The sequence below is a fragment of the Nicotiana attenuata genome, unplaced genomic scaffold (assembly GCF_001879085.1).
Source record: "Nicotiana attenuata strain UT unplaced genomic scaffold, NIATTr2, whole genome shotgun sequence".
Lineage (NCBI taxonomy): Eukaryota > Viridiplantae > Streptophyta > Magnoliopsida > Solanales > Solanaceae > Nicotiana > Nicotiana attenuata.
This window is the reverse complement of record NW_017672678.1, coordinates 35,473-98,337: the sequence shown is the minus strand read 5'-3', so window position 1 is coordinate 98,337 and position 62,865 is coordinate 35,473. Positions and strand designations below refer to the sequence as shown.

At 36.9% G+C, this 62,865-nt stretch overlaps 3 protein-coding genes and 1 non-coding gene across 4 annotated transcripts; 1 reads left to right on the top strand and 3 right to left on the bottom strand.

The window, feature by feature from the left end:
- Positions 1-6,609: 6,609 nt before the first annotated feature.
- Positions 6,610-8,922, bottom strand: LOC109214084. Its single transcript, XM_019377967.1, has 5 exons — positions 8,827-8,922; positions 8,649-8,746; positions 7,191-7,252; positions 7,049-7,107; positions 6,610-6,965 (listed from the first exon to the last, which is right to left on the bottom strand). The coding sequence occupies exons 2-5, from the start codon at positions 8,726-8,728 to the stop codon at positions 6,948-6,950; spliced, it is 219 nt and encodes a 72-aa protein (XP_019233512.1). The 5' UTR covers positions 8,729-8,746; positions 8,827-8,922; the 3' UTR covers positions 6,610-6,947.
- Positions 8,923-15,518: 6,596 nt separating this feature from the next.
- Positions 15,519-18,222, bottom strand: LOC109214082. Its single transcript, XM_019377965.1, has 3 exons — positions 18,096-18,222; positions 16,028-16,422; positions 15,519-15,932 (listed from the first exon to the last, which is right to left on the bottom strand). Exons 1-3 carry the CDS (start codon positions 18,220-18,222, stop codon positions 15,519-15,521), a joined length of 936 nt encoding a protein of 311 aa, XP_019233510.1.
- A 5,008-nt stretch (positions 18,223-23,230) lies between these two features.
- On the bottom strand, positions 23,231-23,303 carry TRNAF-GAA. Its single transcript has one exon. It is a non-coding gene; the product is annotated as a tRNA-Phe (tRNA).
- Positions 23,304-39,747: 16,444 nt separating this feature from the next.
- Positions 39,748-44,005, top strand: LOC109214083 (50S ribosomal protein L21, mitochondrial-like). Its single transcript, XM_019377966.1, has 6 exons — positions 39,748-40,343; positions 40,537-40,617; positions 42,371-42,472; positions 43,125-43,199; positions 43,299-43,391; positions 43,522-44,005. Exons 1-6 carry the CDS (start codon positions 39,945-39,947, stop codon positions 43,543-43,545), a joined length of 774 nt encoding a protein of 257 aa, XP_019233511.1. The 5' UTR covers positions 39,748-39,944; the 3' UTR covers positions 43,546-44,005.
- The last annotated feature ends 18,860 nt before the right edge of the window (positions 44,006-62,865 follow it).

Below are 62,865 nucleotides of genomic sequence, written 5' to 3'. Positions count from 1 at the left end.
AAGATTTTTTAGTTTACTTTTAGGTAGTGTAGTAATTCCCCTTGTTTTCTTTGACCTCGGTCCTTTCCAAGGGTTTTTCTTGAACCGGGTTAGGTAGATTTTTCTTAATAGATTTTAGGACCCTTAGGACTCTTGTGGGCTAAAAAGGGTTGGGCAAGAATGCATACCGTGGTGTTCATACCTGCAAATACTTAAAACGAACTTGAGGGTGCGACGTCTAGGTTCATGTGTAGACTCTTAATCTTATGCCTTAATTTTGCACACCTTGTCTTATTTGAATGCTCTTGTGAATGTGTTGACAAACTAATTCGGAATGAGTTACATGCCAAGTGTGTGTGAGGTTATACACATATTCTGTGCTTGCATGCGATACCTAGAACTTGCCCCGTGTGTGTGCAAAGCGAAATAGTAGTTGTTTGGTCTTAGAGATGATTTAGGCATTTCTTTGTGTAGCCTATATAATAATGAATCCACCTGTTACACATTACCATAGTTAACCCCTTTGAGCCTATAATCCTTTTTCTTTGGCAACCACATTACAAGCCTTACCCATTTGTTTGAATTAACCATCTATTTAAACCTTTTCACCTCTCATGAGCACTTGAATTGTTATGAACCTTGTAAAAGTTAAAGTGTGGGGTGGTCAGTTTGGCTTTCGAGTGGAACTAATTAAATAAGGAGAAAGCTGCACTGTTTTGAAAAAGGAAGAGCCACTTGAATTGAAAAAAAAATATATAGTTGGATTGTTGTGAAAAAAAATATCTTGATAAGTGGTGGCTCTTGATGTAAATGTGCTTAAAGAAGTATGGGGTAATATCAATTGATGTGAAGGTGGAGTTGGGCTTGACATGAGGATGAGGTCTAATTGAGAAAATGTATGTATTAAGTGCTTAGGGAGGTGTAGTCACTTTTATATCTAAATATATCCTACCCGTCCCGTAGCCTACATTACAACCAAATGAAGACCTATTGATCTTAGATTGAGCAACTCGATTAGTAGAGTATTACACTAAGGGCAAGCTTATGGTATATCTGTGTGGCATATGAATATTCTTTGCTGAGAGTGAGTGAATTCTTTCTATTTACAGTTCCTTGTTGCTTGATTTCATGTGTGTGGAACTTCTCTCAAAATTGTGATGTGAGGGCATTTCACTCAAGAAGAAAAAGCAAGTCTTCACTTCTGTTAGAGTACATAGAGTAAGCATGGCATTAGAGTCTTCATCTGAGGTGTGGTTGTTGCACTGCTTAGGTTGTTCTTTCATAATAGCAGGTGTGACATAAAAAGGGTAATGCGTCAAATGATTAGGCCTAAAAGTGTCGTTTAACTTGCTCGAGGACGAGCAAAGATTTAAGTGTGGGGTGTTGATAATAGGTGAATTAGACTATAATTAGACCCTAAAGAACCACATTTTTGTATAGCTTTGTTGTAAAAAGTGATAACCAAATGCTCTGATTAGTGCTTTTCATGCTTTGCAGGTTATATCCAAAGAAATAAGTCGATGGAGCAAGTTTGGGATCAATTACGGAGAAAAGGAGGCCAATCAAACAATGCCCAAGAAATGCACCAAGTGAAAAGTCAAAGGAAGGCAGAAGTTGGCCTGCCGCGGTCAGACCGTAACCACGGTAGGACCGCGGCAGAGTAGAGATGAAGATTCAGAGACCCCTTTTGGCCGCGGTCCCGGCGTAACCGCGGTGGGACCGCAGCAGAACGCGAAATAGCCAGGGGCAGGATTGTCAAGTCGGAAAAAATTGGTGTAAAACCTTTATAAAAAGTAGGATTTCGACTACATTAGGTCAGATTGGTTTTAGAGAGTTCTTGGGCAAGAAACACAAGTGTGAGAGATCACCCAAAACATCATAGTTCTTTATTTCATCTTTTTCTTGCAATTTTCCATGATGAATATTATCGTAGATTATCTTCAAGTTGTCATGAGTAGCTAAATACTTTAGTCTAAGGTTTTGATGGAACCTATTGAAGGATGAACTTCTTGATTATGTTCATATAGTTTGCCGGTTAATCTTTATTTGTTCAATTACGTGTTTATTGTAGTTAATTGATAGGATCCTCAATTAGCTGTGCCTATTTAGTGTGCATAATTCGGGAGAGGGTGCATATTTAGGTAATTATTAAACAACACCACTCCCTAAGTATAAGAGGGATCTATAATTGCGGGTTTAAAGGCAGGATTAGGGATAACGAAGCCTTGGGTGTAATCTAAAGCGAGTTGTAATAATCAAAGCCAGCTAGCGTAGCTCGGGAGAGTGCGTCTAGTAAATTATCGCAATTACTCGGGAGAGATTCACGGTAATAAGAGTGCTCATGATTGATAGAGATATTTTGGTGAATCTATATGCAACGTAACCGGAAGGGATTCCATCAATAGGGGAAATCACTATCTTAGAACCTTCTCATTATTGTTTTCAACCCAAGAATATTTAGTTTACAGCTGTTAGTTATTTATTTTCAATCTTAGTTACTAGAAATACCATTCAATATTGTTTACAAAGTTTGGGAAAGTGATTATAAAGGATTTAGTGATTCCAACAAAGGTAATTGATAGGTTAATTCTCTGTGGGATTCGACTCCGAACTTGTAAACCGGATTATATTTGCAACGACCGCATTGTTCTTTTTAGAAGGCATAGTTGGGCGTGATCAGTTGTATTGCTCCCTACTCTGAATTCCCATGGATCAAATTCTCTATAGGTAAAATCTTGAAATACTTTCATAACCACGAATACTAATATTATTTTCGACGGGTCTATGTCACACCGTCGAACTCGCTCTCTTGCCACGCCTTCCACTCACTCGCTTGAGTCGGACTTAATCACTCTTTTAGTTTGGAGGATCATTCGTTATTCACTCTCTTGGTGGGCTCGGGGAAGGAAGAAAATGAATTTAGAAATCCCGAAAAGCGCATATTCTACATTATAGCCTGCAACTGATTCAGCTTCCGCTTCTGGGAGCTAATCTTCCCCTCTAACGCGGGCCGGGCGGCGACGGGCGCGGGAGGAAGAAACCTAAGAGAAGACGCTCGTCTCTTAGGTCCTTTTTTTCAGTGCAACACAGGAAAGCCCCCTGCGAATCCGTAAATCTGAGGAGCTAATCTTTTACTAGAGGGAAAGCTGGCGATTCCCAGCCGAGATAACCATTTCATACCTCCCCTGATCCTTGAAATTGCCAGTTGCCAAGGTTTGCTTGCTTGCCTTCTACGGCTTAATCCGCAGGCGAAGGAGCAGCAGAAAGAGCTTTTGCGGCAGCAGGTCTCAAGGGAGACTGGCTCTCTACCTAGCAAGAAAATAACTGACAAGTATGTGGTTCTTTCTATGTCTCCATAACATATGAATGTTTACTTTGTCACTTCATTTCAAACTATTTTTGCGAACGCCTTTATTTAACAAAAGTTTTGAATTTTAATTAGATGTTTCTCTTTTATGATACTACAGTATACACACACCACACATGTGGCAAAGCAGTACCTATTTCCCGTATTCTTTTGTTTTTTTATCAAAAACTTAAAAAGTCCAAATTTTGGTATTCTTGTGTATGATACTACAGCATACACACACCAAGAACTACTTTTTTTTTTCTTTCAAAAATCCGGACTATGTTTGAATAATACAGAACTTTCTTTTATGTGTTTGAAACATCCACTTAGAACACCAATTCGTCAGCATATACATTCAATAGCAAATGAATATGAACAATCCTGCACTTTTTATCTAGTTGAAGTAGACATTAAAAGTTCAATTCCACTAATTACACAGGTACCGGAGTTGGCTTTATCTCCATAGTTGTTGTGATAACTTGGCTCTATTTCAGCATCAAGAAAAGAAAATTGATAAGAGTCAGAGAAAAATTCTCCCAACAAAATGGTGGTCTATTATTGAAACATAGAATCTCCACTAACGAGGGTGGTTTGAAAGCAACAAAAACTTTTACAGCTGAGGAGCTCAAGAAAGCTACGAACAATAATGCCAATGACAGAATTCATGGTCGCAGTGGCAATGGATTGTATATAGAGGTGTGCTACGTGATAATAGCGTAGTTGTCTAGATTTGTGGACGAGAGTCAAATTGATCAGTTTATCAATGTGGTGCTTATTCTTACTCAAGTCAACCATAGAAATGTGGTGAGACTCTTTGGATGTTGTTTGGAAGTTGAAGTCCCTTTGTTGGTTTATGAGTATGTCTCTGAAGGAACTCTTTACAAGCACATTCACAATCAACGTGGAGCGGATATTGGTTATCTTGGCAAAACCGATTGAGAATTGCAGCAGATATAGCCACTACACTCGCTTACCTTCATTCATTTGCGTCCATGCCTATAATTCATAGGGACGTCAAGTCTGCCAACATACTGTTGGATAATGTTTAAAGGTCTAAAGTGGCAGATTTTGGAGCTTCAAGGTTAATTCCTTTGGATCAAACACATTTGGCTACATTAGTTCTAGGGACATCAGGTTACTTGGATCCTGAATACGTTCGCACAAGTCAATTGACAGAGAAAAGTGATGTTAACAGCTTTGGAGTCGTTCTAGCAGAACTTCTAACGGGATTAAAACCTGTTTCTAAGGATAGAAACGGTGAGGACAAGAATTTGGCCGATTATTTTGTTATGTCCATGAATAAGAATAGCTTGTTTCAGATTCTTGATCGCCGTATTTTGATGGAAGGGGGCAACTTCAAAAGATGGCTGAGCTTGTAAAGAACTGCCTTCGCATGCACGGAGAAGATGGGCCTACAATGAAAGAAGTGGCCATAGAAATTGAAGGTATGAGGAAGTTAACTGGGATCCCTTGGTCTAATAAAAAATGAACAGGAAGAGAATGACCAGGGTGAATTATCAGACCTTTACACAGTTCCAATTAATTCTCATGGGAATACCCCAAATTCGGATAGTTCTCGTATAATGCATCCTACATATAGTCCAAGTTGATCCAAAATATAGGCCACTAATAATGGCATAAGATTGTATGTTACTGTCCCCATCCCTATGTTTCTTCCATATTGAATGTTTTAATGTGTTTTCCTTCCCCTTTTCCTCTCAATTTTTAGATACATTTCTTCTGTTTTCAGGGGTTTTCTTTTTCTTCATTTAGTGCAGGAGGCATGAAATAAGGTAATCAATTTCTCTGTGATCGTTTAGTTTTCTTTAAAAATGAATTGTAGAGCTACTAGCTAGTACTTCAATAATACTGTGATTGTTTAGCTTTCTTTTCAGGTTACTGAAATCGGAAATTTAACTTTTTTATCCAAACAGAGCAATATATACGTCGAAAATAGCATGCAATTGAATGTGCAAAGATGATACATACAAATATAGTATTGAATGTGATATACGAGATGATTAACTTAACTTTCATCCTAACACAGACAAGAAGAGAATGAGGGGATCTTTACACAACTTCAATTAACTAGAACGCAAATACCAGCAATGTATCTGGATAGTATAGTTCCAGGGAAGATAAAATCGAACAATTACAAAGAAATGACACTACCAGCATAAATGCAAAGTAAATTGTGAATAAAAATTAAAAAATAGAAAATGAAAGCTGTAAACTATCACAAATTCACCATAGTTGGAATAATTTTCAAATTAACCTTCAACGTACCACCAGTGGACTGCAGTTGGGGGTACTGGAAGAAACTTAATGGAATCAAGAACAAAATGGTCGATTGGTATTTGAATGGGACATATAGGCTGAATTTAACAGGGAAGTATTCAGTGAGCAAGAGTTACCTAGCCATGAAGACTAACCTGTCTAGAGTTCCAGCAGCTGACTTGATATGGAGTCCAGTATTGCAACCTAAACACAGAGTCATTGTTTGGTTGGCAGCTCAAGACAAACTACTCACAAAAGATAGATTGATGGGGATGCATATACAAGTGGAGGACACAAGTTGCTGCCTATGTGAAGCTGTACATATGCAGACACAACAACACTTATTCTCTGAATGTAGCTGGATAGAAGCCGTGAGCGAAAGCTTAGCAAACTCGATTGGAGTAAGTATCAGGAAGCTAGGAGTCATGCAGCGTCTGCAATGAATCAACACTAGACATTGGAAACAGTTCAAGAAGGAAGTGATCACTGCAATTTGGGGAGCTGCAATCTACCCTACATGGACTGCTAGAAACTGGAAGCTCTTTAGAGGAACAATTATAAATAGGAGTTCTGTAATTGCACAGATACAAAGAGAGATCACAGAGAGAGTAGATACGCTAAGAGGGTCAAAGAGAGCCCATAGTTGTAGTTTACTGATTAGGAGACTGTAACTAGTTTTGTCAGGGGCCTGAGCAACCCAATTGGTTTCTTAGGTGCTCCATAGGTGTATCGTTTGTTTTTGTTCATGGTAATTTTCATAGTTTATTATCAACAACAAAAAATTACTCTACTTATCCTTTATTTCTGTAAAATCTGCTAGGCTTCGCAAAACCACAAAAGAAATATTTTTTTCCTATTTAGTTATCCATTATAGAGAAAATGTCCATAACTCTGGATTTTTTTTTTATAATACTTTAGTTTGTAATCCAATGTAACAACCTGCTTAGTTTTCGCTTTGTTTCGAAATTCTGTAAGCTTTGACAATAAATTCAAAGTTCATATCATAAGGGAAGAAGTGCACTAATTTCTCATACCGTGTAGAGACATTATTTAAAATTGACAATGTAATCCCTTACAGGAGATCCAAGGGAGTTCTATTGAGACATCACAAAAGCAACAAACATACGAAATCAAATAACACTAAAAATGCAACAATATTATAGTGTTACTACCATGATCACTTCCACACCGCCGTATGCAACAACAGCCACATCACAGAACTGCAATTATCCTTGAGATCTTGTAATCACACAGCTATGAGGACTCAATTTTCTTCATCATATTAGTATGGGAGAGGAAAAAGAAAAAGCAACTATGTACATCCTTACACCTTCCTGCCAAGTCACTGGTTCTTGAAAGACTGCAGAAAAAGAATCAGTTAGTAAACCAATTTATTAGTTCGGCGCTTATTATAATTACATTTAAATGTTTCACAGTTAAAACCTCGGAGTTTTTGGACACATCCTTGATCAGGTCAGCAACTTCTCTCTTCTTTTGCTCAGCTGCAAAAGTACCAAAACATATGCTCAGAACAGCCTGAAAACTTGAATAGAATGAGGACGAGACGAGATGGTATATTAGTTACCCATTTTAGATAGATCCTCCATTCTCCTCGAGGTCCTTACAGCAAATCTTTGGAAACCAGGGCTGAGATAAAAAGAAAGATACAGTTTAGAGGGCATCTTCTCAAGGCCATTAGAGTATAATATCTCAAGACTGATACTATAGAAGGAAACATAGTAGCCAATTTTTTTTTTAAAAAAAAAGGATTCCCTATGGGAGAAGAAAGATACGTTTCCACTTGACATAGGAATAGTTTCTCCTTTTACCCAGAGACATAATCTCAAGAAGAAGTAGATTTTCTTTTTCTTGATAGGTCAATCACATGAAGAAGTAATTCCAAACTCTCCTACAAAATTAACTCCTTGCAACAATTATACACCAACTAGGATGTCTACAAGAAGTCGTCAACAATAGAAGCGAGAATAGGTTATACTTGTAAACATGACTTCGTCCATTGAAGCTATCACCTGTCTACAAACTTAAAATATTAAAGCAAGCAAATTTGACAGATTCTTAATGCTTTGTATAATTAAAGCTGCACGATTTTTTTAAATCTTTTCATTTGTTGAAGTCACACAGATAAGCCAGAAAGATTTTCCTCATCTTGTTTACTCACTACAGCATAAGAATCTAAGACGTGACAAACGAAAAGGAACACACAACTCACTTTGAAGGGAAGAAAATCTCTCCCTCTATCCAGATAAAAGCAACAATCTTCGCAACAAATATGAATAGTTTAGAGAAGTTTCTTTCTCAAATAAAACCAAAGATAAAATAGAGATACGAAGATAATTCAAGCAGCCTAAGACCATTGTATATGTTGATGTTAAATTTCCATCATTTTCACACAAGCCTAACGAGTCATTGTTATCAAGCTTCTACTTCATATTGAAGACGAAAAGTACAAAAACAACCATTAACCCTTGCTCATGAAAGATTGATTGCTTGTTGTACCGTGTAAATTGTGTGAAAGTAGGATACTCCAAATTCAGAGGTCAGAAAACGTCTTGGTGGGGAAAAAAACGTGAATAAATGATCCCACTAAATTGAGTTTGGTCCATGAATCTAAGAATTGGCAAGAATTATTGATCTCTCACAATTCAAAAATCTACGATTTGAACTGATGACCTGTCATTGATTCCTCCAAATTGCATTAATTTATCCTAAAGACTTGCTGAAGGGTTAAAACCGACCAATCCATAATTGGCGATAGTAAACATAAATTATGTAAAATCATTCACAACCCAATAAAGTAAGTTTCATTTGTCCTATAAATTAAGTTTCCTAGCCGATATGTTTCAATACCAAACTAATTAAGGTCAGCTATATGAATGTATGAATCTTTTTTATGTCCGTTACATTCTATTCGAACAAATTTCATTCCAGCACTAAAAGATTTGTCCTTTACGGAAAACCAAAGATAAATAAATAAGATAAGAATATAAACCAAAAGTAAATAATAAATAAATAGATTGATTACCTGTTGGCGAGTCCATTGACGATCAATTCGTTGGCTACATAAGAAATAACCCTATGAATAAAGTTTCCTCCTCCAGCCATGGCTGATTGCTACAACTTCTATACCAATAAGGAAAAGAACAAAATAAATAAAGAACAATCGAAAGATATGAATGGACGAGGTACGATGAGATTATTACTTGGGGAATAAGGAACCAGCTAAATTAGGATCTCGAGTTCCCGAAGATTCGAGAAAACTCAGGACTTTCAACTTCAGAAACAGGAGAGGAGATGAACTGTTGTGGGGCAATGCATTCATAAGGCTTTTTATGAGGGGTAGGAGGCCCAATTTTAATGGGCTTTCAGATATGGGCTTGGAGTCTTAATCCACTTGTTTTCCTTATTTGATTGGGCTACTTTAATTAAGAGATTTTTTCCTTCCTATATCATATATGAAACTTTATTACCAAAAATGTGCACAGTTTCTAATTTACCCGCCCTATCCACATTTTTCCTACAATTATTATACCATTCATTAAATACTAATTATTAGTAGCTGAATCTCCCTAATTAGGCGTGCTAAAATTCAGAAACAGAATCTTCTAATTGATTTAGCCACAAATCAAATCTGTTCAAAAGCTCAATTTGTTCAAATCAAATCTGTTCAAAAGCTCAATTCGTCGAAATCAAATCTGTTCAAAAGCTCGGATCTGTTCTTCGATATTTTCGCTTAAGACACAAATCAAAAGCTCAGTTCGTCGAAATCAGAAGCTCAATTTCAAATTGTAGAAATTAGTTCTGCAAAAGCTCTGTTCGTCGACATTCTCTCTATATCTCTCTCTATTTCTCAATCGCAAATTTCAGTAATACAAAGCAAATGAAAAGAGAGCATCAATTCAACCATTGACAGCCATTAAAAAGCTTGAAAGCTTTGAATTCAAATTTGGGTTTTCAAAAATCATTATTTGTTTGGATTGGGTGTTGTTGAAAATAATCGGGAATATGGTTTGGAGTTTATATCTCAATTTTGAGGGATTTTGGTGAATATTAGACTTGAAGAAGAAGAAGAAGAAGACATATTGCAGAAATTGTAGATAAATTGTAGATTATTTGTATTCTGATTGTAGATGCTTTATTTTCTGTTTTCACAAATAAAAAACGGCTAAAACTTCTACAAATCTTCTGAAAAAACGCAATTATGTCAAAAATCCCAATTATGCTACAATTGAATGGGAATTGGGATATAAAAATTCAACGTACCCAGTTTGTAGATATTTTGTAGATAAATTGTAGATTATTTGTATTCTAATTGTAGATGCTTTGTTTTCTGTTTTCACAAATCAAAAACGACTAAAACTTCTACAAATCTTCTGCAAAAAACGCAATTATGTCGAAAATCCCAATTAAACTACAATCGAATGGGAATTGAGATATTAAAATTCAATATACCCAGTTTGTAGATATTTTGTAGATGAATTGTATAATATTTGTATTCTGATTGTAGATGCATTGTTTTCTGTTTTCACAAATCCAAAACGACTAAAACTTCTACAAAATCTTCTACAATTTTTTTTCTAAGTCAAGAAAATAGTGTACGTACTTTCTTTGTTAATAACGTTTCTGTCGAGGTCGTCCGACTGTTTGATACTTATATTTTCGACACTTATATCGCATGCAATCTAATTAATAGTATTGAAGCACGAGGCGGCCAAATTAATATTTATGAAAATAGATTGAAAATTTAACATGACAATCTACAAAACTAGCTTGTTTAGTCTTCATATCTTAACCACGTTCAAATTTCTTACGTGCCTGGAAATAGTTATTGGAATTTATAAAAGATTAAAAAGACACTCATTTTTTGCATGAGTTCAAAAATTAATTAAATTAAGCAAATGGTTTTTTGTCAGTTGTATAGCGTGTTTACTGAAGCTCTCAGTCATTTTATTAATTGTTGAATTTTAACAAGAAAGCGTCAGCTGATTATCAGCAAATTAATTGTACCCTTAAAATACACTATGGTACAGAATTGGTAATTTGGTATACTAAGTGTAATTAAGTCAAACCTTAAACATTGAGAGTAATAAGGTTTCCTATGTGACATAGGAATATAAAAATTCCTTTAATTAATAGCATACTATTAAAAAAGGTTTTGACACAGTTACCCACAAAAAAAAAACTATTTACCCTTGTCTACCCATTTGTTTTCCTACTCATAAACTAATTACATTTCTTACCCATAGTAGGTTTTGTGGGGAATTTTTTCTTTATTCTCCAGTTCTTTTTTATTTCTATGCTTCTTTTCTCTTCTTTTTTCTTTTTTTTTTCTTTTCTCCTTTTCTTTTTTCTCGTTTTCTTCTTATTTTTTTTTTCTTTTTTCCTTTTCTATTGTCATTTAACTTCTTTTTTTATTATTCTTTTTCTCTTTCATAATCTAATTTCATTTACTGTTTTCACTATTTTTTATTATTCTTTTTTTTTATATTATTACTAAAGAAAAATCAAATCGTGTACCAATTAAATGTAGCTAATACAACCAAAGAAATATTAACTAACATATGATACCAGTATAGTATATAGCTATACCAACAGGGTATACAATTGTACGCAAAGAGTTAAAAAAATTTAATTCAATTATTAAACTGAAATAATATCAGTTGTCAATAAAAAATTTAAAAAATTCTAAAAGGATCTAATTGTAAGACTATACTGTTACATCATATAGCATACTATAAATTTTTTTTTTTTTTTTTGCATTTTCAATTTGCCCCTCACGCTGGGTAAAAGCTTAAAACAAATTAAAAGGGAAAAGGCAAATGAATTTACGGGTAATAAGTATACTATTATAGTATATTGTATACTATTACAACATATTGTTACAGTATCTTGCATATTTATAGTATACCATAACAATATATTGTATACTATAATAGTATACTGTTGCAGTATAACTATATACTCCTATAGTATATTAGTATACTGTAGCGGTATATTGTTTTGTAACCTATAATAGTGTACTGTTGCAGTATAGCTATATACTCCTACAACATATTGTATACCGTAGCGGGATATTGTAGCTGTGTTCTTCTTTGATTTTCAACTGAAAATTTCGATCTCAATCACCTCAAATCAGCTCCAAATGCTATCAAATTTCAGTATGAACTTCTAGAAGGTACTATAAGCAATATTTAACAGCACCCACTTTGAATCAAACAAGAAATCTTCAAAAATAAAATTGAGCTTCAAGCCTAACAATGGTAGATATTCTTAGTAATCCTTAATGGGAAGATTCTCAAAGGATGATATTAGCATAGGACCATGCAAATCAATTGGTGTTAGCTGAAAAAAAGTCAATTAATGTGTCTCTGCGTCTGGGGTTGAGTCAAAACCCCATGTAGAGTTTTTTTCCCAGAAAGTCGATAAAGAGGATGATTGCCTCCAACTATTTTGTTGTTGAATTAGTAGCATCTGGTTCTTCAGGGTCGCTAACTATATGTGGATTCTTGGAGTCTTCCTATTTCGTCAATTGAGGGGTCTAGATTGCAGATGAACCTTATTGCTTCGATATTTTTTCATCGCTTCCATCTTTGGCAAAGCAGCAACTGGAATTAGCGAGTAAATAGTTTGGGCCCCATGGGTAGGAGTAGTAAATAGTTTGGCCATGGGCATTGAAGGGTAAATTGTTTGGAATTAATGGGTATAAAGTGAGATTTAATACAAAAGATCAACATTAATTAATAATTAACAAATATGGCAGTAAAATATTTATACATATAGCAGATTTAATTCAATTCAATAGTCTGTTTGGCCAAGCTTCTTTTTGGCCAAAAGTGCTTTTTTTTTGCCAAAAGCACTTTTGGCCAAATTTGAGGTGTTTGGCCAAGCTTTTGGATAGAAAAAAAGTGCTTTTGAGGAGAAGCAGAAGCAGTTTTGGAGAAGCAGAAAAAAATAGCTTCTCTCCAAAAGCACTTTTTTGAGAAGCACTTTTGAGAAAAATACACTTAGAAGCAGTTTTTTAAAGCTTGGCCAAACACTATTTGCTGCTCAGAAGTGCTTTTCAAACTAATTAGTCAAACACAAACTGCTTCTCACCAAAAGTACTTTTGAGAAAAGCACTTTTGAAAAAAAACACTTCTCAAAATAAGCTGATTTTTGCAGCTTGGCCAAACGGGCTACAAATCAGCAAGAATCAAGCTGTTTAAAAAGGCAGTCCTAGTATTTAATATCTTTCCCTATTGTTTCTCTCCATTCCATAACATGTTTTATGTTTTCGTTAGAAACCAATCCATTCCATAACTGATTTTTTCCTTTCCATACATGGACCTTTTTATATAATGTAATGTAGCAAATTATACATCTTTATATTCTGATGAAATAAAATACATGTATTTTATGAAAAAATTATAATGTATGTTTGTGGTATATATACATTATAAATCTTAATTTTTTTTAGGAAAATTCATGTATATATGCATATATTGTTTATATACGTCTTTATATTTAAATACATATCGTCGATCCATTCCATAATAAATTTTTTCTTTTTTATACATGGACCTTTTTATTCAACTTAATCTTAGAAAAATTATATATCTGTATATTTCAATGAATTAAAATACATATATTTCGTGAAAAAAATATAATGTATGTTTGTGGTATATTATAAATCATGTGTTTTTTTTAGGAAAAATCATGTATATATGCATATGTTAGTTATACACTATTTATATTTAAATAGATATTATTAATATGCCATTTATATTTTGCACTAACATAACATGCATATTTGTATAAATCATCCGTATATAAATAGTATATGTGACATATTTATTTTCTTCTATATACATATAAGTGGCATGTTAATATTTGAGATTAAATTTTATGTTATATGCTAGAAATATACTTTGAATATATCAATATAATAATGTGCTATGATGTATATATATAAGTTATATATGTGGTATATATATATATATATATATATATATATATATATATATATATATATATATTTCATGAAAAACCTATAATGTATGTTTGTGGTATATTATAAATCATGTGTTTTTTAGGAAAAATCATGTATATATGCATATGTTATTTATACACTTATTTATATTTAAATAGATATTATTAATATGCCATTTATATTTTGCACTAATATAACATGCATATTTCTATAAATTATCCGTATATAAATAGTATATGTGACATATTTATTTTCTTCTATATACATACTAGTGTCATGTTAATATTTGAGATTAAATTTTATTCAAGGTATATGCTAGAAATATACTTTGAATATATCAATTTAATAATGTATTATGATGTATATATATAAGTTATATATGTGGTATATATATATATATATATATATATATATATATATATATATATATATATNACATATTGATGGAATATTTACCTTATAAATTATCACAATATAATATACTTAAAATATATTAAAGGTATATTTTGAGTTAAAATAAAATTGTACAGAAAAAAGTTTAAATCTCCAGAAAAGAATAAAAATATTAAAATTCTCATTGTGCAGAGGGAATTATTTTTGAGATATTCTTCTTCCAAGATCTTCGATATATTTGGGTAAGTGTTATTTATGGAAGAGAAAAAAGAAAATATGGAATAGTGAGGGAAAAGGAAATGTAGTAAAAAGTGTATTAATGTAGAGGGATCCCTTAGTTAATAGAGTTATAAATGTGAAAGTGCTAAAAAAGTAAAAAAAAAAAAATTGTTGTTTTTGAAATAAACAAAGCCTACTATCATTTATGAGAATAGTTTTTAAAAAGGGACCAAGCATGTAAAATTCTCTATTTGATTTCTAGTTATCAGGTATCCGGAAATGATTTTCCCCACTACAACAACAACAACATACCCAGTATTATCTCATACTTAAACTAAAGTAGAGGAAGGATGTGTAATATATATATAATTTATGTTTAATATGTATATAACCGTGTATAATCATTTTATCTATTTATCTATATCTATACTATATTAAAAGCACGAAGGCCCTTAGCGAAATGTCGTTCGCCTTTTTTACCCTTTAAAAATAGGTTTTATATTGGACAAAATTGTAATTTAAGTTTCTTTCCTAATATTTAGAACTTTAAATTCAATTAGATTTAGTTATTAACTATTTTCCTTATTGAACTACGCAAAAAATCCTAATATTTAGGGAGTAGTTTGTGGAGGTTGCTATACATGTTATAAAATAGAGAATTTTCAATTGTTTTCAATAATATTACACGTTAAGATATAATTTTTTTACTCTAAAACACATGAATAGTACATTTAATAACCTCGAAGCACAATTATATAACAACATGGAACACATCCAAATTCATGATTTAAATGATTCCAAGTAATTGGTATTAGCTTATTTGTTAAGCTGAATAATTATAGGAAAGTCACAAATTCTTAGTTTACTTCAAAATTCTAAATAGTAGTTCATATATAATTTAAAAAAGTAACTTTTTTTGGTAACTAACTTTTTATTAATCACCAGTAATAATTTTACAAGGAGTCGTGGCTAGCTAACTCAATTAACTATCATACTTACAATAATCTCTTTCTCTTCCTAGATTTCTATTTTTAAAATCTATATCTATGAACTATCTCCGCTATTCTAGGAGGAGCTCGCACACACAAACATATGCAATTTCCTTTGTTGTTCTTTCACATCCCACACTTGTCTCCTCAAAAATTCTTCTATTTCTCTCAATCCATATATCGTGAACTGTCTCTGTATATAGCATCTTGAAGAGTTGAGCTTCCCTTGATTTTCCTTTAGCTCGTTTGATCACTTCCTGCACATGTCGTTCCCAATTTCCTACTGCTATGTTTTGATTATGTGTTCAATTCATGATCTTGTTCATCACTGCCTACATGTACTCACAGTCCACAAATAGATGATCCCTGGTCTCTTCTGCTTTCTGACATAAACTGCACTTGATTCAATCTCCATGCCCCATTTATTCAATCTATCTGCTGTTAGAAGTCTGTTCAGCATTTGTAACCAGAGTGTGAATCTTGTTTTTGGCCTTTCAGCATTTCCAAACATCAAACATTTCCATGGTATTCTAGGTTGATCCCCAGCAAGTGAAGATATATTTGTTTGATGACACTTTTGTTTGTATAGAAATTTATACTTTCCTGTTCTACAATGTTCTTTGTCTCTATAATTTTCCTCACCATCCAGCTTGCTTGTTTTGGCATTGTTAAGTACTCCAGCTGCTGCCCTTTTATGTAGTATGTATGTATCCACTTTATTTACATCTTGTCGTTTTTGCTTGCCAGATCCCAATATAACTTTATAATAGCAACCTTATTCCATAGTCTTAAGTTTATCAAATTCTAGCCTCCACTACTTTTTGGGCTGCAAACTCTGTCCCAATTGATCAATGATTTCCTTGTTATGACATTGTTGCCTGTCCATAAGTAGCTCCTACAGAAATCTTCCACTGCTTTCATCACCTTTGCTGGTAGTATAAATAATTGAGCCCAGTAGGATTGTACACCAAATAACACACTGCTTATCAGTTGACCTCTTCCTGCATAGGACAATTTTTTTGTTATCCGTGATGTAATTCTTGCCACTATCTTCTCAATGAGGGGTTGCCACTGCATTATTGTCAGCTTCTTAGTAGATAAAGGAACTCCCAAATACTTGAATAGTAGTACTCCTTTTGTGAATCCCAATTTCATCAGCATCAGATCCTGATCATTCTGTGTTACACCTCCAAAATAAATGAAACTCTTTCCTAGATTTGCTTGAAAACCTAAAGCCTTTGAGAACTAGTTGAAGCTGTTAAGTACTTCTGTTACTGATGAAATATCACCTCTGAAAATATCAGCAGATCATCTGCAAAACATAGATGAGTTATTTCCAGCTTTGCACATCTAGGATGATGATGAAATTGTTTGTTCTCAGACATCTCCTTTAGAATTCAATTCAAATATTCCATTGCAATTCAAATAAGAAGGGACAAATAGAGTCTCCTTGTCTGAGCCCTTTTGCAGCATTGAAAGGGTTTGTTGGTTCACCATTCACCATGATAGTATACTATTTCACAGTCTTGACACATTCCATCACCCAAGTTATGAACTGTTCAGGGAATCCCAAAAGGTTCATACTCTGTTCCAAATAGCACCATTCAACTAAATCAATTAAAAAGTAACTTCGTCATATTAACATTTTACTCTATATAAATTATTTCGCATTTGTACTCTGTAACATAAATGTTTTTTTTGTAAATGAAAATAAATATTATTATTCATCTATATTATATCAAGAAGGTAAAGTTATAATGTTCACGTATGCCACCTAATTATATATTTGATCTATTATACAAGTAGGGTTTGACATAATTAAACATAATTTTAATGCTTTTATTTATCTGAAGATAATTTTTTTCTTATAGTGTGATTTTGTTTTATTTTGTACATCATTAATTGCATCACATGTGCTAAGATAATTGAATTTTGAGGCCACATTAAGTTTGTACGAGAAAATTATTAAGTTTGGATCATGTAAAAATTCCTAATATTTAGGACTTTAAATTTAATAAGAATTTATTTTATATCAAAAAATTCCTTATTTGACCAACTTTTATATCCTTATGCATGGACTTAATTTTTTTTTTTTTTTGGAGTTTAATACGTGGAACTTAAAATTTTTCATGTTCTTAGAGTCTTTCCCCAAATATTACCGATATTATAGCCTAAAAATCATTGTAAATCAGCAATGCATGTTCTTTATCGTTTTGGCTTTTTAAGAGTTAATTTTAATTCTAAGTATAAATTTTTAGAAGTTTAAACTAACATGGTAATATTAATTTAAAAAATAAATCGAGCTACAACAATACTATGTAACATTATAACTACAATTATTATTTTAATATTTTGATAAACTAATATATTTGGAACGTCAAAATAACTACAAAGTTCTTATTTTTTTTCACAGGAAGAGGTCCACTTAACTTACATATAATTTTAATGAACTTTAAATGAAACAAAGAAAAAACCCTAAGTAATTAGGTTGCAAAGAACAAATTCCATCATCATGCTTTAATAAAAGACATATAAACATCAAAGAAAAAGGTTTTAATATTAGACTCAAACCCGAGAAAAGAAAAAAAGAAACACCAAAAAATTCAGAGCACATTTTAAAACTTTTCGTCTCTTTTGTTATTAAAGTAGATTAACTTTATTTTTTTAACATATAATATTTATTTTAGAATCTTGATAAATTAAAATTATATTTTATCATATTATTCTCCAGAATAATAAAAAACTGATTGATTCGTGTAATAATTCGCATAAAAAGTTTATACTCCATTTTATATCTACTGAAAGAGTACTGTGCACTCTCTTTTATGTAATAAAAAATTAATTTTTTGTATAATAATATTCACTAGCTTGCATACTTTGGTCTCCCCCTGTCTTCTAAAACCTTGAGGCATATCCATATACACTTCTTCATATAAGTCCCCCTGCAAAAATGCATTGTACACATCCATTTGATATATGTTCCACCCTTTTGATGCTACTACTGCAATAACTGACCTTACAGTTACCATTTTGGCAACTGGTGAGAAGGTCTCATGGTAGTCTAACCCTTCTTTTTGGCTATATCATTTTGCTACTAGCCTGGCCTTGAACCTTTCCACATCTCCATTAGCTTTGTATTTGATTTTATACACCTATTTTGACCCAATTGTGTTTTTCCCTTTGGGCAAGTCTACTATCTCCCATGTTCTGTTGTTCTCCAATGCCTTGATTTCTTGCTTCATTGCCTCAATCTATCTCTTGTCTCCTGATGCTTCTGTAAAGCTCTATGGTTCTATGAGTGCTGAAACCTTTGCTACAAAGCTTCTGCATGCCTGTGAAAGTTGATCATAACACAGATAGTCTGAAATAGGATATAAAGCCACATTATGTGCCTTTTTCTTGGTAACATAATCTTGTAGCCATATGGGTTCTTTGGTACTTCTGCTAGATCTTCTTGGTTCTTGACTTCTGATTCCTGAGGGAACACATCCAAGTACAACATTTTCTGCAGGTTCATCATGTGTATCCTGATGAGGTTCAGATGCTCTTCAACTTCTTCAGATACTACAGCATCAGCAATGCTGCCATCTTCACAAACTACATCAGCCTCACCATCTTCATAAGCTTCATGGATTGCAATAGTTGTATCCGCTTCAGATTCAGGTGCATTGTCTGCCACAGGTGTCTGCAATGATTCAGGTGCATTGTCTGCCACAGGTGTCTGCAATGATTCAGATGCATGATTTTCAGCATGTACCTGTAATGGTTCATGCTCAATTGGTGCACTCCCCCTAACAGGAACACTAACAGGATGCAATGAGGAGGACTCAGCAAATGGAAAAATATGTTATTTGAAAACAACATCCCTGCATACAAAAAAATGATTAGTTGCAAGGTCCAAGAGCTTGTAGCCCTTTTGTGTGTCTGAATACCCCATGTGCACAGCAGATTTGGCTCTTGCTGAGAACTTGTTGTCATGTAACATAGTTGTGGCATAGCATAGGCATCCAAAGACTCTTAAGTGCTCAAGAGAAGGCTTCTGATGGTGTAGAAGTTCATATGGTGATCTGCCTTGTAAAATGATAGAAAGCAGCCTATTTCTGATGTAAACAGCAGTAATGATACATTCTCCCCAATATTTAGTTTTTATATTTACCTAAAATTTTAGGGCCCTTGCTGTATCTAGTATATGTCTATGTTTTCTTTCAGCTACCCCATTCTGTTGGGGAGTGTATGCACAACTACTTTGATGTACAATACCATAATGTTCAAACAAATCAATGCACTGTTTGCTAAAGAACTCTCCTCCATTATCAATTCTAACAGTTTTAACAGCTACATCAAATTGTGTTCTTAGCATAGAGAGAAACTTTTGTAACACAACTATTACATCACTTTTCAACTGTAGCAAATGTACCCAAGTGTACCTGGAACAATCATCCACAACTGTTAGAAATTAATATTTTCTATCATATGTGGGAAACTTGTATGGTCCTCAAACATCCATGTGTAAAAGCTGTAAAGGACCACTAATTCCTGTAACACTTCTAGGAAAAACTAGTATGCTCTGCTTAGCTAATGGACATACAAAACGGTCTTTATTATCATCTAGATCTTTAAGCTGTATGAAATATATATTTTTCATTGTACTAACAGAGGTGTGACCTAATCTTTTGTGCCAAAGAATGACATCTACTGCTGGTTTCTGGACTGCTGCAACTGATGCTTGCCTCAAACTTCTAGCAATGTGCTCATCCTTCACCACATACAGGCCTCTCCTTTCCTTACCAATCCCCCTCACCCTGCCACTCCAAAGGTCCTGAAACACACAGAAGTCAGGATAAAGGTGGACAGAGCAACTGAGTTCCTTTGTGAGTTTGGACACAGACAACAAATTAAATTTGAAGTCAGGAACATATAGCACATTCTTAATCTCCATATCCTGAAGAATGTTGCACTACCAATATGAGATATATTTGTCTTCTCACCAGTAGGTAAATGAACTTGATCACTACCAATTTTCAACTCAGTCTTAGAATGTAATATATCTAGGGAAGCAGCTATGTGATGAGTTGCACCAGAATCAACTATCCATTCTTTACAAGGATTATCAGTCATTAGTGCAGTAGCAATACCTGCCATGTTGACTTGTGGAACTGTGGTATCCTTATTCAGCATATCCAGAATTTGTTTGTATTGGTTATCAGTAAAGAAGTGCCCTCCTGCAGGACCATCATTGTGTGCTTTACCACCAGCTACATGTGCCTGTTCCTCATGCTCAGCATTGCCAGTTGCATAATTGGCCACAACTTTCCTCTTAGCATTGAAATCTGCAGGATACCCTATCAACTTGTAGCAGTTTTCCTTCGAATGACCAGTCATCTTACAGTAGTCACATTTCATGAATGGCCTTTTTCCTTTGTAACCTTGTCCTCGTCCAGCTTGCATAGTAATAGGATCTCTTCTGACTCCCAAGGCTGGGTACGGATTTGACCTTTGGCTTTCATCCTCAATTATCAACGCATAAGCTTGATTCAAGATTGGTTCAAAAGTTTTCATCAAAATCTGTCTCCTTGCTTGTTCATAGGTCTCATTCAGACCACTGAGAAATTGAAGCAGCCTTTGACGATGAAGGTGCTCAATGTAGTCTTTTGACTTAGCACAATCACAACCTGGCGTGGGAACTAAGGCATCATACTCCGACCACATTTCCTTCAGTCTAGTGAAGTAGGAGTCAACAGAGTCAGTTCTCTGCGAAATTGTTGTAATTTCTCTGTGCAATTGAAAAATCCGAACTCGATTCACCTTATCGAATCTCTCCTTCAAGTCTTCCCAAACTAGGTGCGCATCTGATGCACAAGCTATTCCACTAACTAGGTTTGTTGATACAGTGTTCATGATCCATGAGAGCACAATCGCATTGCATGTCTCCCATTCCTCATGTAATTCCTTCTTAAAAGTCTCCTTCTTACATGTACCAATTACAAAACCTAGCTTTCGCTTAGCTTGAAGAGCTATTCGCCTCGTCCTTCGCCACAATCCATAGTTTTCAGACCCGGTGAATTGAATTGGAATCAAAACTGAGCTCGGCGTATCAGAAGGATGCAGAAATAAAGGATGAGTGTGATCAATTTTCTCCTCTGCCATCTCTGGACTTTAAGCGAGAATTTGTACCACACAAACATGGAATTATTCAGCTAAGAAGCAACCGGTATCGATCGCTCTAATACCATGTGAGTAGAGCTGATCTCAGTCACAGCTCATCCTCCATTAATGGAGGCTCAATGAATGAATCGAGCTTACAGTAGAGAGGATGAATATCAGAGAGAATAATGAGAGAGGAAACTTTTTGTATATTGAAAGTGTGTGTAAAAACTGATATACATCACATATATATACATGTACAATTCCCACTAACTTAATCCCCCAATTAACTAGTGCTAACTATCTTAGCTACTCTAACTAACTAGTGACAGCTGGCTGAATGCCCCACTAACTTGTCCAGCTGTCATTCCATCACATTCTCTCACAGCATCTTCCCAAAGCAACAAAAAAATTGATTACAATTGAAAGACATTGGCTATTTTGATGAATAAAAAAGACGTACCATAGCGAAATAGAGTTCCAAAATTCAAAACACAATGCTTTTGGATTTTGGTTGTCATTGCTAATTCTTTTGTTCCAATACCCCCAAATATCAAGTCTAGCTCAAATTCGTTTCTTATATAAAACAAAAATAAAAAGAAACAGTCAAGAAAGGAATAAAAAATTATTAAATTTATAAAGGCGAAGATCAATCCTATCTCACATGAAAGAGGAATAACCAAAAAAACTTAGGTAGAAAAAGCCCATGAAAAGAATTGATTGGCACTTAGCAGTCGGACTTACTATTTTTCATTTAATTTCGTCTGGAAGACTACTCTCATACATAATTTATTTACATGGTAATCTATGCGTTTAGATTTTTATTTTTTATGAATATTTAATGGGTTAAAACTCAAAAAAAGAGGATAATTTAATGAAATCAATATGACTGTCATTTTAGTTACGACTAATCTTTTACATTCTTTACTATAGGGAAAATAATGTTGATCAAATATAATATTTATTGGAGGCTTTTGCATTGTAATAAAAAATATCATATCTCATTCTTTTTATTAGTGACTTTTACTTTGCCTCAAAAGAGAATTACAAGAAAGATGATATATTATATTTTTTGAGGAACTAATTATTGAACTTCCTATATATTAGCTACAATTAATTTTAGAATACTATGCACTTAAAAATTTATTACTACTTTTGGAACGTGCTTGGTAATATTTGACTGAAAATATTTGTGCATCGCGCGAACATAGAGATAGTATAACTGAAAAGTGATAAGGTAATTAATAGTCAGAACGTGTGACTGCTTAACCTCAATTATCAGCTGACGAATAATCAAGCCGACTGCCACGGCCGAAGACATCCATATATGCTTACTGTCGATCTGTTGGAAAATTTCCCAAATTTACATCGTACTACTACCGTTGAAGTGGTGTGAAGGTAGAAGATATAGACATTTAATTAGTTCTATCAATCGGTTGCTGTAAACAATTGAGTCTTCCAGTTTTGTAGCTTTCCTCTTTTAGGCCTTTAATTTGAGTTTATAATGAGCTAATGAACTCGGAGTGTGTGTATATATATATATATATATATATATATATATATATATATATATATATATATATATATATATATATATATATAGATTATAACACGTGAATATATAGCGATTGAAGTTGGCTGACGGTGTGCGATTTTTAGATGAGTTGCGACTTGCGAGTTTAAATCTGAATCAATTGACACTAATAAATATTTGGCCAAATATTCTGGAAAATTTGGGAATACATCTAATCAAAGCCGTGTGCACTGTGCAGCCATTAGTTCAAGAAAAGAGAGGGAACATCTTATCCCTTAATTGAGGGTTAACTATCAGCAATGGCCAAAAACATAAATATCAGCAACGTGGAAGTCTAAAAGTGAGAGGAAAAAAATCAATGCGGTGAACGTGGATCGAACACGTGACCTTCAGATCTTCAGTCTGACGCTCTCCCAACTGAGCTATCCCCGCTTGTGTTTGCTAACTGTAATTTATTTCATTATATCATAAATCATACAGTCTACTATGCTGATGCACCGAGCCCCGGTCTAAATAACAGTGCTTTCAAACAACTTTCTTAGCAATTACGTATATATTAGTATAAGCAATTTTTTGAAGGTAAAGTTAGAATTAATCGAAAACTCGTATAATAAACAAACAACCTTAAAACATTTCGTGACGATCACGAGAGGTATAAATCTCATGGGACTATCACCAAAGTAGTAGAGCGTTGCTCCATTAATGTTTTACACTTTGGATTGTTCTAGTATCCTAAATACGACTCCTAAGCTTTATATTTTGGATTGTCAGTTACATACTCATAATATATCGCTTAATATTTAAGTATTTGGCGATCTAGAGTATTATTTTAACATATATTACCATGCATTAGGTAGTTCAATCAAATCTTTCTTCTTTTTTCGTTTGAATTTTTGTTGAGAGTTGTGGGTCACGCCTATTTAATTGTATTGTAGTTAGTAGATAGTTAGTTATAACTAATTAATGGATCACTAGAGTTAGTTGTTACCTTTTATAAATAGTAGTGCTTACACAAATAAGCAAAGTAGTTGTATATATCATATTTGCAGTAACTGGAGTAGCTGCTTTTCTCCTTCATCGCATTCTCTCTTCTCTCTTATCTCCCCCATAGCCAGAGTTCCTTAACATATATAGTATCAGAGCTCGGTTAATCGAGTAATGACAGCTCAGATGTGATGGAGCACTTAATCTCATCCTTAATATCTGCATTGTATTAATTTTTTGAGTCAATTTCTCATCCGAGTCTCACTTCCTTCGAGCTAGGGTTTGTGATTTGTTCGATTGGACCTCAATTGGTTGCGAGTAGTTTGTGCATTTGCCAATAATTATATTTCTCTTCTTCGATTCAAGTTTCTCAATTCTGCAACAATGCCGGTTCATGAAGAAGCTATTGATACTCAATTCACATCTCTTAATTCAGCTCAATCACTCGATCAAGTTGATCATCACCATCCTCTGTAAATACATCCATCTGATACACAAGGTTCGGTTCTTATTTCTATTCAGCTACAAGGTTCTGAGAATTACTCGATCTGGAGTAGGTCATTGAAAGTCGTATTGCATGGCAAGAACAAATTAGGCTTTGTTTTAGGCACTTGCAATAAAAATGTCACGAGCCGGATTTCTCACCCTCGGGAGTCGTGATGGCGCCTACTAGTGAAAGCTAGGCAAGCCAACTAACTGAACTATTTAACCTGTTTTCCATTTTCATTTTATTTAATGACTTAGCATCAACAATTTATAACAACATAATTTAACATGCGGAAGAAAATAAATTTCAAGTTTAATGGTACTACTAATACCATCCCATAACAAAACCACCCAAGATTTGGTGTCACAACTTCATAGACTGTCTAAGAGTACTACAAATAAGGGTCTGAAAGAAATAACAAAATACTGTCTCTAGAACTACATAAGAGAAGCAGGAAAAATAGATGGAGGGAGATGCCAAGGCCTGCGGATGCCTGCAGGACTACCTCGGGTCGCCTGGTAAGTAAGAAGCTGAAACCTCACTGCGGTCCGAAATCTGCAGCACTGGGATCTGCACAAAATAGTGCAGAGTGTAGTATCAGCACAACCGACCCCATGTGCTGGTAAGTGCCTAGCCTAACCTCGGCGAAGTAGTGACGAGGCTAGGACCAGACTACCAAATAAACCTGTACAGTTATCTAATATACAACAGAAAATAAAACAGAAATAAACAAGTAAAGATGGGAGGGGGTACATGCAGCGGGGTATATCAGTATCAACAGTAAATCAAGAATAAAGGCATAAGGACAACTTAGAATTCACAGCGAAACAACAAGGAACTTGTATCCAATCCATAAACACTTTGTATCAACAATTGTTGCGGCGCGAAACCCGAGCCCAACATATAACAATATTGTTGCGGCGTGCAACCCGATCCATATCATTTATCACTGTTGCGGCATGCAACCCGATCCAATTATATCATTGTTGCGGCGTGCAACCCGACACAAATATATCATTCTTGCGGCGTGCAACCCGATTCAAATATATCATTTTGAATCATTGTTGCGGCGTGCAACCCGATCAAAATATATCATTGTTGCGGCGTGCAACCCGATCCAAATATACAATCAACATCAACCATAACAAGAGTCTCGGCTAGGGATCAATAAGAAACTACACTATCCCGGCAAGGGAATCGACAGTATAGATAACTACGCCCCGGCAAGGGGGAAACAACTATAACCAAACTTGTTCTAACATCTAACTACCTCAGCTAACACCAATACTCAGTCATAAGTAATCACAAGAAATAAGGGTAAGGATATAAATGAAATCACAGAAAAGTCTCGGTAAGGGTACAATAGTACAACAATCAAATCCCAGCGAGGGAACAATATTAAAACATCAACATCCTAGCCAGGGAGACAATATAATAACCCTTTTCTCTTTTCCTTTTCACATTTACTTCACAACTCACTTCACACTTGAGCCAATGCTCTATAAGGTTCAATTGCCAATCATACTCCCACAGTTCATTTTACAACTTGAGCCAACGCTTTTCACTATTCAAATACCAATATTACTTCCACAAGCCTTGCTCAACAATAAAGATCATCAAATAAGGCAAGAACAATACAAACGGAGTCACATTAATCATAGTATAAGACCCACGGTCATGCTTGACACCAACGTATAGATACTCGTCACCATGCCTATACGTCGTACTCAACAAATAACATATAGCATACAAACCAAACTCCTATTCCCTCAAGCTAAGGTTAGACCAAACACTTACCTCGATGCCACGAACACAGTTCAAGCCTCAACTATAGCTTTTCCTCGTGATTCCACCACCAATTCGCTCGTATCTAGTCACAAGTTAATTAATTACATCAATGAATGCCAAATAAACAATTTCTAATGCACGGAAATAAGTTTTCTAAAGCTTTTCCCAAAAAGTCAAAAATCAGCCCCGGGCCCACATGGTCAAAACCCGAGGTTTGAAACAAAACCCAACTACCCGTTCACCCATGAACTCAAATATATAATTTGTTTTGAAATCGGACCTCAAATCGAGGTCCAAATCCTCATCTTTTGAAAAACCTAGGTTCTACCCAAAACACCCAATTTCTCCTATGAAAATCATTGATTTTGAGTTGAAATTATGTTAAAAGATGTTAATGATTGAAGGAAACTAGTAAAAATTGACTTACACTTGATTTCAAAGAAGAGTTGTTCTTGGAAAATCGCCCTAGGGAGTTTTTGTTTTGAAAAGATGTGAAAAAGGGTTGTTTTTCGGCTAAGTATAAAAAGTTGCAGGCTGCAGTTACGGGAATTGCGAAGGGAGGTTGGGAAATGCAAACTCGGAATTGCGAAGGGAGGTTGGGAAATGCGAACTGGGAATTGCGAAGGGCGGTTGGGAAATGCGAACTGGGAATTGCGAAGGGAGGTTGGCAAATGCGAAGCCTGCAGGCCTGCAATTCCTTAAGTCCAAAATTTCACCCCGTGGCCTATCCAAAACTCACCCGAGCCCACGGGGCTCCAAACCAAACATGCACACCACCCTAATAACATCATACAGACTCACTCGTGCATTCAAATCACTCAAATAACATCAACAACTATGAATTTTGCATCAAATCATGAAACTTTCTCAAGACTTCAAAATTTCTCAATAACTATCCGATTCACGTCGTTTCAAGTCCATTTCTTACTAAATTTTACCGACAATACAAATAAATCATATTGAACCTGTACCGGGCTCCGGAATTATAATACGGGCCCGATACCACAGGTTTCACATAACATTTCACTTTCAGAAACTTCTACATTTTTTAGAAAATAATTTCTTTCAAAAATTCATTTCTCGGGCTTGGGACCTCGGAATTCGATTCCGGGCATACGCCCAAGTCCCATATTTTCCTACGGACCCTCCGGGACCGTCAAATCACGGATTTGGGTCCGTTTACCCAAAAATGTTGACCGAAGTCAACTTAATTCATTTTATAGCCAAATTTTATCATTTTTCACAGATTTTCACATATAGACTTCCGGCTACACGCCCGGACTGCGCATGCAAATCGAGGTGATGCTGAAAGAGGTTTTTAAGGCCTCGAAACACGGGATTTAATTTAAAAACAAGTGATGACCTTTTGGGTCATCACATCCTCCACCTCTAAAACAACCGTTCGTCCTCGAACGGACATAAGAAGGAAGTACCTGAGTCGGGGAAAAGATGGGGATAACGGCTCCGCATATCTGACCTTTCCACTGAACACGAACAGAAGGAAAACTCTTTGATCTCAACTAACGAACCTGCCGGTCTAGAATAGCTACCAGCTCCTCCTCATAGGACAAATCCTTGTCCAACTGGACAGTGCTGAAATCTAACACGTGGGATGGATCGCCGTGATACTTCCGAAGCATGGACACGTGAAACACTGGATGCACGGCTGATAAGCTCGGCGGCAATGCAAGTCTATAAGCCACCTCTCCCACTCGATCAAGAATCTCAAACGGGCCAATGAACCTAGGGCTAAGCTTGCCCTTCTTCCCGAATCTCATCACGCCCTTCATAGGCGACACTCGAAGCAATACCCGCTCACCGACCATGAAAGCCAAATATCGAACCTTGCGGTCGGCATAGCTCTTTTTCCTGGACTGAGCTGTACGAAGCCTGTCCTGAATGATCCTGACCTTGTCCAAGGCATCCTGTACTAGATCCGTACCCAACAATCGAGCCTCTCACGGCTCAAACCATCCAACCGACGACCGACAGCGCCTACCATATAGAGCCTCATAAGGAGCCATTTGAATACTCGACTGGTAGCTGTTATTGTAGGCAAACTCTGCTAAAGGCAAGAACTAATCCCACGAGCTCCAAAGTCAATGACACAAGCTCGGAGCATATCCTCCAAAATCTGAATAGTCCGCTCGGACTGCCCGTCCGTCTGAGGATGAAACGCTGTGCTCAACTTAACCCGCGTGCCCAACTCTCGCTGAACTGCTTTCCAGAAATGTGAGGTAAATTGCATACCTCGATCCGAAATGATAGACACGGGCACACCATGAAGTCGAACAATCTCCCAGATATAAATCTCAGCTAATCTCTCGGAAGAATAGGAGACTGCCACAGGAATGAAATGTGTTGACTTGGCCAACCTATCCATAATAACCCACACTACATCGAACTTCTTTTGAGTTCGTGGGAGTCCAACAACAAAGTCCATAGTGATACGCTCCCACTTCCACTCAGGAATCTCAATCTTCTGGAATACACCGCCAGGCCTCTGATGCTCGTACTTAACCTGCCGACAATTCAAACACCGAGCCACATACGCAACAATGTCCTTCTTCATTCTCCTCCACCAGTAATGCTGCCATAAGTCCTGATACATCTTGGAGGCGCCCGGATGAATAGAGTACCAGGAACTATGGTCCTCCTCTAGAATCAACTCCCGAAGTCCATCCACATTAGGCACACAAATACGACCCTGCATTCTCAAAACTCCATCATCTCCTAGTGTGACCTGCTTGGCATCTCTGTGCTGCACCGTGTCTCTGAGAACACATAAATGAGGATCATCATACTGCCGATCTCGGATACGCTCCAATAAAGAAGAGCGAGCAAGTGCAAGCTAATATGCGGCTGGGCTCAGAAACGTCCAACCTCACGAACTGATTGGCCAAAGCCTGGACATCCAAGGCAAGCGGTCTCTCACCGACCGGAATATACGCCAGACTGCCCATACTGGCTGACTTCCTACTCAAAGCATCGGCCAGCACATTGGCCTTTCCCGGATGGTATAAAATAGTGACATCATAACAATAGCTCCACCCACCTTCTTTGCCTCAAATTTAACTCCTTCTGCTTGAACAAATACTGCAAACTGTGGTCCGTGAACACTTCGCATGCCACGCCATACAGATAATGCCTCCAAATCTTCAGCGCAAGAACAATGGCTGCTAACTCCAAATCATGGATTGGATAGTTCTTTTCATGAATCTTCAACTGGCGCGAAGCATAAGCAATGACCTTGCCATCTTGCATCAATACCGCACCAAGCCCAACATGAGATGCATCACAATAAATTGTATATGGTCCTGAACCTGTAGGCAAAACCAACACCGGTGCCGTAGTCAAGGCTGTCTTGAGCGTCTGGAAGCTCGCCTTGCACTCATCCGACCATTTAAATTGGGCACCTTTCTGGGTCAACCTGGTCATCGGAGCTGCAATAGATGAAAACCCCTCCACGAACCGGCGATAATAGCCTGCCAAACCCAAGAAACTCCAGATCTCTGTGGCTGATGTGGGTCGTGTTCTTGACTGCCTCTATCTTCTTTGGATCTACCTGAATACCCTCTGCTGAAACCACATGCCCCAAGAAAGCAACTGAACTCAACCAAAACTCACACTTTGAAAACTTTGCATACAGCTGACTATCTCTCAGAGTCTGAAGAACCACTCTCAAATGCTGCCCATGCTCCTCCTGAATGCGGGAATAAATCAAGATATCGTCAATGAAGACTGTAAGCACGTGATTTTTTCCCTATATGAAATACTCCTATAAAATTCAAGAAGATATATTTTTTTATATATAATTATTTGCCATTTTTAGGAATTTTTATAGATTTTATTAATTGGTTGCATTTTTTCTTGCATGTTTAATTTTATTTAAATCATGAAAAAATACCAAAATGTCGCACATTGCATTTAGGATCTAGTTTTATATTTTTAGGATTAACCAGTAATTATTTATTTTATAAAAATCGAAAATCACAAAAATGCTTCATTTTACACTTTTTCCTTTTATTGATTTTTTCTCTTTTAACTTAAGATTAAGTAGTTTTTATAATTTTTATAATTAGTTAATTAGTTTAATTTCACATTTTTAGATAATCGAGAATTTATAATTAAAAAAAAAGGAAATAAGGAGTTTATTCAATCGGGTTTAAATTCGGAACTTGGGCCATTTTAAAGTCAAAATCTGCCCAAATAAATGGCACCAAAATCTGTCCAAACCAAGCCCAATCTCCCTACCCAAATACCCATTACCCTTTACCCTAGCACCTATCTATAAAAAGATAATTTTGGAAACAAAAAATGAGAGATGAGGAGACCCCCTTGAAAAAGAACGACGCTACTCTCTGGGATCATTCACAGGAGAACAAAATAAGAAAAGCTCTCCTCCCCAATTTCTAAGAGCAACGACGCTCCTCTTTCACTCTTCAACAGAGAAAAATGATCATCCCCTCCCTCAAAGTGAAAATCTAGCACCATTCCCTCATCCCGATTGCTCTCTCTCTGAACAAAGAGCTAAAAATTAAAGAGTTCAGATCTAAAATTCAAAGATTTATTCTTAAAAAAAATGAAGTTTGGTTGTTGATTTGCAGAGCTTAACGGAGTGTTGACGCGTGAGTTGGCTGAGGACGGATATTCTGGAGTTTGAGGTGCTAGAAATTGTTGCTGTCCACTGCTGTTACTGCTGATTGTCGCCTGTGCCGAGCTCCGTTCTTATTTTCTTAGCCTTTTCATGGCACCTTAAGCAATATGTGATTCCTAGGTATGTCTGATACCAAATTATTGGTATCAAGGTGTAGAGAAGAATCAGAGAAGAGAGAAGAGGGGTATGAGATAAGAGAAGAATAGGAATTCAGGGGAATAGAGGGACAGAGAACGGAGGTCGAGAGAGAAAGAGAGCATAGAGAGGGAAATATTCATTCATTTATCATTTTTCATACCATAAAGTGTAATACAAGGGGATATATATAGGTCCCAGTATATTGAGCTAAGTAGCTATTGCTAATGCTAATCTACTATTGTTAGCTAACTAACACTCTTAATAGATATTTTGCCAGCTCATGCATCCATGTAGCTTGATTAATTCCACATCCTTGCTTTACTAACTATTTTACTTGTATCAATACCCTCCCGTAGAGATCACCCTTGTCCTCAAGGGTGAGAATATCCACCAGGATCAAAAGGGAACCAAGAATATGTGGCATTGAGTAGTACAATCCAACAATGTTGCTTGAGAGAAGATTCCAACTGGTTACAAGCACTAGTCAAACCAACATTCAGAACTTGGCAACACAATTTGCTGATCTCAAGCATAATGCAGTGAGCCACATTACTTAAACAATCAGGCCTTGCAGCAGCATACAAACCAAAGGAACCAGTATCTATATAGTTGGTATTAAAAGCCCCCATCAAACTTGCAGTCATAGCAGATTTGTCTAGATTATGATGTGCTTCAAATAATTCAAGAACCAAGGAATTCCAGTAATCCAAGCAAACCTTGAAAACCTCAGTGTCATCCACATATGAGATGTTAATTAGATACTCAAGCCCCAGTAGGAGGGCATTTACATTTTCTTGGACGTTTCTAGCACCCGTATGTGAGACTTAAAGAATGATGTGAAAAACAACGCCAAATTCTGAATAAATGCCTGCTCTTCAGTGCTTCCATTTGCATATGCCTCAGGAATATTCGAATTGGGAGGAAGAATAGTCTGCAACTGCACCATGAATATATTGTACATTTTGACATACTGGATGTTATAAAAATCCCCAAAATTGAGGACAGCAACCTCTGTTAAGCACTGGAGAGTGGGATTCCGATAAGCTGGCATAGGGAAATATTTAAGCAGTGTTTCCAGCAATGGTGATTCAAATATATAGCCCACAGGAACCCATGAAAGGAAAGCATGCAATGTTGCAAGAGTAGCCCTGATAAGCTCGGTTCTCTGGAATGTCGATAGCACATACATGCATAACTCATGGATGAGTTGAAACTCACTATGCAAAGATTGTTTAAGCTCTTTAATTTTCTGTTGAGTCATTTCGCCCCTCGAGAAATCAAATACCTCCTCACTAAGAAGCTTCAATATGGTCATGCAATTTTCACATATAATCTCACTTGTCTTTGCGGCTGCAACTAAATCTGGAAGAAAGCTTCGCCATCTGGCTGGCCACTCATGCTTCAAAATATGAGCCAAGGTTATATTTAGCTTGCTAACATATAGCTTTTCTCGCCTAAGTGATGCTTCATCACTAGAAAGCTTTACAATAACTTCAGAAATGTAATTTTTCCTCCCATCTCTTTGTTCAACAGGTAATGTAACACCTTTTAGAACCATATGCCATTTGTAGCAGAATGCCATTAGAACTACTTCCCAGCAGTCAACATTTCTCAGTTTAATATCCACAATCTTAGGATACATAAACCACTGCCATCCAGTATCCCACACTCTCCTCAGGTCATCAGAAGATCGAGGCAAGCAAAATTTATTAAAAAAATCCATCAGTTTTTCTCTAACATCATTTGTCTGACTAGCTAACTTCACACTAGTCAAACCATTCAAACCTATTCCTGGATCCCATAGAGGAAGAACCATCTCATTTCCAACTAAAACAAGAGAGAACTTGCTTTCATTTATTACGAACACATGTACTACCTTGACATGATCTCTTCCTGTCATTCCATCGGAAAATTTGTGAGCATTAGTTATTCTCTCAGCTTCATTGAAAAGTGTAGATAAACACATATCGTCTAAAGCATCTAAATCACTCTCAACAGCATCATAAATTGATTTTGGCATTTTATCAAGCATCTTACGAGCAATATTCCAGCTCTCGTTTTCCATGAAAAGTTCAGACATGAATGTGTCTTCCAAAGAGTCTATATCATTATAACTTCCATTTTCCATAAAAATCACATTTAAACACACATCCTCCAAAACTTCAGCACTCTCTATGAGGACTGAATCTGAAGGAGAAGTTTCAAGGTGAAACTTACCATTTTTGAAGCACTTCCAACACAAGGAGAGATCTTCATGTTTTAGGCCATAGTACCTCCCACTAGAACAAACAATAGAGCACGATTTGCACTAGTATTCACATGAATCTTCAGATTTTACCCAATTTTCGCTCAATTTTTCTTTCAATTTTTGGAAAAGCCTCTGATTCTCAGCCACTTGTTTGTCCTTCGATTGCAGGTACAAATGTGTTCCATCAATTGAATGTTTGAGTGAACTAAGCATTTGGATGAACTCTGCATGCTTCCGATCTATATCGTCGCGCAATTCCTGTTGTGTTTGCTCCATTACAACTCGAAGATCTAATTGTCGAGCTCTCAAATTCTCGCATCGCTCATGTAAATCCATAGCTGGATTTTCTGTTACAACACCCAGCGCTTTCCGAGGGCCCATAATTGACCGAGCTCTGATACCAATTGATACCAAATTATTGGTATCAAGGTGTAGAGAAGAATCAGAGAAGAGAGAAGAGGGGTATGGGATAAGAGGAGAATAGGAATTCAGGGGAATAGAGGGACTGAGAACGGAGGTCGAGAGAGAAAGAGAGCATAGAGAGGGAAATATTCATTCATTTATCATTTTTCATACCATAAAGTGTAATACAATAGGTCCCAGTATATTGAGCTAAGTAGCTATTGCTAATGCTAATCTACTATTGTTAGCTAACTAACACTCTTAATAGATATTTTGCCAGCTCATGCATCCATGTAGCTTGATTAATTCCACATCCTTGCTTTACTAACTATTTTACTAGTATCAATGTCAGATTTTATTTAGTTGTCTACCAAATTCATAAATACAAGTCAGAATTATTCGTGTCGTATTAATGTCCAATTCGTGCCTTCACTGTATTTAATCACTAGATTTGTCTACATCTGCTATGCCTGCCAACATCTAGCTTTGATTGTTTGTTTTTTTTTAACTGAAAATTGGTGTTTGAAATCGTTTGTTGTGCTCAAATTGACGAAGGATACAGTTGATCCATGTGAAGTTAGGCACGAGGTTCGAAATCGTTTGTTATGCTCAAAATTGACGAAGGTCTGGCATGTTCATTTTTATCCCGTTGCTCACATTAATTTGGAGTTGCTATAATTACTCAAGCTCACATGATTTAGGCTAGTAATTTTAAGTCATGACTTAGCTCTTACTTGAAGCAAAGCCTAATTTACCATCTGCGTCCTATCTTTACAATTGACAGTGTTAATGTAAATCATTTTGTATTGAAAGGGTGTCATATCTTCATTTTCGGTGTGTTTGCTGTAAAGTTAAAATTGCTCCTTCATGCTAAGATAAGTTTATTTCTTTTTGGAATAATAACAATGCATCCAGAATTTTTTGTCTATCGTACAATCTTTACTTGTGCTAATTTGTGATGCTTGGGTATTTGAACTTGGCTATTAGTGAGGTTAATGCTAAAAGAATCTTGCTGCAATTCGTGTCCTTAAATTAAGAAACGTGATGTGTGAATGTGCCTAAATACTCCTTGATCACAAGCCCTTTTTGCACACAATCGCGAATTAGGGATTGCACAACTTATCAACATTCGTAGTTTGTTTCAGTCGAGTAAAGCCCTTTGAAATAATTTGAGGCGTGCCATGCAAAATAAAATTTCAAAACTCACGGCCCTCACTTAATTAATGTTTGAATCCTTAGAATTCGAGGCGTGCCATTTAGTTGAATTTCCATGGCCCTCGCAAATTTGAAAACGCGTAGTTGCTTTAGGCGCGTAATTTTAAATTACCTTCCTAAACTCGGGTGCGCATTTATGTGACCCAATCCAAATCTCAACAATGTTAGATAAAATATGTCGAGAACCGCGAGTGCATTTATGTGACGTGGTTCAAGACGTGTTTTAAAAAACGTTGCAATTTTCCTTAAAAAAAATAATTAAATAAAGCGGTTAAGGTTCAAAATTGCACCATAGGCTAAAACATGTATTAAAATCAGATAATAGGCCAATTATGATAGTTTAAGCGACCGTGCTAGAACCACGGAATCCGGGGGTGCCTAACACCTTCCCTCGGGTTAACAGAATTCCTTATTCAGAATTTCTGGTTCGCAGACTTCAAAAGAAAAGTCGAATTTTCCTCGATTTGGGATTTTAAAATAAATTGGTGACTTGGGACACAAAATAAACTATCCCAAGTGGCGACTCTGATAAATAAATAATCCGATTTCGAATAATGTCACTTAAAGTGGAAAAACTCCCTTATACACTATCCTTCGGGGTGGTGTGCAAAAAAGGAGGTGTGACAAAGACTATCACGAACGAATCCAAGTAAGGCCTGAACACTCGGTTCATCAAATCCATAAAAGCTGCCGGGGCATTTGTCAACCCGAATGACATCACCAAGAACTCATAATGCCTGTACCGAGTGCGGAAAGCTGCCTTAGGGACATCTGATGCCCTAATCTTCAACTGATGGTAGCCTGATCTCAAGTCGATCTTAGAAAACACTTGGGCACCCTGAAGTTGGTCGAACAGATCCTCAATCCTCGGCAATGGGTACTTATTCTTGATTGTGACCTTGTTCAATTGCCGGTAATCTATTGATAAGTATAATTATTCATGTATTTTCATAGGTAAATAAATAATATTTTTTATAAAAAAAGAAAAGAAAAGCATGAATAATTTATATTTACTCTCCTATAAGTACTAACAAATCTTGCAGGGAAGGATTAATTAAAAGAAAAAAGAAGAAGAAGAAAACAAACAAAAAAGAAGAAGGACGATGATACCTTGTTGGTGCATCAAGAAACCAAAGGAAGAGCATGCCATTATTGATCCAACACCTGCTCTTGTTGTCGCGACAATGAAGAAGAAAAGATATAACAATTAGCGTCGCGACGATGACATTTATTGTTGCAGCACAATGAAGAGGAAAAGATATAACAATTAGCGTCGCGACGATGACATTTATTGTTGCAGCACAATGAAGAAGAAAAGATAAAGTAATTAGCGTCGCGACGTCAACTTTTACTGTCGCAACATAGGATTAGTTTGCTTGCAATTTTCTCCTATAAATAGGGCCTATCTATGTAAGGCAAAGTACGCTAGAGTAGTAGAGAAGAGTCAATCTCTTAATTGGATTCTCTAGCTTAGATTTTGGCAGTTAATATTTCTTTCTCTTTTAGGAAGTATTCTGTTTCTCTATCGTCTTAGTAGTACTCTTATCTACTCCATAATGGAGTAAACTACTCCAGTTGGGATACTTGAAAAAGCTTGCTAAGTTACTATAATATATATTCAGTTCTATATGCTCTTGTCCGAGAAGCTGTCCAAATCTCCAATTTTTGTACCAAAAGAAGTAAGCTGTTGATTATTTAATATTGTCTAATCTAACTATTCTATTTTATAACTACCGTTGTGCTAATTTTGTATTCGGAAGAAGCAAAATAAAGTGCAAGTGAATAGTTATAAATAAAATAGTCATTGGACAAATTAATATAATCTCAGCTACTTACAAGTGTCTTTAGTCTTACTTAGTTCAATCTTTATCCGGAAAAGAAAGTGATTTGATTAAGTCTATTGATCTAACGAGAACTAATCGAAAGAGGTTTTTGTTATTATTGGTACAACTCAGGCAAGAAAATATTTCTGTTCTTATCATCACTAATTGTAAATTATTTAATTACACTAATCGGAAGAGGTGTTTTAGATAGTTACTTAAAAGTGAAAAAATATAATTGTATTAGAAATAAGCAATTATACTTTCGAGAAATAAGTATTAGAATTTGAATCTTATTATATTAATCTTATCAAGTGGCTTCAAGGATTCCCAACACTTTCTTATTATTTCTACTCAATTAGTTCTTTGCCCTTTAAAAATATTAAAACTTTCGCTCACTCATAAATTCGATTCTCCTAAATAGTAACAAAGATAATCTAAATCCGTAGCATAGATGTTCCAATCTCTGTGGGACGATATCTTAAACTGTATTATAATTTGACAAAGCACGAGCAAGAATTCCTATGCACATTGGCCTCGTCAAATTTTTGTCAAACAAAAGTTAAACAATTTGGCCTTTCTGGATTCATCATATATATCTTGAATCTCTCCTTAGAACATCTCTATAAATAGAGAGTTTCCTATTTGTTTGGAACAACTACTCTAGAATTGCACAAGCATGATTAAGCACGTAGTTTAATTAACCTACTTCCAGAATGAAAAATACTACTCCCTCCGTTTCATATTATATGAGGTAGTTTGACTCGGCACGGAGTTTAAGAAAAAAGAAAAAGACTTTTGAAACTTGTGGTCTTAAAAGCTTAAGGGGTAAAAAGTTTGTGGGGCCATGACATTTGTATGGCTATAAAAGCTTCTTATTAGGGGTAAATGGGTAAAATGAAAGAGTTTAAAGTTGAATTATTTCCAAATTTAAAAATGTATCATTTGTTTTGGAACAGACTAAAAAGGAAAGTACCTCAGCTAATATGAATCGGAGGGAGTACACAATTAGTAATTGTGTACGATGTTTAATTAATTTGTGGAGATCGTAGATGGTGGATTGAGGTTTCAGGAAGTAATAATCGATTGGTCTCAACTAGTTATAGGTATCTAATAATATTGACGAGCCTAAATGTTATGCGCTGGCAGTGCAAATAAATACTTCCACAAACAAATAAAGTAGATCATATTGAAATGTCCTTTTAATTATTTGCATGATTGATGAGAAGGAATAAACTTATTATGCTTCTAATATTATGCAATTGTTTCTTTACGAAACAAAAGTTAAGTAAAAGAATATTCTTGGAAGATATCTTTGACATTGACAATAGTAATACTATGTACGTAGTTGTTAGAAGGCGAAATACATAAAGGTGTCCATTTAAGTTGTCCTCAACGATCACATCTCAACCGAGCCATTTCTATTAAGTAGGTCAAGTAAACACCCGAGTATAGTTGACCATATGTATGAGTTGCACTTGCCATGACTTGTAATTGGACCAATCAAAAAAAGACACGTGTAATTTTGCCATTTTTAAAAAAGAAAAGAAAAAATGGACAAAACTTGAAGGAACAGAGACTTGTTGCTTCCATTTGGGTCAAAAAATAAAATTCCAAACCGTGAAGATTATTCTCCATCAAATGGTCTGCAAATCGCTGGTGATACAATTTCAGACAATTCCACCAAATTCCACCTCCCCACCAAATTTCAGACAATTCCACCGTGGGAATCGTCTTCTCCGATGACCTGCAAATCGCCGGTGATACAGAATTGAACGGAGGTGGAGTTCTAGCAGTCCAAATGGAGCAAACTCGATACCAATCTCTTTGCCTTGATGAGGAGAACATGTTTGAGCCATCAACTCAACATGGGTATCAATCAAACACTTCAATTTTTGGTCTGCTATTGATACTTTACGGATAGGGTGTGGTTGTGAATTTTTTGAATATTTTTGGTTTGCTTTAGAAGGGTGCTTCTCGTTACAGAATTCTAGTTTGCATCCAAGAAAAATGCATAAAATTAGAATACGTGACCATACACTTCCATCAAATGACCAAAACATACTCAGAATCTCTAGCTTTTTGTTGAGATTAAAGAGGCACAATGGTAATTGTTTGGATAATCTAGTGGAGAAGAATGGGTTTGGTACAAAAAAATTTGTTGAATTGGAGAAAACATATATTTGGTAATGAAGGGAGAGGCGATTTAGGGTAGAGGAGGGTGTTTAATAGTGGAGAAGAGAATTGGAGGAGAAGGTGCGAAAATTAGGTGGGTCCACATTATTTTAGGAAAAAAAAAAAAGAAAAAACCTAATTTTAGGTAGGCAACTTGTGTCCGAGAGAGTGCATTTCACACAATGAGGGCTGACATGGCCGGGTGTTTAGTTGATCTTCTTTTGTGAATAAATAAAGTGTCTAGCTGGAAATGACCTCGGTTAAGGTGTTCAGTTGATTGTTGAGTTGACAACTTAAAGGGGCGCTTTATCTATTTCGCCTTGTTAGAAGCTTGAGCAAAAAACCTAGGACGCTTTTTAGAGCCCGTTTGGCTTAGCTGATTTAGAGTAGCTGATAAGCATAGGTGCTGAAAAGCACTTTTAAGTGCTGAAGTTGATTTAAAAAATAAGCAGTTACGTGTTTGGATAAAAGTGATGAAATTAATAATAAGCAGCTAAAAAATTGGGTATACAAAGAGTTTTGTTTTAAAAAGAAGTATTTTAGGGATAGAATAGTAAATATTTTGGTCAAACTTAAAGTGCTTATAAGCTGAAATTTGATAAGTTGGGGGAGACCAACTTATGACTTTTGACTTATTTTTGGCTTATAAGCACTTAACTTAGAGCCCGTTTGGCTTAGCTGATTTAGAATAGCTGATAAGCATTAGGTGCTGAAAAACACTTTTAGGTGTTGAAACTCATTTAAAAAATAAGCAGTTACGTGTTTGGATAAAAGTGCTGAAATTAATAATATGCAGCTGAAGAACTGGATATACGAAGAGTTTTGTTTTTGAAAGAAGTATTTTAGGGATATAATAGTAAATATTTTGGTCAAACTTAAAGTGCTTATAAGTTAAAATTTGATAAGTGCTTATAAGCCAGTTTGACCAGCTTATAAGCTTAGCCAAACACCCTCTTAGTTCCTAAAGATGAAAAGTTACAAATTAAGAGAGGTGAATTGATTATTTCTTGATGAAGCTAAACATAGCAATTAAGTAATTTGATCATATGAAAAGTTACAAATTAAGAGTGGTGAATTGATTATTTCTTGATCAAGCTAAACATAGCCATTAAGTAAAAGTTAAAACTGTTACTCCAAAAGCTCAAAGCTCAGCCAAACAATGGCGAATCGGCGATGCGTTCAAACCCTAAGCCGTCATTTAACATATCTTCTCTCTCCAAACCCATCATCTCTCCATTCCCTCACTTCCATTTCGCCGCAAACCCTAACCCCACAAATACTCAAATCCGTTGACGCCCTCACTCCCTCTCCCAAATGCCCCAACGTTACCACTAAAATTTCATCTTTCCACAGGCATTTCTGTTCCAATCGACCGATCAATAGCGATGATGACGAGGAGGGAAGTGAAGAAGAAACTGATGATGATGATCATGACGTGGAGTCGAATATTGAGCCCAGCAGAGAGTACACTCCAGAGGAGAAAGAACACGAGGCAGCTGAACTTCAGAAATCGGACCGGGTCTTCAAACCATATGAACCCGTTTTCGCCGTTGTTCAGGTTAATTACTGTTTCCTGTATACCTTATAATCCCAAACTAGTTGGGGTCGACTACATAATGTCTATGCTATTTTTGATTAACTTAATATATTAGAAGTTTTTTAACACTATAGATTATATACGTTTAGTGATAAATTTGGTATCTTTAATTGTGACCTTTACAGAATTGAAACTGTTGTCTTTTGTTATGTAGATTGGTTCTCACCAGTTTAAAGTGAGCAATGGTGATTCCATTTTTACTGAGAAACTGAAGTTCTGCGAAGTTAATGACAAGGTAAGTTGGGTTCTTGCTTTCTGGAAGTTGTGTACAGAGTTGATGTCTTTTTCTTATACATAACACTAACAGAAGGCACCTTGAGGACGTCGTAGCAGCGGGCGCTAACTTAGTAAAAATATATGTCTTAAAAATTGTTCAACAGTTCATATAGTTAAAATCAAATGCAGAATGTGCAGTGCAGATGCAGCCGCTGCCCTCATACTACAATTGTGCCTAACTGCTGAAATTACATCAGGAAAAAAACTAAAGGCTGAGTTTAGGGTTGTGGCTATCAAAGGCCTGGTTGGATTGTGACCATGTATCGTTGTTTTTAAGCTCTGTTGTTTGTTCAAGTAAGGAATGATAGGGTAAAGGGATACTCTAAGTGCTTATTTGAGCTTTATGTGCCTCGTCCCTCTGGATGTGTTAAATGCTCAATTTCTATCAAACCTTATTTAGGACTGTAGGAGCTGGATGTGTTAGATGCTCAATTTCTATCAAACCTTATTTAGGACTGTAGGAGCTAGTTGATGATCTCCTTAGTTCTTTGAGCAAATGTGTTAGGTCTCAGTCCACTACTTTTATCTTTGCTCTTCTCAATAGATTATTTACTACTGACCTTGCATCAATTGGCATTACTTGAAAGAGAAGGCTCCAGAGCAATTCTTAAGGAAAAAGTTGAGAAAAAAGTATGTCTATAACATCAATGAAGTGGTGATATACGTGGAAAAAAGTTTAAGATATTTATTATTAGATGCGGGGAATTTCATAAATCTATTTTTAACATATCTGATGCTTGATGAAAAGGGGGAAAAGGAAGTTGCCCTTTTATTGTTTTTGAAATTTGATAATTACCCTCCTCTTGTTATGTAATAGCCCCATAATTCCTCTGTAGTTTTCCTTAATTAAAGAGGTCTTTTTCATAAAACCATGCAACTTTCATTTGATTAAGAAAACAAGCTACTATTTTTTTTTGAAAACCATGATTCTTTCTCCTGTCATCAGTTTATTCTTTAATCTTCAGTTTTTTTATGGTAGCAAGTAAATGCAAGTTAGACCATTGGGACTTTGAGAAAGCTATTAATCCATGTTATTGCGATGAAACAGCCTTATAATATTTTCTGTGTATCCTAGATATTATTGCAAATGAGTTTCCTTATTTTAATATTCAGGTATAATACTGTAAAAGGGTTAATGAGACTATTTGTTACGTACTTACATTGGAGAAGAATTGACAAGTGTTTATAATTAAAAAAGGGTAGTATGCCTTCTGTTCTAAAATTATGTAAAGTAAAAAAGGAGACTTGAATTATATTGCTGGAAATGGATCTCTTTTGAGATGTGCATGCACAAAAGTCTTCGGTTCCATAATCCATATGAAACTAATTGGCTTTGATATCTTTCGATGCTAAAGGAAGATGCTAATTTTTTTGGTTTCCGACTTAGTTAGAAGTAACTACCACCATAGAAATTGTTTAGAAAACAAATCTTATGGCAGTTTTAATAGAAAGGAGAGAGGAACCAACTTATCACCCTTAAATATAATTTGGCTTGTGTTTATTGATAGGTTTTAGTTCTAATACAAGCTGAAGCACAAGATAAGCTTCAAAGTGCAGAATCACGTTGCGCATGAGACCTTGACCCTGATGAAGCTTGCTATGTGCTTCCCCTTTCTCACTTTAGTTTTTGCCTGTCTTTTACTTGTGAAAAATGCTTGTACATTGGAATTACTGTCACGTGAGTGCATAACTATGTCATTTTTTGTGTTCAGTTAATACTAAACAAGGTTTTGCTGCTGGGCTCAACGACTCAGACAATCATTGGCAGGCCTATATTGCCGGATGCAGCTGTTCATGCTGTCGTTGAGGAGCACGTAAGATAGTTGTGCCATGAGTCTACCTTTGCCTTTAGGTTGTTTGCATATTTACTTGTGTATTTTCTGGTTGACTTGTAAGTGACTGTTATGTCAGTTCCCATGAAGTTTGAGAAGTTGGATTAGCAATTTCCTCATAAACCACTTTTTAATCCTTTAAAATATACAGTATTAAAAGAAGAAGTTCGTATTTGAATGAATTCTATAAGTAGGTTAATTGAGAGGAATACTTATCCCAAGGAAAAAAAAGGTTCACCGAGAGCCGGCCCCGACTTGTTTGGGACTGAGGCGTAATTGTTGTTATTTTTTTTAATGATCTATTTTTCGTCACTGTTGAACAGGTATTGCATATATTGCACTACCTGTAACCACTTATGGTAAGTGGACTGCTATTAGTAATATACAATACCTCAAGAATGGTTTGTGTAATTAACAGAACTTCATTTTTCATTAGTTATAACTGTTAGCTTCAATTATATTACTTATTGGATCTTGCTGAGCTTATTCGAGGAATGCCATAGATGTGGAACTAGGTTCAGTTCTTCAGGCATTGAGCTTGGATGTTTGCATAACTTGCTTCATATATGCACACACACATCTTATTTCATTCCAGATAGATTAGGAAATTTAATCTGTCCTTCTCTTGGTCCAGGCATTAGATGCTAAAGTACTTATATTCAAGAAGAAGAGACGGAAGAATTATCGACGAACACGAGGACATCGACAGGTTAGTCATTGATTCATCCACTATGAAAATACTGCCTGAAACACAGCTATGTTTTATACACGTTGTTACTTCTCATCCTCTTTTCCTATTCATTTTTAGGAATTAACAAAATTGAGGATTACGGATATACAAGGAATTGAGAAACCTGAAGTGGCATCCCCTCTTAAAACAGAGAAGAAAGGAGTTAAGAAGGTAGCTGTAGCAGCTTAAAGATGCTAAAAAGTTTTAGTAATAGTTGAGCAAGGGATTTTTGGCATATACAGCTGACACGGCTCAGCTTTTTCCATTCGTCCTGTCTTATAAGATTTATGTGGAAACGCAGATGCCACATGCGGTCAGGTGTTAAACTGGCATGAGATGGAGGGCAATGATTCTGTTGTAGGCTTAACATAGTTGAATCTTGAGGGTATATTCGGTTACAAGAACACATCGCCTATAAAGCTTAGAGAATATATTTTATTGTGAAGGGAGTATGTCCGATTCTCAAGTCATTGGTGTTTTTGTTTTCTTTGCTGGTTTGCCCTTTCCGCACGTGTTGGCATGTTGCACGGATTCAGCTGTTGGACTATGCAAAATATGGTGAGATATAATTGGATTTGATTGGATAATTGGTTTTTGCATTGCTTTGTACAAAACAATTTTTTTGTATAGGTAAAAATAGGTTACCATTGTTGATTTCATCTGATATAAATGACTTAATAAAGATATAGGCACATTCCACTCCTATTGCAACCAATGAAGGTGTAACCAATTGGTAAGACTCTGTTTTATTGTCAGCTTTCAATAGTTTGAATCATCTACTCAAAGCTTTCGAGTCTGTTTATTTGATATTTTGCCCAAGAGAATATAGGGCAGAGTGAGAGGGTCTACAGTCAAGACTCGACTTTTTTATCCTGTTATAAGCCAAGGGAGGTGGAATTGCAAGAGTGGAGATATTCTCCATTGAGTTGGAAACGGTATAAAAGACAGGTCCAGAAATGGTCAGAACTAAGGGCGTCGTTTGGTAGGATGCATTAGATAAAATAATGCATGCATTATCTTTGTGTATTAATAATACCTTGTTTGGTACACTTTTTGAACCTATGCATTAGTTATACAAGCATTAGTTATGCAAGCATTAGTTTTACACTCTATTTGGTATTATCCTATGCATAATTAATGCATAGGAAACCATGGTATTAGCAATGCAATGGGTTTTAATGCATGCATTAATTTAGTTAAAGACAAAATTCTCCTTCAAAATTTATGCTTGATTAAAATATGTTTTAAAATAATTCAAATAGTGAGAAATAAAATTATATCCATAGTAAATAAATAAATACTTAGCATATTTTATTTTTTATAAATAAATATTCAGTTCTATATTACAAATCAAATAATCTTTTTAAAACTTTTTCATATAAAACATTCCTCGACATATGTTTCTTTTAAAAAGATAGAGTGATGTACTAGTTTTGAGGGCCTTTTGGTAAACAAATAATTCTTTTAGAAATTGTGCAAGTAGTTTCAGGAAGTCAACGTCTTGGTAGGACCCTCGGCCTGGACGATGACCCCTTCTCAGAATAGAGGATACTCCCAAGAATCTTTTCTATCTAAAACTTCTTCTTGCGAGTTTTCAAGTCTAAATCTTTTCTGGAACATCCTATACATACTCATACTGATATCCTTAAATGTAAAGCATGGCATAAGAATGAAATAAACATTCAAAAATATTTCTAAAGATTCTTGCTTTCTTGCTTCTTTATGAATTTTCAAACATGAAAATGACATAAGAATAACACAAAAATCTGAAAATTTATGCACATATATCATAATAAATCATACAAAATTTAGCTAGAACAATTCTAAGTTAATAGGTACTCACTCCAATTAAGTACATATTAACTCTTTTAAGCAATTGTTAGTTTGTATGAGTCCACCAAACAGTATAGTACCTGGTCCTTTACAAGGTTATGCTGAGAATACTAACAAAACAGTAAGTAAATGAGACACAGGATTTTTATGTGAAAAAATTCCAACTCAAGGGGACAAAAACCACGACCTACACCTGTAGACTTTCAACTTTACTAACTTGTAAACACCTATTACAAGCCACTTTGTAATGACTCCATTACAAAGAATTCAACACAACTAACTAGTGGTACTCTCACCACAAGCCACTTTTTTACTCTCTAGTTACAAAGGATTTGACTAACTTGTGATACTCTCACCACAAGCCACTTTGCTACTCTCTAGTAACAAAGACTTTAACTTATGAATAAACCTAGTCACAACATAAACTCTGAGAGTTTACGAATTTTACAAGAGGATTCCTAATCAACGCTTCAGGCTAAGCAGTTTAGGAGATACAATAAGAATAATAACAAAGTTACAACTCAAACTAAGGACAACAACATGCTAACTTTAGGAACTGGTCCGTAGTAGCGTTTAACTTTGTTCTTCAAGCTCGTGAGAATTAATTTCTCTGTTTTGCAAAGGCTTGAATGGGGAACCGAAATGTTCCAGTGATATTTTGATATGAACTCATTGTTGATACACCTTGATGACATCACTTGACATGATGTAAGCACTTTAGTTGGTCAAGAAATAAGTGGGCACTGGAAGCAGTGCAGTACATGCAGAAACAGTGGAGACAGTCACGTCGCTTCCAGCTGTGTCCAATTGACTTTGTACTGCTATGAGAGAACCGCAAGGGTATCGGGTCCTTGTTTGGTTTCCTATCTCCTGAAGCTATAGCAGTTCACATTTAGCTGGAATCCGTTAACTTGCAGTGTAGTCCAAGTGTGTCAGGTTCCCTATCTGGTCCTTGACAGTAAGTTTGTTAGATCATCAAAACGTAAAGCAAAGACATTGAAAACCTATCAATTTCCCCCTTTTTGATGATGACAAACTTAACATTGATAACGTGGATTTACAGCAAGGAGAACCCGATTAATTAACATTTCCCCCCTGACTTTATGCCTTCCTTATTGAAGTAGTTCCCCCTGAATTTACGCCTTCCTTATTGCTCATTATATCTTATTCCCCCTTTTGGCATCATTAAAAAGACAGAAACAGATAAACAACAGAAAGAAGTCTAGCCGAGCTAACTCATGCCACATATGTGCACACAGTCATGATAGAGAAGAGAAACATAGAATTTAAGCAATGAGATAATAAAAGAGGATAGATTTGATATTAATAAAATTTAATATGCCTTTGCTTAAAAGCAAAGGCAATATTGCACTGTTACGACAGGAGCAATACCGTTTCATCCCAACCACATAAAAAAAAGAAAACAAAACATCTGCCAATCAAAAAAAACTTAAAGGACATTTCCAGACACTGGTCACTGAAGGGGTACTTAGGGGGCACTAGGAGTAGAGGGCTTGGAGGCTGAGCAAGTGTTTGGAGAACCAGGTCTATTCGGGCATTGGCCGACTTTTGCTCATGGAGCAGTTCTTCTTTCAGGTTCTGTACTTGCGCCCTGAGATCATCATTCTCTTTTGTCAAACGAGCTACTTCATCATTTGACGCAGGAGCCCCTTGGGCTTGCTGACCTTCCAGGATAGCATTCCTAGCCTTCAACCGACAAATCTCTTCAATTGCACTATTCGGAGCGGTAATGAGCTGTGAGACGGTTGATGTACTTCCTACCCCTTATTTTTCTCTATGCATTCACATTCTTCTAATGTTGTCTGTGAGAAAGTCTGCTTTTTAGTCCCCACCTTGCCTTGCCCCAATGTCACTTCAAAGAACTTAAACACTTGCGTAAGCAAAAACCCGTAGGGAAGGCCATGATTACCATCTTTGAAGGTGGCTACCTTTTGCATATTTTCAATCATAATAGCAGGCAGGCTTATAGGAGTAAAGCTATCCAGTTGCTCCATTAAGAACAGGTCAGACTTAGAGGTTACGGACCTCCTCTCAGCTCGAGGCAATAGAACTTTGTTTACCAATTCAAAAAGCAGTTGATAGACAGGAAGTAACGCCTTCTTATGGATCTGGTCCCCCTTTTGGTTCGCGTTGTCTTTGACCACGGCATTTCTGAAGTTAAACTGACACACATCCCGTACACTGGACACACCAACTGTTGGAACTTCAAGAATTTCTCCAAGCAACTTTACATCGAACACGATATCTACTCCATTCACCAAAGCACAGATGTGGTCGGTCTCAACGGGAAAAAGGCTAGCAAAGAAGCTTTGTACCTCATCCTCATATGCCTTAGGTGCATCTATTTGGAATAGATTCCCCCATTGTTGAAACTCAACCATTTCAAGAATTTGGCGCATACCAGCCATCTCAGAGATTGCTGGGTCAAACGTACGACCCAGCAGAACCTTTTGGTGCCGTAGGCGTTCTGAACCAAAGCTGACTTCACTTCTCATTCTCTTCAAGGAACCAGGTTCCTGATCAATTTCAGACTTGCGTTTGCTGGACTTCCCACCACTTGATTTCTCCTTTCCCTTGGATCTGACTAACACATCCTCATCAGTCAACGAAGACTCACGCACAACATCCTTCAACTTGGAGTTAGAAGTTGAAACCTTCTCTACTGAAGCAGGCTGCTTCTTTTTCTGAGACCGTCTAACCAGTGAACCAGGTTCATCTGGTGTTTCCTCTTCCACCTCTACCACTGGGATTGCTTTATCAATTACGGGCACACTATCTTTCACCAGCTTCCTCCTTTGCTTCTTACTACTTTTTCTGCTCTTTTGAAGGGCAGAGTCGTAGGCTACCTTAGCCTGCAGCCTGGTAGTAGGTCGTTTGGTGGAAGACTTAGGAGTGGACACAACCCTCCGCTTAACTATGAACGCATCGAGAGCCAGGTTATCTAGATTCTCGTCATCACTGAACCTCATCTCAGGAGCTTGAATGTCCAGAGGCGCAACATCAAATGCAGGAGCAGAACTGTCCTGGGAATGAGAATCCTGACCTGGGTCCTCCGGAGAGGGATCAGGTTCCTCATGTGAGAGCCCAGTAGTGTCTGCTAGTGCAGCGTCCTCAACTGGCACTATGGCTCCTTTATCCCCCATACCCTGTACCGTGTTTTTCTGAGTGATTATCTCCTGAAGGACACCATCAGCAGATACCGCGAAGATGGTTACAACATTCTCTTTCTCAATCGGCACTTCTGCCACCACGGAATCTGCAGCAACAATGGCGGAACCCTCTGTGACCTCATGCCTTTTACTTTGTTCTCCACTTGTTCTTTGATTAGTAGGTATAGCAGAAGATAGAGGGGACAGATCAGTATCTTTAGGGGTTTCTGAAATGGAAAGAGACGGAGAATTTGGGTGCGGTGTGATTTCAGCAGGGAGAGTAGGAGTGACCATAAAAGACTCAGAAGGGACGGAGAACTCCATAGGTTTTTCAGTAACAGAGATGACTGAGGCAGGGAGGTCGGGGTTTGTATCAGCCATGGAAAGATGGAGTGAAGGTGCTTTGGGAAGTTCTAATAGAGGACTTATGGTTTGTGGAAAACAAAGGAGGGTTTTATGAAGAATGGATAATTATGAGGAGAGAGATAGGGATCGGTTTTGAAACGGCGGTTGGGCGTGGAGAAGTGCAACGTTTCAGAGGGAGATGGAATGATTTGAAGTGAAGAGACGTGACACCAGAGTCTGAAAAGTTGGATGACATGGCAGTTGTGTTTTGTACCCTTTTTAAGACGTGTATTAAAGAATGCACAGAACTACTAACCTTTGGTACAAGAACCAGGTTCTTGACCTGTTATTTGAAAGTATCAATCCTCTTTTATCATCCATGCACTGCATCTACAGCTTCTATACTCATCATGTGTGTTTACCTGCAACGGTATAGAAGTGAGTTAGACATGACTAGAAAACACTTTTAGCTAAATTTTTTTTGAATGTGATTTTCATAGACAACTAGTGAGGAATCAGGTTCTCAATTGGGCTTTAAAAGCCCCAACTTCAATCTGTTTCTTTCAAAATGTTCTCTACTTAATGCCTTGGTGAAGATGTCTGCAATTTGGTCTTCTGTGCTACAGAACTTCATACATATCAACCCTTTCTCCATATTGTCCCTCAGAAAGTGATGACTCACATCAATATGCTTGGTCCTTTTGTGTTGAACTGGATTCTTGGCCATGTTGAGTGCACTGGTGTTATCACATAGAAGGGGTACACTCTCAGTGAGTACCCCAAAGTCCTCCAGTTGCTGCTTAATCCACAAAAGTTATGCACAGCAGGATGCTGCAGCTACATATTCTGCTTCAGCTGTTGAAAGAGCCACTGAGTTTTGCTTCCTTGTGCCCCAACAGATGAGACATGAACCTATGAAGTGAGCCATTCCAGAAGTGCTTTTCTTGTCTACGAGATAACCTTCATAGTCTGCATCAGCATATCCAATGAGATTAAAACTGTCACCTGAGGGATAATAAAGGACCAAGTCCTGTGTTCCTTTAAGATATCTCAGAATTCTTTTGGCTGCTTTTAAATGAGATTCCTTGGGATTTGATTGAAACCTTTCACATAGCCCCCCACTGAAGGCAATATTAGGTCTACTAGCAGTAAGGTAGAGAAGAGACCCAATGATTCCTCTATACGTGGTTTGATTCACAGGAGGCCCAGTTTCATCCATGTCCAGTCGAGTAGCCGTAGCAATGGGAGTGTCTATCACCTTTGATGCTTCCATGTCAAACCTCTTCAAGAGCTCCCTGATGTATTTTTGCTGACAGATGAATGTACCCTTTGGGGACTGTTTTACTTGAAGACCCAGGAAGAAGTTCAGTTCTCCCATCATACTCATTTCAAACTCACTTCCCATGAGTCTTGCAAATTCTTCACACAGAGAATCAGCTGTTGCCCCAAAAATGATATCATCAACATAGACCTGAACAATGAGTAGGTTCTTTCCCCGTTTCTTTAGGAACAGGGTGTTGTCAATTTTTCCTCTTTTAAAGTCATTTTCCAAGAGGAACTTTGACAGCCTTTCATACCAAGCTCGAGGAGCCTGCTTCAGCCCATACAATGCTTTGTCCAGTTTAAATACATATTGAGGGTGTTCATGACATTCAAACCCTGGAGGTTGCTTCACATAGACTTCTTCCTTAAGTAGTCCATTCAGAAATGCACTTTTGACATCCATTTGGAACAAGGTGATTCCATATGAGATGCAAAAGCGATTAGAATTCTAATGGCTTCCATGCGAGCGACATGAGCTAACGTTTCATCATAGTCAATCTCTTCCTCCTGACTGTAGCCTTGAACCACTAGCCTGGCCTTGTTCCTTATGGTATTTCCCTGTTCATCAAGCTTGTTCCTTAATACCCACCTGGTTCCTATAATGGTTCGATCTGAGGGTCTGGGTACCAGATGCCAGTCATTGTTCCTTTCAAACTGATGTAACTCCTCTTGCATGGCTGTAATCCAATCTGCATCTTTCAAGGCTTCCTTGATATTCTTGGGTTCTATTTGGGAGAGAAAGGCTGAGAAGGCAAGTGAATTTTTGGCTTTTGACCTGGTTTGTACTCCAGAATCTAGAGGGGTAATTATGTTGTCAAGAGGATGCGAGCTTTTGTGTCTCCAGTTAGATGTCTGAGGTTCATTTAGAGGGAGTGTGGGTACATTTGACTGGTTTTCCTGTATTCTTCTCTTAGGTGCTAGTGGAGTACCCTGAACTGCATCAACCACTCTTTCTTCAGCTTCAGTGGTTGTAATTGAAGTACCTGGTTCCATTGAAGATGAGGCAGTATTGTCTTGACTCAGCTCTTTTACTTGGCTCATCATATCTGCCTTTCCATTTGTCATGTCAATGACTTCACCAGGGACTAGTAAGGGTTCTCCATCTTGATCTTCTTCAGTACTCTTCTCATAGGATTGATAAGGCTCATCAAAAATAACATGAACACTTTCCTCAACACACTGAGTTTGCTTATTAAATATCTTGTACGCTTTGCTTTGAGAAGAGTAGCCCAGAAATACTCCTTCATCACTCTTGGCATCGAATTTACCAAGCTGATCCTTTCCATTATTGAGAACATAACATTTGCACCCAAATGTTCTTAGGTGAGTCAACTTGGGTTTCCTTTCATTCAGCAACTCATATGGGGTCTTGTTTAGGAGGGATTTGATCATGCACCTATTCACCAAGTAGCAGGCAGTGTTGACTGCTTCAGCCCAGAAGTTCTTTGCAATTCCACTGTCGATTAGCATTTTTCTTTCCATCTCTTCCAGAGTTCTGTTATTCCTTTCCACAACTCCATTTTGCTGGGGTTCTGGGAGCTTAGAAGTTNGGAAGCATTATTCTCTGAATCTACTATAGCATATGCGAGTGGTAGGATATTACCTGCTGGATCTTGTGTTGATGCTATCAATAATGTTCCTCTATATGCCGATTTAAGAAAAGTTCCATCTACAACAACAACCGGTTTGCAATACTGCCATCCTTTTATAGAAGGATATAGTGCAACGAAAGCATACATGAACAAGTCTTCCTCTGTTTTTTTCAAATTTACCACCGACATTGGATTTGTAAGAACCAGCATATAAAAGTAGCTTGACAGCTTTTCATAAGATTCGCTTGGGTTCCCTCTCAGTACTTGAACTGCATATTCTTTCGATCTCCATGCTTGCATATATGTCATCTGAAGACCATACTGCTTGTTCATGTCTCCAATTATGTCATTAGGAGTGTATATTGTTTTTGGGTCTTTATACTTGTCTATCAGAAGACTGCCGATGAGTTTTGCAGTAGCTTGACGTTGTGCGTAAGATCTGTCTTTCAGGGGGCATGAGTGCACTTTGCTGAAATTTCTGACCTTGAAAACGTTTGCTTTTTTCAGGCTCGAAGACTTAAAATACCAATCATAGTTGTTGATGCATACTAGGCAGTACCTACGACAAGGATATAAACTTTTCCATTAATAAACAGAGCGACATGAAATACAATGATACATAGTGATACACACTGCAATCAACAATACTAGATGAAAAAATACAACGACTATACAGTACTAGACGGTGACAACCACAATTTAAAAGTGTACATCCACATACTTACAAGTAACAACTTATTTTCTGCATAATTATGCTTCTAACATCAACTACGATATACATTGAGATACATAATTATACAATAAAAATTTTGATACCTGCTTTCACTTGATCTATGCACCTTAAACTGAAATTTTTCCGTTAATGCCAAGTGCTTCATGACTTTGATTATCGTTGCCTTGTCTTTATAAACTTGACCTTCTTCTACATATGTGTGTTGAGGGTCGGTTATTATTGTATTTTCATCAGATTCTATATCATTCCAGTCTTCTCCATCCCCAAACTCGATCATCTTAATTGTATCGCCATTGTATATCTCTTCTACAACTGAGCTATGTGCACATTCTGAGGAAATCACAGCAGAATTGGAATTGTAGCAGATCATGTCCATATGCTTTTCACTCGATGTTATACAAAGGGGATACATTGTAAATTCTGAGCTTTTTTCAGCTCAAGATATACACATAGACCCATACTATTGTGTATCACTATTGGCGGAGAACTGTTTTGGACAGTGTATTTAATTTCAATATTATTCAATGAAGTATCTATCTTAAGTTGTTTCGAAATCACGTCTACAAAATCTTCAAAACTTATATTTGGAGTAACTATTACAGCGTCTGCATTATAATCTACAAAGCTGTTGTCAACATTCCATCGGCCACCATAATGAATAAAAATTGGTAAATTTGCCATAGAAGTAGCTGAAATTAGGTCAAAACTTACTAATTCCTTGATTGATTGTGATTGCAGTTCGTAGTTCCTTCTACACAGAAATTGCAAAAGCTGTATCTACACAGAAATTGCGAAGGTATATAGTGAAATTGATCGATTTTGAGTGAAATTTGGAGCTCATTTTGAGAATTTTTTGAGAGAGAATGCCGTGATTTACAGAGGTGAGAATGTCGTGATCTGTTAAATTGATAAACACAGGGAAGGAAGGAGGATTTTTAGCGTGATTCTCGGATAGAAGAATCCTTCCTTACCTGTATCTCTAATTTTGGGCTACTTTTGGTAAGTGTCTAATTTTGGGCTACAGCTCGGTAAGTTTCAATTTAAATTGGCTATTTCTGTACTTTTCCCTATTATATTATGTATGTTCAAAACAACGTAGAACATAAAACAAGTTTCAAATGATCTATTTATCGTGGTGGTTTCAAAATATTTAGACCATTGATTCATGTAGACACCTTATGATTATTATAAACGTAAATCCTGAACTTTCTAACGTAAACTTATGTAACCCTAAGTTACAAACCCTAAACCCTAACTCTGAGCTTTGTAATCTAAAGTAGTAGAATATTAAACATTACTATATTCTAAAGCAGAATTCTATAAACCCTACACCCTAACATTCGTTATGTAAATTCCTTAACTCTAGATTTCTACTGTAAGGTTATATCCTAAAAAAGTACTTAATGTTGGCAAAGACCCTAAATCTGAACTCTAACTTTCTTATTGTAAATTTATAAAACAGAAAAATAAAATATAAAATTTGTACTACCCTCAAGTCCTTAACCTTTAAGCCCTATACTTGATGTGTCACGGTGCAAGATATAATTTTAAAAATAAAATAAAATAGAAAGATACTTTTGATAAGATTTTATTTATCCGTCGAACTTTAGTTTAAATAAACACTCTTTAATAATAAGAAATAACTTTTATTCATCTTCTTGAATTAATATCATCATTTCTTCCCACACAAACAACTTTAGTTTTAACGACTTAAATCAAAGTATGATTCGTAGTTTGATATAAATGCTGTCATATTTTGTTGAAATACACACATGATTAATAGATTTGTACCGCTGTATTAGTTTGCTAGAAGTGTTAGAACTTAGTTGTAGATGTGGAAGCCTATATATATGTGTATAGGGGTTTATGTATTTTCTAATATTTTTTTCAGAAAATCCGTTACAACCGACTTTCCCTCCACTGCCTCTTCTTCTTCGATTTCTTATACGAGCTTCTTCCACTCATCAATGGTGAAATTTAACATGGTATCAAAGCCAGACCCATCCCAATTATCACTACCGATGTTGGGCCCCCATTTATGTTGTCCACGCTCCAGAGGCCTAGGCGTGAGGGGGGTGTTGAGTTGTCCCATATCGGAGGGATTTGAGGTCCTTGATGACCATTCTAAGATGATTTGGAGTTTCCTAATGAAGCTGAAAAGTGACACTGTTGTTGTGTTAAAATCTTTCCTTAAAATGGTACATACACAGTTTGGCAAGACTGTGAAAGTGTTAAGAACTGATAATGGTGAAGAATTATTTAGCCATGAATGCTGGGATATTTGACAAATAATGGCATTCTGCATCAAAGCAGTTGTCCACATACCCCACAAGCGAATGGAGTAGTGGAGAGAAGGCACAGGCAAGTCTTGGAAGTGGCAAGAGCCTTGAGATTTCAAGGCAGCATTCCTTTGCAGTTCTGGGGAGATTGTGTGTTGGCTGCAGCATACCTAATCAATTGACTGCCTTCTTCAATTTTAGCAGGGAAGTCTCTATATGAGATCTTTCACAAGAGACCACCTAGTATGGCACACTTAAGGACTATTGGGTGTTTGTGTTTTTCCACAGTAACAGAAAAGGTGGATAAATTCTCTCCTAGAGCTATTACTGCAGTTCATATGGGATATTCAGTGTCCTAAAAGGGATACAAGTTGTATGACCTAAGGCAGAGAAAGTTTTTTGTCAGTAGAGATGTCACTTTTAAGGAAGACATCTTTCTCTTTCAACTAGGAAAGGATGATACACAACAAACTCCTATGTTCTTAAAGCTGAAGCAAAGAGAAGAAGGTCATTCCCTGCATCAGCAACAAATACATGTACCTGAAGAAGGACTTCATATGCCAGAAGAGGAACATGAGATTGTCAACTAGGACTTTGTACATGATCATGTTGGGCAGGTACCAGTTGCTGAAGCTGGTCATCATGAGCAAATGCCAATTACTGAGGTCACTGAAGATGTTCAAGTTGCACAACTCAGGAGATCCAATAGAGGTTCCAAGCCACCTATTTGGATGAAAGATTATGTTTGCCCACTCAATGGGGCATCCTCATCCACCTGCATATATCCAATATCCAATTATCTAAGTTATAGTGCTTTATCAGCTACTTACCAATCTTATCTGACAGCCACCTCACAGGAAACAGAACCTGCATCATACACAGAAGCAATGAAGGACCCAAGGTGGGTTGAAGCAATGAAGGCAGAAGTGGATGCTTTGGTTATGAACAATACTTGGAAGATAGTGGACATTCCTAAAGGTAAAGTACCTATTGGATGCAGATGGTGTGAGTTTGTATGAGTCCACCAAACAGTATAGTACCTGGTCCTCTACAAGGTTATGCTGAGAATGCTAATAAAACAGTAAGTAAATGAGACACAGGATTTTTTACGTGGAAAAATCCCAACTCAAGGGGACAAAAATCACGACCTACACCTGTAGGATTTCAACTTTACTAACTTGTAAATACCTATTACAAGCCACTTTGTAATGACTCCATTACAAAGAATTCAACACAACTAACTAGTGGTACTCTCACCACAAGCCACTTTGTTACTTTGTAGTTACAAAGGATTTGACTAACTTGTGATACTCTCGCCACAAGCCACTTTGCCACTCTCTAGTAACAAAGACTTTAACTTATGACTAAACTTAGTCACGACATAAACTCAGAGAGTTTACGAATTTTACAAGAGGATTCCTAATCAACGCTTCAGGCTAAGCAGTTTAGGAGATACAATAAGAACAATAACAAAGTTACAACTCAACTAAGGACAAAAATATACTAACTTTAGGAACTGGTTTGTAGTAGCATTTAACTTTGTTCTTCAAGCTCGTGAGAATTAATTTCTCTGTTTTGCAAAGTCTTGAATAGGAAACAGAAATGTTCCAGTGATGTTTTGATATAAACTCATTATTGATAAACCTTGATGACATCACTTGACATGATGTAAGCACTTTAGTTGGTCAAGAAATAAGTGGGCACTGGAAGCAGTGCAGTACAGGCAGAAATAGTGCAGGCGGTCACGTCTCTTCCAGCTGTGTCAAATTAACTTTGTACTGCTATGAGAGAACCACAAGGGTATCGGGTCCATGTTTGGTTTCCTATCTCCTGAAGCTATAGCAGTTCACATTTAGCTGGAATCCGTTAACTTGCAGTGTAGTCCAAGTGTGTCAGGTTCCCTATCTGGTCCTTGACAGTAAGTTTGTTAGATCATCAAAACATAAAGCAAAGACACTGAAAACCTATCAATTTCCCCCTTTCTGATGATGACAAATTTAACATTGATAACGTGGATTTACAACAAGGAGAACCCAATTAATTAACATTTATGCCTTCCTTATTGAAGTAGTTCCCCCTGACTTTATGCTTTCCTGATTGCTCATTATATCTACACTTATTTATTCCCCCTTTTGGCATCATTAAAAAGACACAAACAGATAAACAACAGAAAGAAGTCTAGCCGAGCTAACTCATGCCACATATGTGCACACAGTCATGATAGAGAAGAGAAACATAGAATTTAAGCAATGAGATAATAAAAGAGGATAGATTTGATAGTAACAAAATTTAATATGCCTTTGCTTAAAAGCAAAGGCAATATTGGACTGTTACGATGGGAGTAGTACTGTTTCATCCCAACCACATAAAAAAAACATCTGCCAATCAAAAAAAAAACTTAAAGGACATTTCCAGACACTGGTCACTGAAGGGGTACTTAGGGGGCACTAGGAGTAGAGGGCTTAGAGGCTGCAGCAAGTGTTTGGGAACCAGGTCTATTCAGGCATTGGCCGACTTTTGCTCATTGAGCAATTCTGCTTTCAGGTTCTGTACTTGCGCCCTGAGATCAACATTCTCTTTTGTCAAACGAGCTACTTCATCATTTGACACAGGAGCCCCTTGGGCTTGCTGACCTTCCAGGATAGCATTCCTAGCCTTCAATCGATGAATATCTTCAATTGCACTATTCTGAGCGGTAATGAGCCGTGAGACGGTTGATGTACTTCCTACCCCCCCATTATTCTCTATGCATTCGCATTCTTCCAATGTTGTCTGTGAGAAAGTCTGCTTCTTAGTCCCCACCTTGCCTTGCCCCAGTGGCACTTCAAAGAACTTAAACACTTGCGTAAGCAAAAACCCGTAGGGAAGGCCATGATTACCATCTTTGAAGGTGGCTACCTTTTGCATATGTTCAATCATAATAGCAGGCAAGCTTACAGGAGCAAAGCTATCCAGTTGCTCCATCAAGAACAGGTCAGACTTAGAGGTTACGAACCTCCTCTCAGCTCGAGGCAATAGAACTTTGTTTACCAATTCGAAAAGCAGCTGATAGATAGGAAGTAACGCCTTCTTATGGATCTGGTCCCCCTTTTGGTTCGCGTTGTCTTTGACCATGGCATTTCTGAAGTTAAACTGACACACATCCCGTACACTGGACACACCAACTATTGGAACTTCAAGAATTTCTCCAAGCAACTTTACATCGAACACAGATGTGGTCGGTCTCAACGGGAAAAAGGCTAGCAAAGAAGCTTTGTACCTCATCCTCATATGCCTTAGGTGCATCTATTTGGAATAGATTCCCCCATTATTGAAACTCAACCATTTCAAGAATTTGGCGCATACCAGCCATCTCAGAGATTGCTAGGTCAAACGTACGACCAAGCAGAACCTTTTGGTGCCGTAGGCGTTCTGAACCAAAGTTGACTTCACTTCTCATTCTCTTCAATGAACTAGGTTCCCGATCAATTTCAGAATTGCGTTTGCTGGACTTCCCACCACTTGATTTCTCCTTTCCCTTGGATTTGCCTAACACATCCTCATCAGTCAACGAAGACTCACGCACAACATCTTTCAACTTGGAGTTAGAAGTTGAAACCTTCTCTATTGAAGCAGGCTGCTTCTTTTTCTGAGACCGTCTAACCAGTGAACCAGGTTCATCTGGTGTTTCCTCTTCCACATCTACCACTGGGATTGCTTTATCATTTACGGGCACATTATCTTTCACCGGCATCCTCTTTTGCTTTTTACTACTTTTTCTGCTCTTTTGAAGGGCAGAGTCGTAGGCTACCTTAGCCTGCAACCTGGTAGTAGGTCGTTTGGTGGAATACTTAGGAGTGGACACAACCCTCCGCTTAACCTCATCTCAGGAGCTTGAATGTCCAGAGGCGCAACATCAAATGCAGGAGCAGAACTGTCCCGGGAATGAGAATCTTGACCTGGGTCCTCCGGAGAGGGATCAGGTTCCTCATGTGAGAGCCCAGTAGTGTCTGCTAGTGCAGCGTCCTCAACTGGAACTATGGCTCCTTTATCCCCCATACCTTGTACTGTGTTTTTCTAAGTGATTATCTCCTGAAGGACACTGTCAGCAGATACCACGAAGATGGTTACAACATTCTCTTCCTTAATCGGCACTTCTGCCACCACGGAATCTGCAGCAACAATGGCGGAACCCTCTGCGACCTCATGCCTTTTACTTTGTTCTCCACTTGTTCTTTGATTAGTAGGTATAGCAGAAGATAGAGGGGACAGATCAGTATTTTTAGGGGTTTCTAAAATGGAGAGAGACGGAGAATTTGGGTGCAGTGTGATTTCAGCAGGAAGAGTAGGAGTGACCATAAAAGACTCAGAAGGGATAGAGAACTCCATAGGTTTTTCAGTAACAGAGATGACTGAGGCACGGAGGTCGGGGTTTGTATCAGCCATGGAAAGATAGAGTGAAGGTGTTTTGGGAAGTTCTAATAGATGACTTATGGTTTGTGGAAAACAGAGGAGGGTTTTATGAAGAATGGATAATTATGAGGAGAGAGATAGGGACCTATTCTGAAACGACGGTTGGGCGTAGAGAAGTGCAACATTTCTGAAGGAGATGGAATGATTTGAAGTGAAGAGACGTGACGGCAGAGTCTGAAAAGTTGGATGACATGGCAGTTGTGTTTTGTACCCTTTTTAAGACGTGTATTAAAGAATGCACAGAACTACTAACATTTGGTACAAGAACCAGGTTCTTGACCTGTTATTTGAAAGTATCAATCCTCTTTTATCATCCATGCACTGCATCTACAGGTTCTATACTCATCATGCGTGTTTACCTGCAACGGTATTGAAGTGAGTTAGACATGGCTAGAAAACACTTTTAGCCATTTTTTTTAATGTGATTTTCATAGCCAACTAGTGAGGAATCAGGTTCTCAATTGGGCTTTAAAAGCCCCAACTTCAATCTGTTTCTTCCAAAATGTTCTCTACTTAATGCCTTGGTGAAGATGTCTGCAATTTGGTCTTCTGTGCTACAGAACTTTATACATATCAACCCTTTCTCCACATTGTCCCTCAGAAAGTGATGCCTCACATCAATATGCTTGGTCCTTTTGTGTTGAACTGGATTCTTGGTCATGTTGAGTGCACTGGTGTTATCACATAGAAGGGGTACACTCTCAGTGAGTACCCCAAAGTCCTCCAGTTGCTGCTTAATCCACAAAAGTTGTGCACAGCAGGATGCTGCAACTACATATTCTGCTTCAGCTGTTGAAAGAGCCACTGAGTTTTGCTTCCTTGTGCCCCAAGAGATGAGACATGAACCTAGGAAGTGAGCCACTCCAGAAGTGCTTTTCCTATCTACGAGATAACCTGCATAGTCTGCATCAACATATCCAATGAGATTAAAACTGTCACCTGAGGGATAATAAAGGATCAGGTCCTGTGTTCCTTTAAGATATCTCAGAATTCTTTTGGCTGCCTTCAAATGAGATTCCTTGGGATTTGATTGAAACCTTGCACATAGCCCCACACTGAAGGCAATATCAGGTCTACTGGCAGTAAGATTGAGAAGAGACCCAATGATTCCTCTATACATGGTTTGATTCACAGGAGGCCCAGTTTCATCCATGTCCAGTCGAGTAGCCGTAGCAATGGGAGTGTCTATCACCTTTGATGCTTCTATGTCAAACCTCTTCAAGAGCTCCCTAATGTATTTTTGCTGACAGATGAATGTACCCTTTGGGGACTGTTTTACTTGAAGACCCAGGAAGAAGTTCAGTTCTCCCATCATACTCATTTCAAACTCACTTCCCATGAGTCTTGCAAATTCTTCACACAGNGAGTTTCTTAGGAGAGTAGGATTTCAAATTTCTCTGAACATCCCTGAAATTTACCTCCTTGTTGTCATCATCTTCATCATCATCTGGTTGAGCCATCAACGCAAAGGTTGAGTCATATTCATTTTCCTCGCCATCAATTGCCATCATGGAGCTATCACCAACATCAGTTTCATTTTCAGACTCACCAGAGGAATCTCCCCATGCTGCAAGAGCCTGTTTCACCACATTGTCAGCAGATCTCTTTCTTTTGAAGTCCTTAAAGGGCACCAGGTTCCTCTTAGCTGCTTTTTCAGGTTTATTCTTGGATAACTCTTGCTTCAACAGAGGACAGTCTTTGATGAAGTGTCCAGGCTTTCCACACTTATGACAGAGGTCATAGTTTTTTGGTTTGCTAGAGCTACCCCTTTTTAGCATTTCTCCATTTCTTCTGACCATCTTCTGAAATCTTTTGGTTAGGTAAGCCATGTCACTGTCTTCCTCACTTGAGTCATTGCTATCAGCTTTGAGTACCAGGTTCTTTTCTTTCACTGTCTATCTTCCTCTTCATCTCATAGGTCTTCAGATTTCCAACCAGCTCTTCTATGGTTAGCTCCTGCAAGTCCTTGATTTAGCAATAGCATTCACCTTTTTTACCCAAGGGCTAGGTAGAATACTGAGGATTTTTCTGGCTAGCTTGTTTCTAGGAATGGTTTCACCAAGTGAGTGTAACTCATTTATGATGGAAGTGAATCTTGTGTGCGTATCTCGAATAGATTCATCGTCTTTCATCCTGAAGAGTTCATACTCGGTAGTGAGCATATCGATCTTAGACTGTTTTACTTGGGTGGTTCCCTCATGAGCTGCTTGCAAAGCTTCCCATATCTCCTTAGCAGTGTCGTAGGTAGAGATTCTGTTATATTCTTCAGGTCCTATTCCACATACCAGAATCTTCTTCGCACGAAAATTCTTCTCCACAGCTTTCTTGTCTGCGTCAGTGTATTCTTTACTGGTTTTTGTCATTGAAAATAGAAGTTCTTCCAGTAACTTTGTTGGAACATAAGGACCATCACCTTTGACATCCCATAACTCAGAGTCCTCAGCCATGATAATATTATGCATTCTTGTTTTCCACCACCCATAGTATGTCCATTGAACCTGGGTGGTCGGTATGTAGATTGACCTTCTTCAAAATTTGGTGAAGCAGCCATAAGGATCCTTCCTAGGTGTTAGCCTTGATAGGAGGAACCCGCTCTGATACCAATTGTTAGTTTGTATGAGTCCAGCAAACAATATAGTACCTGGTCCTTTACAAGGTTATGCTGAGAATGCTAACAAAACAGTAAGTAAATGAAACACAGGATTTTTACGTGGAAAAACCCTAACTCAAGGGGACAAAAACCACGACCTACACCTGTAGGCTTTCAACTTTACTAACTTGTAAACACATATTACAAGACACTTTGTAATGACTCCTTTACAAAGAATTCAACACAACTAACTAGTGGTACTCTCACCACAAGCCACTTTGCCACTCTCTAGTAACAAAGACTTTAACTTATGACTAAACCTAGTCACAAAATAAACTCTGAGAGTTTACGAATTTTACAAGAGGATTCCTAATCAACGCTTCAGGCTAAGTAGTTTAGGAGATGCAATAAGAACAATAGCAAAGTTAAAACTCACTAAGGACAACAACATACTAACTTTAGGAACTGGTCCGTAGTAGCGTTTAACTTTGTTCTTCAAGCTCGTGAGAATTAATTTCTCTGTTTGAAAAGGCTTGAATGGGGAACCGAAATGTTCCAGTGATGTTTTGATATAAACTGATTGGTGATACACCTTGATGACATCACTTGACATGATGTAAGCACTTTAGTTGGTCAAGAAATAAGTGGGCACTGGAAGCAGTGCAGTACAGGCAGAAACAGTGCATGCGGTCACGTCGCTTCCAGCTATGTCCAATTGACTTTGTACTGCTATGAGAGAACCACAAGGGTATCGGGTCCTTGTTTGGTTTCCTATCTCCTGAAGCTATAGCAGTTCACATTTAGCTGGAATCCGTTAACTTGTAGTGTAGTCCAAGTGTGTCAGGTTCCCTATCTGGTCCTTGACAGTAAGTTTTTTAGATCATCAAAACATAAAGTAAGGACATTGAAAACCTATCAGCACTTCATCAAACACCTTGTATGCGTGCTTTTGTGAATTAACCACTTTAGTAAGGGGTTATATCAACTCACCTCAAAGCTACTCAAGCCAATACGTAGGCCCAGTCCAATTTATACCCGTCAAACAATTAATTCTACATCAACCAGTGTATTTTAATTAATTTCAAAGTTTCACAGCTAAACATGAAATTTAATGTTAATACAGAGAAAGAAGGGAATTAACTATTCGATTCTTACCGACTACTAGTGTAGAATAATTGACAATAGAGAATTTTGTATACCTGAGTTCAAGAATTAGTGATTTGTAAAGAACCCTAGAACTTTCCATGCGTGAGTAATATCTTGGATGCCTCTGTTTTCTATAAGGCTTTAAGCCTTTTGCTGTGCGTGAGTAAACAGAATGTGAGGCG

Coding starts and splice junctions, on each gene's coding strand:
- LOC109214084 (XM_019377967.1), bottom strand. CDS start 8,728: ATGGCTGGAGGAGGAAACTTTATTCATAGGGTTATTTCTTATGTAGCC. Junction 7,253..8,648: donor GTCAATGGACTCGCCAACAG/GTAATCAATCTA, acceptor TTTTTATCTCAG/CCCTGGTTTCCAAAGATTTG. Junction 7,108..7,190: donor GGAGGATCTATCTAAAATGG/GTAACTAATATA, acceptor GTACTTTTGCAG/CTGAGCAAAAGAAGAGAGAA.
- LOC109214082 (XM_019377965.1), bottom strand. CDS start 18,222: ATGGTAACTGTAAGGTCAGTTATTGCAGTAGTAGCATCAAAAGGGTGG. Junction 16,423..18,095: donor GTATATGGATATGCCTCAAG/GTTTTAGAAGAC, acceptor CAAAGGCTTTAG/GTTTTCAAGCAAATCTAGGA. Junction 15,933..16,027: donor CATTGATCAATTGGGACAGA/GTTTGCAGCCCA, acceptor GGATCTGGCAAG/CAAAAACGACAAGATGTAAA.
- LOC109214083 (XM_019377966.1), top strand. CDS start 39,945: ATGGCGAATCGGCGATGCGTTCAAACCCTAAGCCGTCATTTAACATAT. Junction 40,344..40,536: donor CCGTTTTCGCCGTTGTTCAG/GTTAATTACTGT, acceptor TTTGTTATGTAG/ATTGGTTCTCACCAGTTTAA. Junction 43,392..43,521: donor AGAAGAAAGGAGTTAAGAAG/GTAGCTGTAGCA, acceptor GTGGAAACGCAG/ATGCCACATGCGGTCAGGTG.